This window comes from Tenrec ecaudatus, chromosome 2 (genome assembly GCF_050624435.1).
Source record: "Tenrec ecaudatus isolate mTenEca1 chromosome 2, mTenEca1.hap1, whole genome shotgun sequence".
Taxonomy (NCBI): Eukaryota; Metazoa; Chordata; class Mammalia; order Afrosoricida; family Tenrecidae; genus Tenrec; species Tenrec ecaudatus.
In genome coordinates this window covers 199,912,704-199,984,792 of record NC_134531.1, presented here as the reverse complement: position 1 = coordinate 199,984,792, position 72,089 = coordinate 199,912,704, and the positions used below count along the sequence as shown (strand labels likewise).

General features: G+C 37.7%; 3 protein-coding genes, 1 non-coding gene and 1 pseudogene across 4 annotated transcripts; 2 read left to right on the top strand and 3 right to left on the bottom strand.

Moving 5' to 3' along the window:
* Nucleotides 1-1,923: 1,923 nt before the first annotated feature.
* LOC142440398 (olfactory receptor 2L5) lies at nucleotides 1,924-2,862 on the top strand. Its single transcript, XM_075542849.1, has one exon. The coding sequence runs from the start codon at nucleotides 1,924-1,926 to the stop codon at nucleotides 2,860-2,862; it is 939 nt and encodes a 312-aa protein (XP_075398964.1).
* Nucleotides 2,863-15,998: 13,136 nt separating this feature from the next.
* LOC142441218 (olfactory receptor 2L13) lies at nucleotides 15,999-16,931 on the bottom strand. Its single transcript, XM_075543269.1, has one exon. It carries the CDS (start codon nucleotides 16,929-16,931, stop codon nucleotides 15,999-16,001), a length of 933 nt encoding a protein of 310 aa, XP_075399384.1.
* A 9,363-nt stretch (nucleotides 16,932-26,294) lies between these two features.
* LOC142441710 (U1 spliceosomal RNA) lies at nucleotides 26,295-26,458 on the top strand. Its single transcript, XR_012783062.1, has one exon. It is a non-coding gene; the product is annotated as a U1 spliceosomal RNA (small nuclear RNA).
* A 4,905-nt stretch (nucleotides 26,459-31,363) lies between these two features.
* Nucleotides 31,364-32,067, bottom strand: LOC142440397 (transcription factor A, mitochondrial pseudogene; annotated as a pseudogene).
* A 30,747-nt stretch (nucleotides 32,068-62,814) lies between these two features.
* LOC142441216 (protein FAM124A-like) lies at nucleotides 62,815-63,739 on the bottom strand. The gene is given in 2 exon segments (XM_075543268.1): nucleotides 62,815-63,406; nucleotides 63,409-63,739. Coding segments are annotated over 2 exon segments (918 nt in total). The 3' UTR covers nucleotides 62,815-62,819.
* Nucleotides 63,740-72,089: the final 8,350 nt, after the last annotated feature.

Genomic DNA, 72,089 nt, shown 5'->3' with positions numbered 1-72,089 from the left:
ACTCATACAACTCTTATCACAGTCCATACATACATCAATTGTGTAAAGCACATTTGTACATTCATTGCCCTCATCATTCTCAAAACATGTGCGCTCCACTTAAGTCCCTGGCATCAGGTCCTCATTTTGTCCCCTCCCTCCCCACTTCCCCTTCCTCATGAACCCTTGATAATTTATAAATTATTCTTTTGTCATATCTTGCCCTCTCTGACGTCTCCCATCATCCACTTTTCTGTTGTCTGTTCCCCAGGGAGGAGGTCACATATAGATCCTTAAAATCGGTTCCCCCTTTCCAGCCCACCCTCCCTATGTTCTCCCAGTATCACCACTCTCACCACTGGTCCTGAGGGGATCATCCGTCCTGGATTCCCTGTGTTTCCAGTTCCTATCTGTACCAGTGTACATCCTCTGGTCTAACCAGACTTGTAAGGTAGGATTTAGGTCATGATAGTAGGGTGTTGGGGAGGGAGGAATCATTTAGGAACTAGAGGAAAGTTGAACTTTTTATCATTGCTACAGCGCACCCTGACTTGTCATCTCCTCCCCAAGACCCTTCTGTAAGGGATAATGGGATGTCTAGTGGCCTACAAATGGGCTTTGGGTCTCCACTCCGCACCCCCTCCCCCATTCACTATGGAAAGATTTGTTGCTCCTTGTTTTAAGACAAGCCTTTAAGACCCAAAACAAAATTATTCTCAAAGACGTCCACCATCTCATTCCTTCACCACACTTTCCTATAGCATCTATCATTTTAGTGATCTCTTCATGAGGGCAAGTATCAAGCAGGACCATGTCATAATAACTAATTGTTCTCTGTGGCTAGAATTAAACAAAAGTCCCCAATCCATTAATATATCTATGCTTTATGTATGTCTCTGGTTCACTTCAGAGAGATTATCATTATTGTTTTATGGTGGAGAACATTATAAATCATTCCCCTGGGGCAAGAGATGATTCTATTGATGCTGTCATAAATTTGACCTATGGTATAGAATTTAAAACACTGTTGAGAAAAGGAAATTATACATACCGCATGTATGCTGGCTTTTCAGATGCCAATGCATGAATTGTTGACTTGTACAGATTCAATGTTTAAGTGATTGATTACTATATATGTTTCTTACAAACTACCACTACTACTATTATTAATAGGGCTCACACTTAATTATCATAGCCTCAGAACAAAAAATCTAAATAATGATGTATGATATTGACTTATAGAAAATTTGATTTCACTTTCCTATGTAAAAGTCATCCAAGAAAGGATTGCAGCCTGTCAAAATGTACAATACGATAATGCAATAAATCTTAAGTTGTATATTTTGAAGAAAATTTTTATTCCCTGAGGTTATAAAATGTATTTATGACCTCATAATTATAGACTTTCCATGTTAAATCCTCAATGCATATAAATTGATTATAAGATATCATATTGTGTATCCCTAATTTAATGTGTAATCATAAAACAAACATACACAACCAAATAATTGCTGAAATATGTTTTCCATTATTTTCTTGGTTACTTATGGAATATTTAGCTCTATAAATATTTGTCTCCTTAAATTTGATTTGGAAGGCAAAAATTAGGTTGCTTTTGAAAGTAGTCAGAGTCTTTATTTAAAATATGTAGAATTCAGGAATGATTAATATTTTCATTAACAGAGGAAATATAGAAAACAGCTTCAGTGGGGAAGGAAGGTTAGGGGAAAAAAGGAAAATAAGCTGATTCCAGGAACCACAGTAGAAGGCGAATTTTGAGAATGATGAGGGCAATGAATGTATAAAGTTGCTGTACTCAATTGATGTATGTATGGATTGTGAAAAGAGTTGTATGAGCCCCAATAAAGTGATTTATTAAAAAAGGAAGAAACATTTCATTTACATGATTTAATTTTCTGATTTTAGAAAACAAACAAATATCTGATGGAAAATTACAACGAAACATCAACGGATTTCGTCTTAGTAGGACTGCTCCTACCATCAAAAATGGGCTTGTTTCTCTTCATTCTCATCCTTCTCGTTTTCCTATTGGCTCTGATAGGCAACCTGTCCATGATCCTGCTCATCCTCCTGGACAACCATCTCCACACACCCATGTATTTCCTCCTTAGTCAGCTCTCCCTCGTAGATCTGAACTACATATCCACCATTGTCCCCAAGATGGTTTCCACCTTCCTCTTGGGAAGCAAGTCAATCTCCTTCATTGGATGTGGAGTCCAGAGTTTCTTCTTCTTGACGCTGGGAGGGGCCGAGGCACTTCTCTTGACATCGATGGCCTATGATCGCTATGTGGCCATCTGCTTTCCTCTCCACTATCCGATTCGCATGAGTAAAAAGGTTTGTGTGCTAATGATTGCAGCATCTTGGATAATGGGATCTATCAACTCCTGTGCTCACACTGCTTATGCGTTCCAGATCCCCTATTGTCGATCCAGGGTCATAAATCATTTCTTCTGCGATATCCCAGCCATGCTGACTCTGGCTTGCATGGACACCTGGGTCTATGAATACACAGTGTTTGTGAGCACGACTTTGTTCCTCGTGTTTCCTTTCATCGGCATTACTTGTTCCTATGGCCGTGTTCTCCTCGCTGTGTACCGCATGCCTTCCTCAGAAGGGAGGAAGAAGGCTTATTCAACCTGCAGCACCCACCTCACTGTGGTAACTTTCTACTATGCACCCTTTGCTTACACCTATCTACGGCCAAGATCCTTCAGATCTCCAACAGAAGACAAGATTCTTGCTGTTTTCTATACCATCATCACCCCTATGCTCAACCCTGTCATCTACAGCCTAAGGAACAAGGAGGTGATGGGGAGCTTCAGGAGGATAATTCAAAGGATTTTCCTTGTTAAAGCATAGACATGAAGTCCACATATGAAGAAAATAACTAAGTTTAGAGGATTGAAAAACTGATACTTGGTATACACACACACAAATTATATACCCATGTCACAGTTTTTATGATATTTCTAGTGATGAGTTTTCAACCATGTAAACATATATAAATATATTTCCAATAACCCCTTGAAATTAATATTTTAGTAAAATATATGAAATATAAATGGGAACTTCCTTATTTGCTGTAAATGTACATATCTACATGCAGTAAATATAGTAAATAATGCATATGTTATTCTATATATAGTTGCTTTTTTAATATGAGTAAGCTATGACAACAGAAAATAAATATTTTTAAATGGTAGGCACTTAATTGAAAGCAAATGAATCTTAGATTTATTTAATTTTTACTCTGATCATTATAAAATTATTCTTATTTTCTCAGTATTTAGAACTTACAGATATATTGATTGGGTAGAATGGTTCTCAAATATTTAGAAGTTCCTATAATTCTGGACTAATGGCAAATTTTTGACTTCAGTGATATTTATCTAGGTTAATACAATAAAATGTATGGATTAACATGTACACGTCAGTGTAGATAATTAGATTTTAGAAGTTACCAAGTAGATTTTATAATAATGAGAGCCTACTTTATAAGAAGACTAATATAATTTATACACCATCGATGTGTTCTGCCTCCACTTACATACTTTTTAGCATTCTATTTTTCCTCTAGGTTTAATAATTCATTGAAAAGTTCACTCAGAACTCACAGACAATGCTCATGATTATGGAGTTTATTATGGAAGCCAACAAGTTACAATTCGGGGGTGGGGGAAGAGTTATTCTGTTGGGGCATTTTACAATGTTCTTTCAGGGTTGCTAACAAATGTTTACAGGGCATGCCATTCTGCTGTGAGCCTTAACCAAGAAGCAGTCAGCTCCTGTTTTGTGGGTCAAGGTAGCTAACTCCTTCCAGATGCACCCCTACAAAAAAGCCTCTACTACAAACCTCTACCAGATAGCTGGCTCGAACTCAGTGGACCAACAAAATCAGTTCCCTTAGTTAAATGATTATAGTCTATCCTCCTGCCTAATACATAGGTTATCCTCCGGCCCCCAAACTCTCAGTGTTACTTGCTCTGTGGATTGGGAAGTTCACCATTCTATCTCACTTTGGTTCCTGATTCTGCTGCTACTCCTCTTCTGTCACTGCTCTGGTATCAAAGCTGTCTTCCTGGATCAAGGAGAATCAATGTAAAGGGTTCCTGGGGTCCAGAGCAGGTGCTCCACTCCTGGCTTTTACTGGCAGTAAGATCTCCCCTCCTGCTTCTGAGATAGCTTATGCTAATACCCAGCAGGATGGAAATCACAGGGAAGTTTGTTAACAAGAACTCAAAACTGAATTCCATCAGTATCTTTCCCCATGCTCTCTTCAGCAGACTCAGCAGAAAAATGTACTTTGGTGGGAGTTACATAAAGCATGATAGGAGAGCACATTTAATAATTACTTCCTTGCACCAAGCCATTTTTGCAAAAAAGCTGGCAGTACATAATCAATGACGTTTTGTCTTTTAAAAAACCTTAAAAGTTAAAATATTTTCAAAATACTCCTAAATTATAAACACTTTATATGGAACCAATATTACTATTTCATTAAACCTATTATTATTAATTCAATTAGTAGAGACCGTGAACAATCTAAGAATATTGAAAATACTAAATAACATTTAAATTGCAGTATTTCATATTTTTAAAATATTCCCCCAATGACTAATATCATCCATTTTATAGCCCATATCAATAATATAAGATTATTTGATACCAGAACAGACTTTTCTAATAAAATAAATACAATTTGAAAGTACAAAATACCTAAAATAAATAATTAAAGACTTTTAAATGCAATATTTGAACACTTAATTGTTTGTATATTTTATTATATTTATCACATTCTACTTTTAATTATTAATTTTGCTGGATAATATAATGAAATTGATGAACAAATTGATATATACATGATTCATTATTACACAATTATTGAAAACGCTAACATAAAATAAATAACTCCTCAAATTATTAGTGAAATTACAAGATTAGGAGGATTAATGTAAATGTTTCATTCCTCACTGAGTTGACTATTAGTACATCTGTTAAAACTTGACGGAAATGTACCCCAACTACTCCCCAAAGCTTTGCCTGGGATTATCCTGTGTCACTATTTAATTGTTCCACATTGTCCATGTCTCACTGGAAATTCTGAAATTAATCAAACATACCAAAATGTCAAATAAACCAATTATTAGATTCAATCAGTAGGTCAAGAAAGCCTGTAAACATATTTAATGTTAAGTGCACAGAAGTAGGATAAACATGATTTTACCCACCAAATATATTCATAAAACCTTACTCAGAAGATAAATTAATACATTGATATGGTGATTTGTAAGATTACAATCATCTGACCAAACCAGGTTTTCATGAATGTAGAAAGATTAAAACACAAACCAGAACAGGTAGTTATTCTAGTTATACTCAAACAAGGAAATCGACTCTTCTGCAAGGAATGAAGACAACTTCAAGATATTTATGTACAATTATTTATAAAGTATTTAAATAAGAAAATGAATAAATAATATGCTTTATTAATCAAACAACTCCTAACGAATATTTTATTTTACTCAACTGGGTTTTACACATGCAGGCTCAGGTAATTATATTCATTCACTTTTTACTAACTTAAATTAAGTTGTGTCCCATTCCCTTTGTAATTCATTTATAAAATGAATTTGTATAACCCACCATAATCCAAAACAAAATACAAATTCTATACTCTATTAATCAGCTAATGTTTCACTATGTGTTATCATATCTTCTTACTTACATTTTGATTGTCTATGATTGATGTTGATGACTAGACAGTGTAGAATTACATGGAGGGATATGAATTAGAAACACACATAAGCACACATACAAATATTCACTGTTCATTTTCTTTATACTGTTTACCCTCTATGTATTCTTTAATACCAAGCAATTTTAGACTTCTCAATTTCTAGAACCTTATGAATAATTTGTCTAAAACTAAGTAAAATTAATTCCTAAATCCTGAAATAATAAAAACTATTGTGTTAAGGGAGTCCTACATAGGTAGTGGTTATGTATTGGGCTGATAATCACAAAGTCAGTAGTTCAAAATCATCAACTGCTCTGTGGGACAAAGAAGAGAATTTCTATTCCCATAAAAAGTACAGTCTTGGAAACACACACAGGTGGTTCTCCTCTATCCTATCTTTAGGAGCCAGAATCCACTGGATATCAGAGATTATTACGTGTTGTTTCTCATTAGTTGTGATGGTAATAGATAACATTGAGGTACTGTGTAGTCACATGTAGAAATATATGTAAGAAATCTACAGGCTAATTGTAAGAGGGCACTTGCATGTGTATTTGATTCTGATTCTGTAGAACATGCTTTGAAACATTGTTAATTCCAGGTAATATTTGGCAATGTAAAATAATCTCATCTATAGACTTGCAGGTTCCTGTCTGTCAGACACCCTGAAGAACTGAGGCCAGTTTATGGACACACTGATTGCAAAGCCTTCCGTATCAAAGGACTTGTTTTCCAAATGAGTAAATAAAGTCACATAGTATAAGGTCCACAACTATAAGCATCTTGAGAGGAGAGAAAAAGTGACCAAATTAAGATAAATCTAATTGAAGGTTTCTTAGATTTTTGATGCTTCCAATAATTGAGACTCCTTAGCAGGCAAGAAATCAAGTGATGGTAATCAAATCAAGAAATCAAATGCAATCGGCAAATCTCCTCCAAGAGACACATCTAAAGTGCTAAAGAGCACACATGTCACTTTGAGGCCATGACTCAAGACATGGTACTTAAAAAAATCATTTTATTGGGGGCTCATAACACTCTTATCACAATCCATACATATACCCTTTTTGTCAAGCACCTCTGTATATATGTTGCCATCATCATTCTCAAAACATTTGCTTTTTACTTAAGCCCTTGGTATCATCTCCTCATTTTCCCCTGTCTCCCCACTTCCCACCCCATGAACCATTGATAATTTATAAATTATTATTTTGTCATATCTTACACTGTCCGACGTCTCCCTTCACCCACTTCTCTACTGTCTGTCCCCAGGGAGGATGTTATATGTAGATTCTTGTAATCTGTTCCCCCTTTCTCCCTCACCTTCCCTCCACCCTCCCAGTATTGCCACTCTCACCACTGCTCCTGAAGGATTCATCTGTCCTGGATTCCCTGTGTTTCCAGTTTCTATCTGTATCAGTATACAACCTACGGTCCAGCTTGATTTGTAAGGTAGAATTGGTATCATGACAGTGAGGGGGAGGAAGCATTCAAGAACTAGAGGAAAATTGTATGTTTCATCATTGCTACACTGCACCCTGACTGACTCGTCTCTTCCCTGCAGCCCTTCTGCAAGGGGATTTTCAATTTTCCACAGATGGGCCCTGGGTCCCTACTCTCACTCCCCTTCATTCACAATGCTATGATTTTTTTTGTGTGTTCTTTTATGCCTGATATCTGATCCCTTCAACACCTTGTGATTTCACAGGCTGGTGTGCTTCTTCCAGGTGGGTTTGTTATTTCTCATTTTGATGGCCCCTTATTTATCTTCCGGCCTATAGGATCCCAGATTCTATACCTCTTGACAACCTGGCACCATCAGCTTTCTTCACCACATTTGCTTATGCACCCACTTTGTCTTCAGCTATTCATGTCGGGGTTGGCTGGTGTGCTTCTTCCATGTGGGCTTTGTTGTTTCTTAGCTGGATGGCTGCCTGTACAAGAGGGCTTCATCTTCATAGAAAAATATTTACTTAGAGCAGTAAAATTAAGAAATACCCAAATTATGTCCTTAATACATAAAGTTAAAGATTCCTTTAAAAAATATTGGAAGTGGGTGTTAACCAACCCAGGGACAAGGGAACAACAACTGATAAGTTTTTGTGGTAAAATTTGGTGCCTGGGCTGATGTTCAGGTTGGTTTATACTTGAGTATATACAGTATTTAATTCTTTATTAGTTATCCAAAGTCAATTGACTATGTATATTATAGCAAATTTTGGATTACATCATGAAGAATACAGATTCCAAAATACCTAACTGTATGTATATGGTGACTATATATATAACAGAACAAGGAGATAGGTGGTTTAAAATCAGGGATAGTGTAAGTTAGAATTATATTTTTTCACCATGCTTATTCAATCTGTATGCTAATCAAAAATCCAAGAGATGGGACCAAATTAAAAGTAATGCATCATTCAGATCAGAAGAAAAAATAAACAATAACCCGTGATATGGAGATAGCCCAAGCTTGCTTGCTAAGGGCAAAATAAACCTGAAGGTACTCATATAAAGATCAATGACTATGGACTTCAGTGTAGATTAAACCTCAACACAAAGAACACAAAAAATCATAGCACGTGGACCTATGAGTCACATGATGAACAGAAGATATTGAAATTACAAACAAATTCACTTTACTTGGACCCATAATCAACTCTCAATAAAGCGGAGATCAAGATATCAGATGGTGTATTGCGTTAGGCAAATTTCATGCAAATAACCTCTTTAAAATTTTTCAAAAGAGAAAGTATCATTTTGAAAACTAAAGCGTGCTTGGCCCAAGCTGTTATCTGTTTAATCAGCCCATGTAAATGAGAAATCTCAACCTTGACTAAGGAAGACCAAAAATAATATATGTAGTGGTACTCCCCCTTCATAAATGGAAAACTGCTCTACAGGGCAGGGCTGTCATGGTGTGCATTCTTCCCAAAAGGTGAGCAGGCAGAAATTCGCTCTGGGCTGCTGCACCCATTGGTATCACCTGGAAAGTTTCTCTCTGGTCACAGTGGATATTTCTTCAAAAGCAGTTTCCCTCAAATCTCATTTTTGTGATAGCTGATTTAAGAGAACAGCATAAGGCGGTGAAATTTTGTTTCCTGCTCAGGTAAAATACTCCAGAAACTGTTGTGATGTTGAACACAGCTTACAAGGACAACCCCATGGGAAAAGCTCAAGAGTAGAAGTGGTTTTCTCTTTTCAACAAAGGTGAAATATTTGTTGATGACAAACCTCATCCTGGATGTCTGCCAACTTCCCAAACAAATGAAAATGTAGACAAAATTTGTGCACTTGTGCTTGAAGACTGACTATAGACCATTGAAGAGATGGGATGTTATCTGGAGTACTGTGGAGCTCAGTTCATCAAATTTTAATGCAATATTTGGGAACGAGGAGGGTCACTAGGAAATGTGTGTTTCGGATTCTGACTGATCAGTAAAATAAGCATTGAGTGGAAGCATGCCATCCTTTGAAAAAACAGCTCTGAAGTGACCCAGACTTTCCCCCCCCCCAAGGTTATTACTAGAGATGAGACATGGTGGTACTCTTAGGACCCCGAAATAAACATCAAGCAAGCCAATGTAAGACACCATCATTATCACACCCCCCCAAAATCATGCCAAGTAAATCAAAGATTGAGATTATGTTTTTTTTTTAATATGAGGGGAATTGTGCAGTTGGCGTTCATTCCACCAGATCAGACTGTTAATCAAGCTTTCTGTTTAGAGATTTTGAAAAGATTGTATAACAGTGTGTGGCAAAAAGGCCTGATTTGTGGTAGAAGGGAACTGGTTTTGCTACCCCAACAATGAGCCTGGTCATGTAGCCATCTCAGTCAGCCAGTTTGGGGCAAAAACATCATCCCACTCTTGCCCCACACACCTCACTCACCTCGTCTTGCTCCGTGTGACTTCTTTTTGTTTCCTTGAATGAAGAGGAACATGAAAGGACAGCAATTTGAAGACATAGAAGAGGTGAAAAAATTTGAGGGAAGTGTTATCAGTCATCCAGACAGAAGAATTTGAAAAATTGTTTCCAAGTATGGAAAAAGATAGTTATTTTTGGATACCCCCTTGTGTTGATATATCTATATCAGCAAATGCCTCACACCACTGAAATGGGCAAGCACAGTCTGGTTCAAGTTCATGGATCAGATGTAAACTGAAAGATTCTCTTCAATCCTGTCGCTCCATGGGGCTTATGACCAGAAAACAGAAAATGAAGCCCGAGGACCACAGGATCGTGGATTTCAAACTGAATGAATCTCAGAGTGGCTGAAAGAATCCAGGTTCAGCAATTCACTAAAGGCTCCTGGGATGAGCAGGCATTGTAACAGATCAGTGAATCAGATGCAGGATACAAATCCAGCAGTCAGAGTCAGTATCAATTTATACCAAAAATAAAATCTCCCTCAATCATATCAATTAATCTGAACCAGAATTCTGAACCAGAATAATAAATTTGATTCCCCTCAATACTGTTTGGCTGCTTCCCAAAAGATCCTATCATAGTGTTGAGCACCCTATGATAGGTTATATCATGAGAGAATCCTGGCCCACCCAATTTGACATAAAGTGTCATTATCATACTTATTAAACATTAGTTGATATTATCATTCAAACAATTAATTTCAACATGAATTTTTATTTGAAAAAAGAAACAGACATGACATGAATAACCATCAATTAAACTAGGACATTTCAAGATCCATCTTGAAGTACCATGCTGGCTGTGATGAGATAGTATCTATCCACATACAAAAAATCCAGTCAGTACAACTATTGTTCAAATTTATACACCAACCACTAAAGATAATAATGCAGAAAGTGAAGAATTCTAACATCTGTAGTCTGAGATGATCAGACATGCAATCGAGATGCATGATTAGCAATCGGAATGCAGAATTTGCAAAAACAAACAAACAAACAAAAGAACAATAGTTGGGAAATAGGGTATTGGTGTTAGAAATTAAGATGGAGGTTTTGTGATATAATTTTGCAAGAACTCCTTCATCACAAATAACTTTTCAACAACACAAGCTTTAACAACATGCTTCAACTTCTCCAGGTAAAATACACACACACACAAATTGACTACCTCTGTGAGGAGAGAGAGTACAGGAGCTCAATACCAGCAACCAAAACAAAGCCCAGGGTAGACGGAGAGAGAGAACATCAATTGTTGATTTAAATTCCAGCTAGAGTTGAAGAAAACAAAAATGAGTCTAGATGAACCAAAATAGGACCTTCAGTTTATCTCACCTTATTTTTGACATGATCTCGAGAACAGATTTGACACACTGAACATCAATGACAGAGACCTGATGGACTGTGAAATAACATCAAGAACCACTTACAGGTAGAAGGCAAAAGTTTGATTAAAAGATAGGAGAGACAGAAGAGATCAAAGTGGATATCAGAAGAAAATTTGAAACTTGCTTTTATTTGTAGAATATATAAGGAGCCCTAGTGGTGTATGGGTTACAAATTGGACAGCTAAACGTAAGGTGAGATAGTTAAAGTTTATTGTACCAACCTAGCCGGTAAATACATGTGGGGTTGCTTGAAGGGTAGAGAGAGAAATAGCTTGGTGAGCCTCACCGTTCTAGTTCTCAGGTCTTTTGTTTTCTCATGGTCGGACCAAGGTGGAGCTGCCTTAGCCAGTTTCCTGCTTCAGCTTGCAAGGCTCACTTCCTGCAAGACATCCCCAAGGAGAAGCCACATGGACCTACCCCGATACAGCCCTGGGTGCTGGAGCAGCTGTGCGGAGACCCCTGCTATTGCTGAGATGTTTACACATTCACTGATTTGGCTTTCTTCCTGCAGTCTGCATCATACTGTGTGTTTTGTGAGATTTTGTAGATTGTGGGAGGACTTTGTAGATTGGTGTTGGACATATGGATTAATGTTGGACTTATGGGAGTGGGAAGCACTGGGTTTGGATGCTTTCTTCATTTACACTTACTCTTTATATAAAACTCTCCCTTGGATGAGTTTCTGTGGATTTGCTTTTCTAGTGTACCCAGACTAACACATACCAGTAGTTCAAAACCACCAGTGGATCTACCAGCAAAGATAATGCTTTCTATTCCCATAAAGAGTTACAGTCTCAAAAACCAACAGAAGTTCTATCCTGTCATACAGGCTCACTGTGAGTCAGAATTGACTTCATGGTAGTGAGATTTTTTTTTTAGGTAAGGCAAATGGAAGAATAACGATGTTAAAAACCTGATTATGAAATCCCAAAGGGCATCATGAGGAGACAAAGTAAATTACTATAAGGATATATAAGAAGACATAGAATTAGAACATTAAAACTGAAGGAACTAAAGAAAAATCTCAAACCTTGGGTGGAATACTAAGATTTTATATGAGAAATGTATTTAATGATGCAGGAGATATTTGTAAATAAAGGAAAACAATACACATGAGTCATTGTATCAAAAAAGCTAGTAAGAACTCAACATGATTAAGAAGCAGTAGTAGTGAAGTTAAAACTGCACTGAAAGCATTACCCAAAAATAAGATTCCAGGAATTGATGGAACACTAATTGAAATGTTTAACAAGTTGATGAAGTATTGAAATCACTCACTATTTCTATACTAGGAAACTTAGAAAGCAGTTACTTTCCCCACAAACTGGAATAGATCCATACGTGTACTCATTGCAAACAAAGTTGACCCAACAGACTGGCTAAATTATAAGATAATATCATTAATGCCACATGTAAGTAATATTGTGCTGAAAATAATCCAACAAATGTTACAAAGTACAGAATGCAGGACAGAGTTACATTGACAAAGAACAGTCAGATGTTCAGGCTGGATTCAGAAGAGGATGTGGAATAAGGAATTTCATTGCTCATGTCAAATGAATCTTGATTGAAAGCAGAGAATAGTAGAAAGATGTTTAATTGTCTTTTATTGATTGTACAAGACATTAAATTATGTGAGTCAAAGCAAACTATGGATGATCTTGAGAAGTTGGGAATTCCAGAACAATTTATTGTGCTTTTCTAGATCTTGTACAAAGATCAAGTTGAAGTTGTGGGAACAGGACAAGGAAATACTCCATTGTTTAAAATAAATAAACTGTTTTAGGGTCGTATCCACTCACCTACTTATTCAATCTATAGGTTGAATAAATAATCAGAAAAGTTTAATTGTGATATATTACAAAGAATTCAGCATCAGAATTAGCAGAAGGTTTATTAAAAACTTGCTACACTGAGATGACACAAACTTGCTTCTGAACGTGAGGAGAACATGCTTATGAAGATCAAGGGTTGAAGCCTGAAGAATGGATTTCAAATCCATGTAGAGAAAGCAGAAAGCTTCCAAACTGGACTAACGTGATAAAGAGAGCAAAGATTGCAGTTGTCAAGGATTTCAGCTTGCTTGGATCCACAATCAAAGCCCATCAAAGGAGCAGTCAAGATATCAAAGTACACATCACATTGGGTACCTCTGTTGCACAAGATCTCTGTAAAGCACTGAAAATCGAGGATTTACTTTGAGGACTGAGATGGGCCTGACACGAACCATGGTGTTTTGAATTGCCTCACATGCATGTGAAACTCGAACATTGAATAAGAAAGATCAAAGAAGAATCTACACATTTGAATTATGGTGCTAGTGAAGAATAATGAAAGGTCTATGAACTGCCAAAAGAACAAACTAATCTGTCTTGGAAAAAGTACAGCAGGAGGTTCCTTAGAGGCAAGGATGACAAGACTTCATCTCACATATTTAGGACATGTTATTGGGAGAGACCAGTCCCTGGAGAAGGACATCACGCCTAGTAAAGTAGAAGGTCAATGCAAAAGAGGAATGCTGTGGACAAAGGAGACTGGCACAGTGACTATAGCAATGGGCTCAAATATAACAATTGTGAAGGTGGCATAGGATCAGCCAGTGTCTTATTCCGTTGTACACAGGGTTGCTATAAATTGGAACCAACTTGGTGCCACCTAACAACAACACACGATGGTGTTGAAAAGATGTAAAGTGATTTATAGTGACATTTGAAAACGGCTTCACTGAGTTTATAGAAATAAGAATATGTAGAGTAAAAAATGTTTTCTTCATGGGAAATACCTTCAACAAAGTTTTAAATCTGGGGATACTGTAGCTATACCAAGAGGTAGGTGATCATGTGGTAGGTAGAAAGGTAAAGGTATTTGTAGACTTTAGAACTTTCTGTAAATCCAATAACTTAAGATCATTGTCTATAAAAGGTATAAAAAATACTACCATTATATTTTATTAAAAATATAGTGGGAGGTAAAAATGTTTTAAGTTAAATTTTAGTTTATTTTTACTCATTGTGACACCATGTGCATTTGAATAGAAATGTGATTCATAGAGCTTTAGCTACTGGTTTTTCAGAGATAGAATCCCAGGCCATTTCCCTGTAGTATTACTGAGGGGATTTGAACCACTAAGCTTGGGGATTAGCCAGGTACTTTAAGCGTTTGCACTAACAGGACACTCAAAATAAAATAATATACTCAAAATAGTTTTTAAAATAAGATAAAGTTAGGATAGACACCATATGCCAATTATAATCAAGGATTACATGCTAAAAAGGAGATAAATAAGCACACTCATCAACATTACATTAGCATAATTATTTTTGGTTAATTTCAATCCCATCACTCATATTTAATATAACAGATATATAATTTTATAAGGCACTGTGAAAACAGTATGGGGCCCCATCTGACCACTGTGACTCCTAAGAGCCATTGCCACAGGCAAGGGTCAGACATGCCTTCTGCCTCCATCCTTCTTGACTCTGTTCTTTAACCAATAATTCCTTCCATGCACTCTACTTTCCCTACATACTACTTTTCTGCTAGGTTATAAAATTCATTGAAATAATGCACAAAACTCACAGATAATTCTCACAATTATGGAGTTTATTAGGGAATTTAGCAGATTACAATTCAAGTTAAAAATGCACAGGATATAGTTGTTCTATGAAAACAGTTTCTTCTCTGCTTAACCAGCAGGTAGGCCTCTCTATCCCTCAGCCTGTTGGCCTGGCTTCTCCCCTGCTAGGGCAGTGTTCCTTGCAAAGTTGCTGATAACTACCCAAAGGGATGCCATTCTCCTGTAAGCTTCAACCCGAAGACATTCAGCTTCGGCTCGGGGTGTCAGCAAACCCAGGCGCGCCCCCATTTTCTTGTCACTTTCCACTTCTACTCGCTCTATGAGCTGAGAAGTCCACTGCTCTGTCTCCTGCTTTGGCTCCTTTCCCTGCTGTTGCTGCTTTTCTGTCATCATCGTTGTCTTCTAGATCAAGGAGGTCCCCTGTATCTCAGGGTCTAAAGGCTGTACTCCCCCTCCAAGCTCTCCTCTGTTGCATGCAGTGAAATTTCCCCATCCTGCTAGGATGGCTCATTTCATAACCAGGAATAAAATAAAATTGGAATTGCAATCACAACTACCTGTTAGCAAGGACTCACAGCTGAGTCATATAATCCAATCAGTGTCTCCCCCCAAAGCCATATGGCGAGAGAAACAAGGCTATGTCTGTAAGAGTTAGACAAAATAATTGATTGCCGTGCAGCCGCTCATAGCTCTTGCTAACAGTCCCCTTGGTATATCAGCATCATTGTCACTGGCCTTCAATGATTACTGGGCGCTTAAATTGTGTATAGTCCACATTGCAATGTCCTTTGAGTATATAAGACATGTAGGATTTTGAAAACTTACAATAAAAACAAAGTAAAAATAATATATCAATACTTTTACAACTATGTCAGGTTCAAACGATAATATATCAATACAATTATATAACAATTATATGAATAGCAGTATATGCAGGAAGCACACTACTGCAGTTTAGTACTAGTGCAGTTTGTGCCATATATACATTTAACATATTATTTTAATATAATATATAATTCTCAATGTAGATTAAACTAATATTATTTTAATGTTACTGAGGCTTTGTTAGATACATAGTATGTAAATTAATTTCACATTTATTTAACTTTGTATTTAACTTACTACCATGGAGTCAATGCTGACTCATAGTAACACCTAGTGGGGTCCTGAGACTGTCACTGTTTACAAGAATACAAAGCCCAGTCTTTCTCCTGAGCTTTTTAATAGATTTACTAATTCAAAAATTTAAATTACATCTACAGCTCCTTTTTATATTCTATTCGGACAGCACTTCCCTAGGGTGCTTTCTTAACTTGGAAAAGAAAATAAAGGACATGGAATAGGAAGAGCGATGACTATTCTTACTTCGAAGGGAATATCCCAAATACCCTTGTCATGGCTCCCAGGACTTCTTTATTCCTTAGACTGTAGATAATGGGATTGAGCATGGGAGTCAGGATGGTGTAGAAAATGGCCAGAATCTTATCTTCTGTTGGTGAGCGGAGATTCCGAGGCCGAAGGTAGGTATAAATAAATGGTGCATAATAAAAGGTCACAACTGTTAAATGTGTTGAACATGTGGTGAAGGCTTTTTTTCTACCCTCTTTGGAGCGCATATGATAGACAGCCCAAAGAACTCTGCCATAGGAAGCCGTGATACCAAGAAAAGGAAGGAGGAGAAAGAGGCTAGTGCTTACAAAAACCATATATTCATAGACCCAGGTGTCCATACATGCAAGAGGCAACATGGCTGGGACATCACAAAAGAAGTGATCAATATCTCTGGACCGGCAATAAGGAATATGAAGTGCATACACTGTATGTGCCAAGGAGTTGATGGATCCCAAGATCCAAGACCCTACAATCATCTGGACACACATTCTTCTGCTCATGCGGTTGGGATAGTGGAGGGGGTGACAGATGGCCACATAACGGTCATAGGCCATGGAAGCCAAGAGTAAGCCCTCAGAACAAGCCATTGTCAAGAAGAAGAAGCTTTGGACCCCACAACCTAGGAAAGAGATGCCTTTTTGACCAGTGAGGAAGTTCACCACCATCTTGGGGACTGTTGTAGAGATGTACATGAGGTCCATGAGGGAGAGCTGGCTGAGTAGAAAGTACATGGGTGTGTGCAGGCGAGTCTCCACACGGATGAGGTGAATCATGGCTGAGTTGCCCACAGAGGCCAGAAAAAATACAAGAATGATAAAGAGTAAGAGCAGCCAGCCAGTTTGATTTGGAGGAAAGAATCCCAACAAAATGAAATCATTTGAAGTTTGATTCCATTTCTCCATGAAAACATATTGTTTTAACTTCCTTGTAAGAGAAATAAAAAAAATAAAAAGGAAATTTGTATGGGTTAATGTTTATTTGCACTCAATTGTATTTTTCCCAACACTTCAGCTTATTTTAATTCAGTACTTGTACTGAATGTTCTAACTCCTTCCCCATGCATTCTCTCAAAAGAATGTCAGCAAGTCATAGATTCAGTTGTGATTTTTTAACTTTGATAGTCTAGTATCATACACCATAAAGACAAACAGTAATCTAAAGGACTCTTTTCTCTAGTAAGACTTCTATCCAAACCTATCACTCTTGATTTTCCCAGGAGTCTCAGTCATTTAAGAAAAAGAAAAGTATATGAAGTCAGTTCTGTCTCAGTGTCAAGGTGACCTGCACTGTGACAGTGTGGATGTGTGTTCCACAGGATTTTAGGAGCTGCTTTCTCTAAATTAGATGACCGGGGCTTTATCTTGGGTGCCTCTCAGTGGACTCCAATCACCAAACATAGTGTTAATAGGCAGGAATTTAACTGTTTGCACAACCTAGAACATTGTGTTTCTCCAGTATCTATATTAAACATAGCATATTCACAATAATTAATGACATATATGACCCAGAAATTTTATGTACCTTGACTTCTTTGTCCTCTGTTACCTAGTCTTCTGCAATATTATTTTTTGGCACTGCTCCAGCTAATTTTCTCTCACTGCCATCAAGTCAATGCTGACCCTACAGGGCAGGATAGAATGGCTTCTGTGAATTACTGAAACTAACTAGTTATGGGAGCAGAAAGCCCGCCCTCCTCCCACAAAGCTGCTTGTGGAGTGGCTTGTCCAACTTGTAACCACGGTACCACCAAGGCTCCTTTACCCTGATTCCTCCCTCCCTGCCCTCACGCTTAATTTTATGTTTTCCTTCAAATGTGGCTCACCATTTGAAACCACTCTCCTTGAATTGTAAAAGTGCTATGTGTACTAATGCTGCTGTCATTAAGTCAATTGGGGATTTATAGCCACTTCACAAGGCAGGGAGGAACTGTAATCTTACATGGAGCACTTGGCCAGGTCTTTTCCCATCGACCCCGTAGGTAGTGATACACCTCAAACCTGTTCTTTAAATGGTCAAGCACTTCACAATTGCATCACCAAGGGCTCCTTCAAGCCTGACTAAATCCACTTTACTATTTGTTTATTATGTCACCTGTTATAATGTTTGTATTTGTAAAACTTGAAATAAAATGCACATACTGTCTATAGAGTCTACATTGCTTTATATTGATAGAGTGCATGTGATAAATTCACAAACCTATGGTAGACATCTTTTCATTTTGTTTACTTCTGTCTCTATAATAATTAGTACGAAATGGAAGCACATTAGCAGGAGGGGTGCTCAGGTAAAAAAAAACCATGCCCTCAAGTTGATGATGACTGATCGCAAAAACCCTATAAGGCAGAGGAGAAGTGCTGCAGGGAGTTCCCACGGCTGTAATGCTCATGGCAGCAGACTCCCGTAACTCTCTCCCAGTGTGACGGCTAGGCACTTCCAAGCAATGTGAACAGCCCACAACCAAATCCTTTAACTACGGTGTCACTAGGGCTCCTTCTAGAATGAGTAAAACCAGGGTAAATGGGAAAGTTTCAGATATATGATTTATAAGGTATCCTCATTTCTTACAGTCTACTCTAATATTGTGTAAATTTAGGATTAAAGACACATTTTAAATATAAAAAGTAGTATTTTAGGTGTAAATCAAATCATTCTGATATACAGTTAGTAATGAGATCCAAATGTGCAATTCTTTTTCAAATTTCTGTCATTTTAGTATTCCAAGTTTACTTATTTTTTGATAACCATGCATCTTGCCTAATACATATCAATTTAAACTGCCCAATAAGCCACATAGTTCAATAGAGCAGAGTTTGCACAGTATCTTTGATAAGGTCAAAGTATATTGAGATTAAACATTTTTAATTGTTGTAGATTGTGTTCTAATTCATCATAAGGATGACAAATGTACCAGAGATGTGTGCTTCAGAGGATTTTCTTTTTATTTTTAAAATTATTTTATTATTTTTTAAATCATTCTTAATCATTTTATCATTTTATTTTTTAAATCATTTCTTTTTATTTTTTAAATCATGCAACTCTTTTCACAATCCGTACATACATCATTTGTGTCCAGCACATTCGTACATATGTGGCTTTTCAATCACTGATTTATTTCACCCGTTCTTTCTTCCATGCACCTGTAGATTGAATTGAACATATAACCCTGGATTTACTGCTCAGCTCCTTAACTGTTTCAATATCCAAATAGAAATTTAAAATACACACCTTCCAAATCCATTGTCATCAAGTTGGTTTCCAACCTGCTAGTCACTTGGTGGTTCCTGCAGTAGATGGCAGCAGAGCTGACCTGTAGCAAAGCTTTTCCACTAAAGCAAGGCTGATCTGACACTAGCTTTGGATTCTACTTTGCCTTATGGATAGCTTAAATGTATTTTAAATGATTATAGTAGTGATTCATTAAGTAACGGGATGAAATAGAATCAAATATTGATTATTTAGAAATTGAAGAACTTTTCTTTCCTGGAAATGCTTTTCTAACATTTTATGTTCAAACCTTAGGTTGGTAGCATTAAAACTCAACCTTTTAAGTTTATGTCACCTCAGTTCTAGTGGTTTGTTTTTGTCCCCAGCTCCGTCTCCTAAACAAACAGCTGTGGTTCCACTTCTCACAATTTTACTGTACAGTTGTTTTCATCTGCTACCTGGCAGAGGGGTGAGTCGTCTGGCATGAAGTTAGGTGCTTGTACTGAAGGACGAGCCTTCTTCTGCATTCCCTCAAGATATTGACGTGAGTAGTAGTAAACTTAAGTTCAATTTTTGAACAAGAAAAATCAGTAATTTATGGTTGGTTACAATTCTTCGAATTTGGTAACCTAAAATCAACTGCTACTCCATATAGCTTTGATAAATGCAAACCAAAGCCAGTGCTCGGAGTTGACTGTAACCCAGAAGTTCCCTCTAGAATGAAGTAGGACTGCCTCCTAAGGTTTGCGAGGCTATATATCTTTATGGCAGCAAATTGCCTCGCCATTCTCCTGCAGAGAAATGGATAGATCCAACCTCCACCTTTTCAGTTAGCAGCCACGCATTGTCACCCCTAAACAACCAAGACCCCTGTGTGATAAGCAGAAGTAAAATTGTCTGAGAACTTGTGAATGGTCATTGAAAACATATTTATAGTTATTTCTTTAAGAAATCCTAACAATGGGCAAAAAGAAAGCCACCTTGGGAATCATGATAGACCCTGGTATCATTGAATAAGACTGTTAGTTGGGATGGAAGCTGCAGGATGAATCATGGGCAGTTTCTTGTAACTTTGTAGAAATAAAAAAAATGACCTCACAGATAAAGATTGTCATCACCAGCACCATCCTCATGGTGATACACCACTCACTTAAAAAACCACAATTTCTATATTTCACTGGAGTGCTGTGGGAGTGAGATGCACTCATGGTTAAAACATACTAGGCATTCTAATTATGTGGACATAAAAAGAAATGAAGAAGATATGTATGGATTTCTGTGGAAAATATCAGGATATAATGAATATTTCGTTTGGGTTCTGAGTAGGGCGGGAAGAAATTCGAGTCGTGAATGATTTTGTGTGTGCTTTAGAGAAAAAATATGGGTGCTCTGAGGGTAATGGAGTTTTAAGCAAATCTGCGTATGTGAGATTCATTTTGAAGAAGAAGCCCAATCACAGATGGCTTCTAGGGCTTTTCCAGGTGCTGGTACCAAAGTTATCCATGGGGTCAGATTCTACAGATCTTTGATGTTAACTCTTCTTTTGGTGAGAATGAAGGCAAAACCCTTCTGCTAGGCCTCTGCTTTCTCCTCCAGGAGCCTCACAATCATCATCATAACTGCACTATAACTTTAAAACCAGCGTGCCCCGAGACATCTCTGACTGAAGAGTCTAGGTGGGTCAGAGTAGCAGGGTGTTCCAGAGGGTTGCTACTGGCCGAGTTTTATTTATGTGTTTTATTTAGATCATCAGACATTTCTTCTGAAGCACAATTTTGGAGCACACTTTTACTCTTATACAAATAGAATCACTATGATCCAAAGTCAGCTCAAAGGCAACTGTTCAACCTTGGACAAGGATATTTATATAAGAATATCAGTGAAATGAATAGCTAGTTCATTGAATTTGCATACTTGACTTATTCATATTGAAGATAGGATCACTTGGTTCTCCCAGTTTCTCAGGAAGCATCTGGTTTTCAAAGTAAAGACCCACAATTCATTAACCCCACAGTCAGTCCTAAGAAAATCAGGAAAATTGTCCAACCTATCTAAAAGTAAATTTGTATTTAACATGTCATGCTACTTTCTATCTACCTCACATATCTCTCCCTCATCTACCTTGAATATCTCTTCTGATGACTCAAACATCTTCTTGGCCTGTTCAAATGAACCTACTGTTTGAGTGACAGCTAAATTAATAGCTAAATAATGATGGTATTCACATTGATAAAAGATTGCTAGTTTAACTAATAGTTTTTAGCATGCCTTCACAAGAAATTAGATAAAAATTTCTCAGGATACATTCCTATTGTTTAACCTAGGCTTAAGTGTACATCCATAATATTAAGTCAGTTCTACTTATGATGAATTTTTAATAGGAAATATTGGACTTTTGTTATCTGTTATGGCTTAATTGTTTTAAGGCTACACACACTTCTATTTTGATCCTCTGCTGCATAGATTAGAGCTCAGAGCATATAAGGATTATTTTATGATATTTACAAAAATTTACATTATTTTCTATTTTAACATATGTACATTACTAGATCATGTATAATAATATTCCTATTAGGATCCTGCAAATCTGATACCAAAATATGAATGGCATTAGCATGAGAATTTCTGTAACGTTTGGGGTCTATTTCCATTGATGCACTGTTGGTTACATTAAAACTTTTACAATATTGTCCTTGTAATTACACGGTGCAACTAAAATTACCATCTCCCCATCAGTATGATAGGTATATTGTGGAAATTTATACTTTAAATTATCTATTGCATATACCACATTCATGATTATCAATTGCAGCATCCTAGATTTATTTTGAAGACATGTAGATATTGTACACTTTTAAAAAGTCATAGAGACAATCAGACCAAGAATAATGAACAGATTGGCTGTTTTGATTCAGCTAAACCAACCTTCTAGGAATTTGGGATCGATGAAGATGGAGTTATGTAATTTCTGTGTGTATGTGGAGAAGTGTGAAGCAAACAATATGTCTTCAGTTGCCATCAATTTTCTTTTTCCATTTGGTCCATTTAACATTCAAGGGACTTCAGAGTCTAAAATGTTACCATCTAAATTAAGGTCCTACCCTCTAAAGCAGCATAGAATTTTTATAGGTTCAGATTAACCTCTTTGTACACTTGCAAGTTATTCTCGGCTTTTCCAATTTGACACAAAGCTGCTCTGTTACCAGTGCAGGATAAAAGTTTCTGGAAGATTGGAAAACTGAGGTTGAACCTAACTAAAATCAAGTGTTCAAATGCAGTGTTATCACTCACCTTGTCTGAAGTGCTCGAGGTTGTATTTTGGGAGGAAGTCGTTTTCTATGGTGCAATGTACTGTTGGAGTCCATTGGCTTTTTTGTTTTGTCTTGTTTAAGTTTAGGCATGACACTTACCTCGCATATTCTCTTAAAACACACTAGGAAGTCAAGTCACTAATCAAGTTGCTCTGCTTTAAAGGAAGGCTTCTTTCAGAAATGAGGATTTCTTCTTTATCAGTTAAAATTTACAAGAAACAAATTCCACATTGTAGCTTTTTTTTTCATGTCTCCTATCATTGACCTTCTCTGTGATGTATGTAAAACCTATGACCACTCTTGACTGCTGTCTTTTTTAGAACTTTTTGGAATCAGATAATAACTTCATCTCGTTTTTACAAGATTCTTCCATTAAAATAAATATTAATTAGTTCCAAGATCTTGCTTTCTAATTATTTTTCCAGCAAAAATAAGCTATTTCACAGCAAATCTAACTATATATTTCTATTGGTTTTACTATTTAAGGCTGAGCTACTGGGTTTGTTTTTTTTTAGAGAGAGAATCTTTCACAGTCAAGCCTTAGCTATTTCTATTTTCTATTGTAATTGATCCCCAATGTCCAAGTCCACGGGGGCCAAAACTCTGGTCATTTCACTTGATTTGGTTTATGAAAGTCAAATAAGATATGCATTCAACAAGGCAACCAACCTGGAGAACTGTATTTCACTTACCTAGTACCCACAGTTATCTTAAAGTATAAGGGATTAATTATTCCAAACATTATTTAAGAGTTATATGGAATATGAGATAAGACTGTTAAAATAATTTAATTTTATATGCAAAAGAACTAAGGGCTAAAGAGGAAAATTGACTATTCAAGGTTATATAATGAATTAGGAGGGGCAGTTTCTTGACTAGATACTGGTCAAGAATGATTTCAGAGGAAATGATTGATGATTGAAACTAAGTTTTACTATTACTAAAATATTGTCCTTTATTTGTAGAGGTGTGGGAAATTCATTAAAACATTAATTGAACTGCTCCTCTGCTGAACTGTCAAGTTAAATCATGGAGATGGTTTAATGTAATATGCAGAAGACTCAAAGAGAAGAGAACAATATGCCAAAGAAAATACTAATTGGAAAAATAATTTGGTGAATTACTTAAATCTGTACTCTATCTCTACATCCTCAAAGTTGATTTAACATACACTTAAAAATTAATGAAATGATGTACATTAAATCTTTAGAGAGAGTTTGAGATATTGAAGGGGCTCAGGGGATTTTACAGAATCCTCATCCTGCTGAAACTATGGATTTGCAAAACAGAGAAGTGCATATTTTAACTACGTTTGACTCTCAATTTTATGCTCTTGAACTTCCATTAATTTAAAATATGCTCTCTTATTTCAAAGAATACTATTGAATGTTATTTAACAAGATAATATGCAATAAATATTAGTGCCTTCTGTGTGTGTGTGTGTGTGTGTGTGTATGCCTGTGAAAGTTTATGTGGGAAACATCGTTTCATCAATGTACATCATGGACACCCTCTACACATCTGTCGATGGAGGCATGTGTGGTATTATGATGCTGAGTAAGATTCCATAGGGCCCTCCAGACTAAGATGGGTTAGGGAAAAAAAACCGTGGCAAATTGCTTTTGCCAATAAGCTAAGATGAACCTTGTGGGTCCCAACAGTCCACCACCAAGTGAACAAAGAGGAAATTAGACAGAATATATTGTCAGTAGACTGCACTGAGATGTTGGCTTATTGGTTGCCAAACTAAGAATAAAACAACATATATGCATATATAGTGGACTTAAAAATTATTAGAATATTGAATTAAAATATAGTAGAATGTTTCAATGAACTTTTGAAGCCCTCTCATGTGAGTGTGCATTATAAAAGAATGAAATGCAATCTAATAAGTTCAATTGTATTACATTTGGGGAAGAAATGAGTTATAAACACTTATAAATTTTCTTTGTGCATATTATTATTCATTATTAATAACAACCACATTTCTCTTTTGGGAATGTGATGCTTCTTGAAGTGGCCAGACAAACGCCTTCCCTACCAGTTTGTTAAACATCATTTTGGGTCCATTACCACAACTGCAAGCTCCACAAAGAGCAATGCACCAGGTTGATAAAACGCCCAAATCATGCAGACTTAACTCAACCTCAATTTGAAAGCATAAATCTCTAGTTGGTCACTCTGCATTAGCAGGGAATGCTTTAGTCTCTGAAGATGTTCTCTTTTAACGGGTAGTGCACATCTTCCTCTTCCCAAAACTTCAACACGTTTCTCTACTTAATATACTCAGCTTAAAAACACAGCTGATATACTGTTTTAAAATCAAACCAAACTAAAAGTAATGATCAATCACACCTTGATTGTAAAAATTATATATGTACATAAATGTAAGTGAAAAGTGTTCCAGTTCATATTCCAAATACAACATGTGTAAGTATGTTTTTCTACTACCTATCTGTCAATTTGTCATACTGTAGTGGCTTGTGTGTTGCTGTAAGCTATGTCACCTGTGTTTCACATACCAACAACGTCACCCAGAGGGAACAGAAGTCAGCAGAGCTTCCAGACCAGTACAATTAGCCACAGAAAACTCCATGAACAGTGTCATATAAGTAATTTAAAACCTTATAATTAGAAGCAGAACTTTGTCCTAGATGTTGCCAGAAGATGAGCCCCTCAGACCGGAAGACACTCAAAATATGACTGAGGAAGGGATGCCTTCTTAAAGCAGAGTCAACAATGATAACATAGAAGTAAAACTTCATTTGCGGATGGGGTATGACACAAATGAGAAGAAACAGCTTCAACCACTAATTAATAATTTGATTTAGAATGTATGGAGTATGGATGTAGGAAAATAGGTAGTTATCAAAACTGATAAGGAACAAATAAAGGTTGATATTCTAAAGTGTCAGTGAGCTTAAATGGAGTACTATTGGCCATTTTGAAACAGAAAACCATATGGCCTCCTATGCTGGGAATGATGAATTCACCAGGAATGGTGTTGCATTCATCATCAAAAAGGACATTTCAAGAGCTAGGTTGAAGTGGATTGCTGTTTGTGATAAGATAGTTATCTATCTACATATAAGGAAGTCTATTCAACCAAACTATGTTTATTGACTCATGAAGATACATTCCTCTTCCTTGCCAAAGGTGATATGCCATTTAAAATGCCATGGCTTAGGGAAGGTATTTTTCAGGAGTAAGAAAATGTCCTAAGTTGTGTAGGATTTTTTACTCAATATGACATGAGGCCAAGGGTAGAAAGCAGTATCCTCATCACTGATGTAAGCAAAACATGTAATCATCCCATCAAGAGGATTCAATAACACATATCTGCCATCTGGACTGTGATTCCCTTCTACAGAGTTGAATTTAATTGGGATGAGATCTATTTCCATTATTTTAGGATACACTGACAAGTTTATTCATTTCTATTATGGTTTTGGCATTTTGCATGGGAATTTTGAATATTTTAGAGTAAATGTTGGAAAATTCATCTAAATGAATCTCCTTAATGTGCATCCACATGGATTCCAAAGATGTAAGACATAGGAAATATCTAGGGAGGCCAAGAAGTTTTCTTAAATAAAGACTCAACTCAACCAAACGATTGAGTTCATAGTAGTTAAATTTTTCTATTGAACAATTTTTTTTCAAGAAAATTGCCAAGTTATTCCAATGGTTTGTGGACAGCGAGACACTTTGTTTGTAGAGGGAAGGATGACAGAAAGAAGGGGAAAGTGAACACTTACCTGGCAGGAGAGATACCATGATCACGAAGGTAGTTTTCCCAGGGTGAGGCTTATCCATTGCACTCCGGATGTGCTGACCCCTGCGACTTCCCCAAATGTGGGGAACTCGACTGTATAATTTGTGGTAGTGGGGGACTGCATTCACGCTCTTCCCTGAAAAAAAAAAAAAAAGAACGGGAGAGTGTAGGATGAAGTTCAAGTCCAGGGCTATGCCTGTCTACTTGTGCTTAAAACTCAGTGTAAATATGGAAGAGGGGACAATGATCTGCTTCCCCATTGTCAACTCAAAATGCATAGTTTACAGATTATTAGGCACAAAAATTATTGCATATACATATACAAAATAAAAGTCTAGTGAAATATAAAATAATGGGCAAATTATGCTATTGTTTTAAAGATAATAGCGAACAACTTTCTCTTTTTCTGAAGAATATATGCAAGTATACGTACACAGAAGATTTCACTCAGAAAACTTTCACTTATTCCTAAAAGGGGTGAGATGTCTCTCAATTTTAAAAGCATACTCACTTATCAATAGTATTCTTTTTTTAAATAACTCTATTCCAACTATCTTATTTTACAGCGTAATGTCATTCTGCCCACAAGTTTACATAATGAATAAATATATACTCATAAGCATCTATTTACATTTTCTTAGAGTTCACCTTTATATTATATGATGCTTTTAAAATAAGTACTGAATTTGTCACTTAGAAAATAAGTAAAACATACATCCACAATGCAAATATTAAAAATAAACCCTTGACACAATCAAGATGTATCAGCTCAGGAAATATGAAAAAATTAAGTAATACAATTAGATGAATGCTTCATGAAATCATTTACTGTTAAAAAGTAGAGGGACAGTAGAAAAGAGGACTGACATAGTGGCTACACCAAAGGGCTCAAATAAAAGAACATTTGTGAGGTGGCGGAGCAAGGAGCAAGGTTTAATTCTGTTGTACATTGAGTTGCTATGAATCAGAACTGCCTTGGTGGCACATAACAACAACAACAATATCTGCCTATCCCTAAAGAATATTTCTTTCTCAACATAATGACCATTTAGATCCTATTAGTCAGGCACCATAATATTACAAAGATGGAATTGCATGCTAAGTAAAAGGAGTAGCAAAATTTTGATCAAGTAATAAGGACACCATTCACTTTCTTGCTTCCTAATGCTTTAATAGCCACAAAGATACTGATATTATTGTCTATTGTTGTGAGAGTTCTAATTTTAAAATAAATGACCAAGTCTATTTAGAAATCTTAGCGTGTTATCCTCATGTTAGCTTTAAGTCAAATCAGCACATCGGCATTTCTTGCTACACTCCCAAGATGAATGGCCTGTGGGAGAAATTGACAACATATGATAGAGGATGAAAAATTTAAAACAATAATTGTAAACTGTGAAAGAGTTTTCAAAACTCTCTCATACACAAGTTACTTTTAAAATTTTTGAGCCATCTCTTTAGGAGCTTTATTTGAATCAGCTTAACAATAACAAAAGCAAAGGAAAAACATGCCCCAAGTTCTTGGTTCCATAGAGATAGAATGACAACAATGATTCTTAAAACAGGACTACTGATCCAAACCTCATTAGTCTTTTATACATATATTTCCTCATCAATAGGATAAATATCTTTGAAGACATAAAAGAAACTGAAAATCCTGCAGCTAGGAATCTAGACATTAATAGTAGAATGAGGCTTTAAAAGAAGCTAAATATACTAGATAGCAGATGATGCTAATTTATATAGATAATTAAAAACTTGACTATGTGAAGTATATTAATTATTTCCCACATTGGTAGAAAAGTCCATGTCAGGGTGTCTGGTTTTCTTATGTCGTGCCAGTTCAAACGTTAATGTTTTGTTGGAGGCAACCTGTTTGGGACATGGCAATAGATGAGAAAGTCTCCATTTACCACCTTATTTTTTGTAGACGTACATGTACAAGAGTAGATCCTACAGATTAAACATGCTGTCATCATTTCTGTGTCTACAGTCATAAAGACTACAGCTCAGAGATCAAGATATCTATGAAGCTTTGCTTAAAATCACTTTGGACTGTCCATCCCAGAGATAAAGATGCCTAATCTCTACTATACTGCTATGGATAGGATTGGTAAACTATCCGAATGACCAGGGATTCTAGCTAGCTCAGGAGCCACCCACAGTAGAAAGATGAGGTTGTACTCCCCCATAAAGTTTTACCGTCTCAGATGCTCTGTATAGGAAAGTTATGGTTTGGAATCTACTTGATGGCAGAGAGTTTTTTTGTTTTTGGCTCTTTTTAAATGACACTGTTCTACATGCACAAAGGTTGTGTATTTTTTATTAATTAAAGAGGTGTTCAGCTTTTTCTGCTCTCTCCCTCTTTCTGAGTTTATGTTTTTTATTTCTCTTAGTAAGGAGTTAAATAATTGTATAGCTGGAAAATATTTCTTATATTCAATGTATAACAGCTCCTAACTGCCACTTTATGAGATTTAATATTTCTGTAGATTCCGCCATATCAATAGAAAATGATATCATATGTATATATATATAGTTATTATTGCTATAAATTTGGTTCTGACGCATAGTGATATATCTACCAAAGCATGAAATATTACCCAGTTCTGTACCACTCATAGTTATTTCTCTATTTGACCATTGTCAAAGCCACCATATTAATCCCTATTCTTGAGCTTTGTCCTCATTTTTGCTGATCCCACTAAAGGTGTTCTGTAGTGTAGTGGGTTCCTAGCTGGCTGCTACCTGTGAACTCATCAGTTCTAAAGTACCAGCTGTTCTATGGGAGAACTACTCCGGTAAAGATTTCCAGTCTCAGAAATCAAAAGGGGCAGTTCTACACTCTGTAATAAGGTTCACATAAGTCAGATTTGGCTGAATGGCAATGAGTATTTTTCATATTTGCTTAATATTTTACCAAGTATAATGGTCTTCTTCACTTAATGACCCCGTCTGATGTAAGCTCAAAGAACATGAGATAGAGTCTTGTCATCTGCACTTCTAAGGAGCTAGATGTATTTCTAACACATATTTGTTTATTTTCATGGCAAACCATAGTATATTTAATATTCTTTGCCAACACCATAATGAAAAAGCATTAATTATTTTCAAATCTTCCATATTTACTATGTATTTATCACATGTGTATGACACAAGTAAAAAATACCACGTCTTGGGTCAGGTATGCCTTTGTCTTCAAAATATCATTTGTTCCTTTTAAAACTTTGAAAAGTTTTCTTTCCCCACAACATATTTGATTTCTTGATTACAGTACCCCTAGACCTTGATTATTAATCCAAATATAATGAAATCTTTATTTATTATTTTAATGGTTATTGTTCCAGTTGTGAGGAATTTTGACTTATTAATACTGAGGTATAGTTCATAATGAAAGGTGTAGGTTTGGTAGAGGTTATTCTATGCGTAATTTTTATTTTTATATATATGAGAATATACATATATTTGATACATATTTTTAAGATTTTGCCTCTAGCTAAAGAAAAACAATGAGGAAAGTTTAAAACTACTCTGTCCCTTTTTTTTAAAATTTTAACAATTTATTAAGGGCTCATACAATTCTTATCACAGTTCATACATATACATACATCAATTGTATAAAGCACATCTGTACAGTCCCTGCCCTAATCATTTTTTCTCCTCTTTTCTTTTTTTACATTTTATTAGGGACCCATACAACTCTTATCACCATCCATACATATACATACATCAATTGTATAAAGCACATCCATACATTCCCTGCCCCAATCATTCTCAAAGCATTTGCTCTCCACTTAAGCCCCTTGCATCAGGTCCTCCTTTTTTTTCCCCCTCCCTTCCCCCTCCCCCCTCCCTCATGTGCCCCTGGTAATCTATACCTCGTTATTTTGTCATATCGTGCCCTATCTGGAGTCTCCCTTTCCCCCTTCTCTGCTGTCCCTCTCCCAGGGAAGAGGTCACATGTGGATCCTTGTAATCAGTTCCCCCCTTCCAACCCACTCACCCTCCACTCTCCCAGCATCGCCCCTCACACCTTTGGTCCTGAAGGTATCATCCACCCTGGATTCCCTGTACCTCCAGCCCCCATATGCACCAGTGTACAGCCTCTGCCCTATCCAGTCCTGCAAGGTAGAATTTGGACCATGGTAGTTGGGGGGAGGAAGCATCCAGGATCTGGGGGAAAGCTGTGTTCTTCATCGGTACTACATCGCACCCTAATTAACCCATCTCCTCTCCTAAACCCCTCTATGAGGGGATCTCCATTGGCCAACACTTGGGCCTCGGGTCTCCACTCTGCACTTCCCCCTTCATTTAATATGGTATATATATATATACACACACACATATATATATATATATATATATACACATATATACACATATGTCCCTTTTATAAAAGATATGCTTTATGCAATTGATGTGTGTATGGATTGTGATAAGAGTTGTATGAGTCCCTAATAAAATGTTTTAAAATGTACATATGTTCTTGACACAATGGATGTATATACAGATTTTGATAAGAATTGTATGAGACCCCAACAAAATGACTAAAAAATATGCATCTGAAACAAGAAATCACTTGTATATATAGCCATCAATTCCCAATACAACATGAATCACACCTAGGAATTAAAATTTCCCTAGGTAATTGCTATTTTTAATCTATATATACAATTACATCATAAAACACGATGGCTCCTATAATTTGAGATGATTTTCAAAAGCAAATTTCTACTTCCATTATATAAGGAAGCAAGAAAACTATTTCCACTGTTGCATTTGTATGGATTCATTTTGATTCTCAGTAATTCACAAACAGAAAATGAATTTAGCATATGAACTTACTTATGTTTGAGTTTTCAAGAAAGTGTATATTAAAACTGTATGTATTACATTGGCAAGAGTTCAGGAGTAAAAAGGAATTGAATATAAAATGTTTGTCAACTTTATGCTTTCAATTTTACCAGCATCTTCGATTGTTGAGAGCTAATGGTTTCCTGGGTTTATCTGTGATTTGATAAACATAACTCCATCTTGTATTTTATCATTCTTCTGTGTCATCTTTTGTTCGGTGCTTTGTGTTGTGACATATAAGATCATTTCTTCCAACCTCAATTATTTGTGCATCCTGTGATTTCATTTCATTTCATAATTGTTATCATCTTGAGCAAGTTGACTATATACTTGCACACTAGGCAGAATTTTTACATTTTTATTCACAATTTTTGGCTTTGCCTGTGACGAAGCATCCTTATCTTCTTGACAATGTTCAGCTATAAAAATGCTGTAAGCTGAGAAAGGTATTTTTCACTTTCCTAGCATTGCTAATTAGCTCTTTGTATTATTAATATTTTCTGTTTAGAATATCTTTGCATAATGTCTCTTTCCATACTTATTACCTGACTTGGAGTTAACTATTCTTGACTTCTTTTGATCACTTCTTTCTTTGTATGCCTACCAGTAAGCCCTGTAAGAATCTTCATATATCTTATTTCTTGGAATCAGAAAGTCCTCTTCTTTCCTGGACAATTTCTGTAATTAGTTCTGAATTTTTTGCATCAGGGTTCTTAGCTTTCAATAGAGGTAGTTGGTCTGCAGGAAATTGCAGGTATGACTCCAAGGCTTCTTTGGACAACTACCCATGGTGGATGAAAACCGTCTAGGCACACACAAAAATGGGAAGAAAGCACAGTCAACTTCCATAGCTTGGACACGGCTCCTGTCTGACTGGTCCAGGGCCCTCAGCATATGTGCCCCAAATGCCCTGGCCCTGGGAGAAGCGCCATCACATCTGCCAACAAATCAGAGACCAGGCTGAGATCTCATAGTTTCTGAGCATGATAAAACCTCAGCAAGGACAACTGGAACCCCAAGATGTAGGTTTTTATTTTCATCAGTATGTGCTTCAACTCCTTTTTGTTTTAAACAAGTGAGGTTATGTCACCTGTCTTGTTTCAGGTTGTCAATGAGTGTTCTTCGAATCTTGATGCATCATTCTTTTAAAAAAATAAATCATTTTATCGGGGGCTCTTACAGCTCTGATAACAATGCATACATCAATTGTATCAAGCACATTTGTACACCTGTTGTCATCATCATTTTCAAAATATTTTCTTTCTGTTTGAGTCTTTGTTATTGGCTCCTATTTTTTCCCTCCCACCCACCCTTCCACCCTCCTGGACCCCTGATAAATTATTAGTTTCATACATTATACCACCCACTTGTCATCTTTGCCCACATTACAATTGTTTGTCCCTAATATAAGCCACATCTCAGAATATTTGCTAAACTCACAGATTCAATAAATATGGTGAAAAGATCCAACACTGATTCAGCTCCTTACTGGTTATAATCTATGCAGTATCCCTATGGTCTGTTTGAATGACTGCCTCTTGGTCTAGGTACAGTATTTTTATCAATAAAATTAAATATTGCAGAATTCTTATTCTTCCTAATAGTATCTATAATTTCATATAATCCACACAAATGCCTTCACATAGTCAATAAAATCCAGATAAATATCTCTATGGTATTCTTTGCTTTCAACCTAGATCTACATGATATCAGCAATGATATCCCTTGTCCCATGTCCTCTTCTGAATCCAGCCTGAACTTCTGAAAGCTTCCTGCCAATATACTGCTATGATTATTGTTGGATGATCTTCAGAAATATTGTACTTCTATGTGACACAAGTGATACTGTTCCATATTTTAAGCATTCTGTTGGGTCACCTTTTTTTGAAATGGTCACAAATATGGATATCTTCCAGTCAGTTGGCCAAGTAACTGTCTTTAAAATTTCCTGGCATAGGTAGGTGAGTGCTTCCAGTGCTTCCTCAGCTTGATGAATCATTTTGAGTGATATGTCGGCAATTCCTGGAGCCTTGTTTTGCCTAATGCTTTCAGTGCTAGTTGAACATCTTCTTTCAGTACCATTGGTTCTTGTTCATATGGTACCTCTTGAAATGGTGGTATGTTGACTATTTCTTTGGGGAACAGTGACACAGGGTATTTTTCATCTTCTTTTTATGCTTCCTGCATACGTCAATATTTTACCAATAGAATCTTTTAGTATTGCAACATGAGACTTGAACTTTTTCTTTACTTCTTTCAGTTTAAGATATGCTGAGAGTGTTATTCCCTTTGATTTTCCATTTCTAGATACTTGCATGTTTCATTATAATATTTGGCTTTCTGTTGAAGAAAAATATATTTGTAGTTAATACATCATTGAAATGCAATATTCTATTGTGAACTCTAGCATAGTTTGTAACAACAATTTCCTACTTTGCAGTTGCTGGTCTTTCTTTTATATTTCCAACTTTCTATTAAACCTAGGTCACCTAGGTTGTGTGCTATATTCTCCTACAACTTTAGACTGTCTTTTCCAGTCACACACCGTCCTTCATAGGCCACACCAGAAGGATTAGATGTGGAAACCCCACTGAGGGAACTGGCTTTTACTTCAAGCTCACCTGTAGCATATTAAGGAACTGATCTATTCACTTGGACTTAAGACTAAAATGCCTTAGTGCAAGAAGAAACAGAAGAATGCTATCCCACATTTATGGAACTAGTACCTTTTGACATTGGTTCAGTTTGTCTGCTCTGAGGGTGCCCAGTGAATGGTAGCCTGGACAACCACATCTTTACTAGTTTAATGATGCCCTGACTATTTTATGACATTTATTAATCTGGTAGGCTTGATTCTATCTTTTGAATGAATGTTATTGAAAGTTTCCCTATCATCAATCCCCATTATATATATGAATGGGTACACAAAAAGGACAAAAACTCCTCTGGGAGCTATCGTAATATGCATTTTCATGCTAGGTGAACAAGAATAACTTGCTCAAAGTTAGTGTCCTCAGTGGTGTTGCTGGGAAAAGTGAATGTTTCATGAAAACAGTTTCCCTCAAACCTCAGTTTTTTGTTTGGTTGGTTTTTGTGATGGTCAATTTAAGAGAACAGTGTGTAGCTGTGAAATTTTGTTTCCTGCTCAGGAAAAATGCCGCAGAAACTATCATGATGTTGAGCACATTTGACAAGGAGAGCACTATGGGAAAATCTCAAGTGTACTAGTGGTTTCCTCCTCTTAAAAATGGGTGAAATGTTGATTGATGTCAATCCTCGTTCTGGATGTCAGTGAACTTCCTGAATGGATGAAAATGTCGACTTGCTCATTTGGAGGTCATTTCACCAGGTCAGAATGTTAATCAAGTTTTCTACTTAGAAGTCCTGAAAAAACAGCGTAACAGTGTACGACAAACAAAGGCCTGAATTGTGGCAAATAGAGGACTGATTTTGCCAAAACAACAATGTACCTGCTCATGAATCCACCTCAGTGCACCAGCTTTTCATAAAAAAACAGCATGGATCTCTGGTCCCAGGCATCTTACTCACCTGACCTCACTCCATGTTTCCACAAATGAGAGGGACATGAAAGGACAATGATTTAACAACATAGAAGAGGTGAAGAACAAAATGGGTAGGTGCTGTCATCCATCCAAACAAATGAATTTGAAAAATGTTTCCAAGAATGGAATTGCCTATTTCACAATTGTATTAAGAGAAAGAGAAGGCACATTTCTGTAATAGAAATATTAAAATAAAATAAAAAAGAAAATCAATGACCAACAAAAAAAAGAAAAGGCTGTAAATAGTTCAAGGTCTGTTTGTTGATCTTTAGGAGTGTTTTCTGGTCAAGGGTGATGGGGTGTCACGCCCTGGCCCCAAAGTCTATTTTTGGTATTCCCTGGGGATTTCCTTGCTCTGCTCCCCTTGCTGTTCTATTGCAAACCCTTAGTGTTTTGCCTCAGTGTGGTGGAGTCAGATCCAGCACAATTTCCGCACTGTGCCTCCTGTGTTGTCCCCTGTAGGGCTATGGGTCAGTGAGGGATGACATGTCTTATAGTGGGGATGGCCATATGGTCCTTTCTGTGAATTGGCTGTTCTGAGCAGGAATACAGTCTTCAAGGTTTGGTGGGCCAGGATGTGCTCCACTCTCTTTCTCCCCCTTCATTTGCTCCCATGTACTCTAATCAGAGTACTGAGCAGCAGCATCAGTGCTGTCCTCTGAAGTAAATTCTTCTTGGGGGAGGGGGTTTTTCCACAGTTGGGATTGAAGCCTACACCTCAGACATCTGTATTGGTTCTCTGATTCATGACAGTATGTTGCATTCACATCTTAGAGCCCCGGGTTGAAGTTTGGTCCCTGTTTCCCTGCTGTTGTTTTCTTTTATTTTGTTGCTTTTTTTGCTCTGTCTTCTTTCTTGTGCATATTATTATCTCTACAGCTCTATCTAGATAAGATAGGTGGGGTAAATAATCTGGAGGAGACAACATGGGAGATGGGAGGCAGGGGAAAGGAAGTGGGTGTTAACAAACCCAGGGACAAGGGAACAACAAATGATCCAGAATCTATTGCAAGAAAGGTGTAGGAGGCCTGGTAGGGCTTGATCAAGGGCAATGTAAGTGACAGGAATTATAGAAACCCGAATGAAGGTCGAACATGTTAGTGGGAAAAGAGTAAAGCAAAGGGAAATAGAGAAAACAACTAGGAGTCAAAGGGCATTTATAGAGGTCTAAATACAGGCTGTACATATGTAAATATATTTATATATGATGAAGGGGAAATAGATCTATGTACATATATGCATAGGTTTTTGTATTAAGGTAGTAGATGGACATTGGGTCTCTACTCAAGTACTCCCTCAATGTAAGAACACTTTGTTCAATTAAACTGGAATTCCATGATGCTCACTTTCTTGACAGGATCGCTGAATACAAAGTGGGTGTATTCAGAGAGAACAACATGGCTGGCCCCACTATGAGACATGATGCCCCTCAGTAACTAAGGGCGATACAGGGGACAGCACCGGAGACACAGTGTGGGAATTGCACCTGACCTGATCCCACCACACCGAAGCAAATCACTGGGGGAGTGCAGCAGAACAGCAAGGGAATGGAGTGGCAAGGTCCCCAGGGAATGCTGAAAGTGGACTTCGGGGCCAGGGCGTGGTGCCCCAACAGACTGGACTGGAAAACGCTTCTAAGGGCCAGCAAACGATCCCTGAACTAACTACAAGCTTTTCTCTTGTGAACTGTTTTATTCTGTTCTTTGTCAGTGGTTTGTTTTTGTTGTTTTGTTGTCTGGTTGTATACTGTTGCTTTGTTTTCCTCTGTCTAGTTTTCGTGCATGTTAGTGACTCCACAGGTCTGTCTGAATAGGACAGGCTGGATGAACTATCTGGAGGAAAAACAACGGGACCGACAGTTTTGGCGGGACTTGGGGTGGGGGGTAGGGTGGGTAAGGAAGTGGTGTTAACAAACCCAGGGACAAGGGAAAAACATGGGACCCCAAATGGTAGAGACGTGGGAGTGGCAGGCCTGGTGGGAAATGATCAAGGGTAAGGTTGCTTAGAGAAGAGGTATACTCTAGCCCAGGTGGCGATGAAGCATGGTAGTAGGGCAGGAGGAAAGTCAAGGGAGATGGAGGAAAGAGCTAGGAGTCAAAGGGCATTCATGGAGGTCTAGACAAAGACATGTACATGCAAATATATATAGGAGGATGGAGAAATAGATCTATGTGTCTATATTTATAGGTCAAGTATTAAGGTGGCGGAAGGACCTTGGGCCTCTACTCAAACACTCCCTCTATGCATGAATACCTTCTTTTATTAAATTGGAACTCTATGATGCTCACTCTCCCGACACAACGGCTGGAGCCAAAGTGTGTGAACAAGTAAATGTGGTGAAGAAAGCTGATGGTGCCTGGCTATCAAAAGAGATAGTGACTGGGGTCTTAAAGGCTTGAAGATAAACAAGCGGCCATCTAGCTCAGAAGCAACAAAGTCCACATGGAAGAACACACCAGCCTGAGTGAGCGAGTGGTCCCAAAGGGATCAGTTACCAGGCATCAAAGAACAAAAAATCATATCATTGACTGCACACCTCCATGATAGGATCGCTGAAGACAAATGGGTGCATAAGCAAATGTGTTGAAGAAAGCTGATGGTGCCCGGCTATCAAAAGAGATAGTGTCTGGGGTCTTAAAGGCTTGAAGGTGAACAAGCGGCCATCTAGCTCAGAAGCAAATAAGCCCACATGGAAGAAGCACACCGGCCAGTGCGATCACGAGGTGCCCAAGGGACCAGGTATAAGGCATCATGCAAAAAAAAAAAGATATAAGTGTGTGTATGTATATGTATATATGTGTATATGTATATATGTATGTATATATATGTATATATATATCATATTAAATGAAGGGGGAAGTGCAGAGTGGAGACCCAAGGCCCAAGTGTCGACCAATGGAGATCCCCTCATAGAGGGGTTTAGGAGAGGAGATGGGTTAATTAGGGTGTGAGGTAGTATCGATGAAGAACACAGCTTTCCCCCGGATCCTGGATGCTTCCTCCCCCCAACTACCATGATCCGAATTCTACCTTGCAGGGCTGGATAGGACAGAGGCTGTACACTGGTGCATATGAGGGTTGGAGGTACAGGGAATCCAGGGTGGATGATACCTTCAGGACCAAGGGTGTGAGGGACGATGCTGGGAGAGTAGAGGGTGAGTGGGTTGGAAAGGGGGAACTGATTACAAGGATCCACATGTGACCTCTTCCCTGGGAGAGGGACAGCAGAGAAGGGGGGAAGGGAGACTCCTGATAGGGCAAGATATGACAAAACAACGATGTATAAATTACCAAGGGCATATGAGGGAGGGGGGAATGGGGAGGGAGGAGGGGAAAAAAAAGAGGACCTGATGCAAGGGGCTTAAGTGGAGAGCAAATGCCTTGAGAATGATTGGGGCAGGGAATGTATGGATGTGCTTTATACAATTGATGTATGTATATGTATGGATTGTGGTAAGAGTTGTATGAGTCCCTAATAAAATGTAAAAGAAGAAAAGAGAAAAAAAAATTATTGGATAAAAAAAAAAGTGGGTGTATTAGAAAATGTGGTGAAGAAAGTTGATGGTGCCTGGCTGTCAAAAGTTATAGAGTGAGAGGTCTTAAAGGCTCGAAGATAAACAAGCATTCATCTGGCTCAGAAGCAACAAAGCACATATGGAAGAAGCACACCAGACTATGTGATCATGTGGTGTCAATAAGATCAGGTATCAGGCATCAAAGAACAAAAAATCATATTATTGTGAAAGAGGGGGAGTGCAGAGTGGAAACCCAAATCTCATCTGTAGGCAACTGGACATCCCCTTACAGAAGGGTCACAGGAAGGATATGAGCCAGTCATGGTTCAGTATAGCAATGATGAAACATACAACTTTCCTCTAGTTCTTTAGTGCTTCCAAACCACCACTATCATGATCCCAATTCTACCTACAAATCCAGCTAGACCAGAGGATGTGCACTGGTACAGATAAGAATGGAAAACACAGGAATCCAGGACAGATAAACCTCTCAGGATCAATAATGAGAGTATTGATACCAGGAGGGTAAGAGGAAGTGAGGGTAGAAAGGGGGAACATATCACAAAGATCTACATATAACTACCTCCCTGGGGGATGGATAACAGAAGCGTGGGTGAGCGGACACAGTGGTTGGTGTAAGACATGACAAAATAATAATAACTTATAAATTATCAAGGGTTTATGAGGGAGGGGTGGGGAGAGAGGGGAAAAATTGAGGAGCTGATACCAAGGGCTCAAGTAGAAAGAAAACATTTTGAGAATGATGATGACAACAAATGTACAAATGTGCTTGAAACAGTGGATGTATGTACGTATTGTGATAAGAGTTGTTTAAGCCCCCAATAGAGTGATTTTTAAAGAGAGAGAGAGAGAGAGAGAGAGAGAGAGAGAGAGAGAGAGAGAGAGAGAGAGAGAGAGAGAGAGAGAGAGAGAGAGAGAGAGAAGAGAGAAAGAAAGAAAGAAAGAAAGAAAGAAAGAAAGAAAGAAAGAAAGAAAGAAAGAAAGAAAGAAAGAAAGAAAGAAAATCACACATCTTTCTTGGACTTTTCCTCACCAAGGTAACTTTTAATTTTCTAAAAGTTCTTTAAAATAATCCATTGTGGCTTTCTTGTGTTCTCTGAGAATGGCCTTGAAGTTGTGAGCAAAGTTGCCATGTTCTTTTGAATTGGCTTCTCTGATTTGAATTTCCCTGGCCCAACAAATCTTAGAGGATCACTTTTTTAAAAGGGAGCTGACAAGACAAAGAGAAGAATATTGAGAGAGAGCATGCCTTCAACCCTTCACAGTTCACAGAGACAAGTATATAAACATGTTTTGTTTGGAATGAACCTGTGTGCACATGCACTGGAGCCCTTGTAGCAGTACTTTGTGACATGGCATACCCTCATATGGAGGCTAAAATATTATTATTAGTTACCAGAAGCAGAAGGTGAAGGTAAGTACAGAGGATAGCCATTGGGTCAGGTACACTAAATAGCTGTTAAGACTGAAATGGGAGAGCGTGGAAGGATATGAATATTGGTGATGATTGTACACCCAAACCAACAAGAGAAAATGTCACTGAATTGTATCTGTGTCATGGACACCACCCAGGCACCACCCAACAGACAGTCCAGAGTCACCAAAGTGCTGGGTGTGGAGTTTGGTGACTAGGCTGTCACCCCAAAGAGAATTAAGCAACCTCCAAACCCATGTGGCTTGTTAGCATCCAGGGATAATCCATGTTCACACACATGTGCACAGCCACAGTTTTATTAAAGTGTGGAGTCATTTCAAAGGAATGAAGAGGTCCTCCCCAAGAGTTGGGAAGGACCACCTTAAGCATAAATAAGATGCACTGGAGGTCAGCAGGGGAATTGTCTAGGAGCATGCTCCGAGTTTTTATATGGTGCTTTCACATGGAAGTGGGCTCTGCAGATAGTCAAGAAGCTTTTAAATTAGTTGTTCAGACTATTCTTGAGTCTCATAAAGTGCTTCTTTCCATTTTATCGAGGCTTCCGCTCTGGGTCAGCATGTCTCAGTAATACCTTTGAGTACAGTCTGGTGCCAGAATTTTACTGGGGCCTAGCTTCAAGGTTACGGTGTTTACCAAGTCATTTCTCACAATCTTTTATTACTTGTTTCATGAGATCCTTGGTTCATTCCCTTAGCAGACAGGGCAGAAGACTCTGTTTCATCCCTGTCACTGGGTATGCATGTGGGCATGCATCCCATTTATGGGTGACACATCACCACAATGGCAAAGACTACAGACACAAAGGCAACTTTTTCACACAGTTATGGACTAAGGCTGATGCTGGCTCTTTGCAGTCTGATCAACCGCTTGATCAATGGGGATAAGATGTATTCAATAAAGCATTTATAGCGTATGTGAAAAATAAAACTTAAGAAAAGTACAAATGAGAAATTGATGTGACTTATGTACAATCACTCAAAAATATATATAAAATTTCTGGTTAAGGAAATAACTAATTAATCCATTCTAGGACTTATTTATTAAAATTTAATCATCTTAATTTATAAAATATATTTAAACTTATTAGAGTTTTTAACAATTATATTTTCATAATAATTAGCTGTCCTAGTAAATAGGCAGAGGACATTATATATACAAATCTTCAAAATAGGAAGTTGTAATAAAATAAGAAAACACACTGCCAGCAAGGCAATTCTGACTCATAGTAAAACTAAGGCACAGGGTCAAACTGCCCTGTGGGTTTCCAAAGGATAACTCTTTCTGAGAGTAGGAAGTTCCATTTTCCTCCCCAAAATTGTAAAGAACTAACTTTATAGAACTGAAAACTACCATGCTTAGAGCTTTGACTATTTGCTATGCACATTAGCAAATAATATATCTAAATAATTTATGTACCCTTGCAAAAGTCCTATGCTTTCAGTTCAATTGATATCAATTAAAATTTGCATAAGTAAATAGTATTCAAATATCATGCTATCAGTAAATATTAAAAGGGATATGATGAGGTTTTACTTAAACCTTGTATATTCTATATATGTGCAATCATTGAAGTTGAATAGTATTTTTCCTATTGACAATATGTAAATGTCCGAGGATTAAACACAAAGACTCTCACCAAGGAAAAGTGGTTCATGACAAAATGGAATATGTACTTTTACAATAAAAATTTTATATTTAGTCATTTAGCTATTTTTCTCAAGTTTCTTCCACTGTCAGTTTTCGTCTGGGCTCTGAGTGCCCAAAATTAGTTTATGCATTTTTTACATTTAAACAATACATGTACATTAATCAATTTGTAGTTTATTTAAAATTACAACTAAAGTCCCTTTCTATCTTGAAACTGTGGGTGCAGCATGTTTAAACTTAGGAAACCCACTTTTGGCAGGCTGTGTTACATTGTTGCTAGGTGTCACAGAGTTAGGTCAGACCCACGTCGACTTCATGAGCACAAAACAAAACACAGTCCAGTGTGGCACCATCTTCAGAATTGTCTCTGTACCTGAGGCCATTGTCGCAGCCCCTGTGTCAATCCATCTCCTTGAGGGCATTCCTCTCCTTGTCTGTCACTCTACTTCACCAAACCGAGCCTAAAGTCTCTTCTGGCAACATGTCCAAAATTTGTGAGACAAAGTCTCATGATCCTGTCCTCTAAGGAGCACTCTGGATATATTTCTTCCAAGACAAAATTAATTGTCCTTTCAGCAGTTCATGATACTTTCAACACTTTTTTCCAACATCATCTTTTAAAAGCATCCATTCTTCTTTATTCAACGTCCAACTTTCATGTGCATATGAGGTAATGAAATATACCATGGCTCAGGTTAAGCATTTTGAGTATTCAAACTAAATCCTTGCTTTTCAATACTCTCAAAAGTGCTAGTTGTGTAGCAGATTTTTCCGATGCAAAACATCTTTTGATCTCTTAACTACTCCTTCTATGAGCATAGATTGTGGATTAAAGCAAAACAAAATCATTGATCATTTCAATCTTTTCTCCATTTTTCATGATATGCCATGCTGCGACAGAGGCACCAGAGACTCAGTGAAATTATCAGGATTTTTACCTTCTTTACATTGAGTTCTAATCTGTACTGAAAACTGCACTCCTTGATCTTCGTCAGACAGTCCCTCAAACCTCTTCACTTTCCATACAGAAGGCTGTGTCACCTGCATATCACAGGTTGTTAATGAGACTTCCTCTATTTTAATATTGTGTTCTAGTTGATATAATCCAACTTCTCTGATTATGTGTTCAGCATACAGATGGAAGAATCATTGTAAGAAGATACAACCCTGACCCCAAATCTTTCCTCTTTCAAACCACACAGTATGCCCTTGTGCTGTTTGCACAACTGTCTCCTGATCCATGTACAATTTCCACATGAAAACAATGAAGTATTCTGAAATTGCCATTTTTCTCAGGGTTATCCATAGTTAGGTATGATCCACACAAATTACTTGGCATAGTCAATAAGACACAAGTAAATATTGTTCTATTATTCTTTGCTTTCATCCGAGACTTATCTGATATCAGCAATGATATCCCTGATTCCATGTCCTCTTTTGACTCCAGTATGAACCTCTGGCAGCTCCCTGCCAATACACTGCTAGAACTATGTTTCATGTTCTTAAGAAAAAAAAATCGCTTGCATGTGGTATCAATGATGTTGTGCTCTAATTTGTGCTTTCTATTGGATCACCTTTCTTTGAAATTGGCACAAATATGGACCTCTTCTAGTCAGTTGGTCAAGTAGCTGTCTTCCAAATGTCCTGCCATAGACAAGTGAGTGCTTCCAGTGCCTCATCAGATTTTCAAAATATTTTATTTGTTATCCTTCAATTCCTGGAGTCTTGCTTGTGGCTTATGCTTTTAGTACAGCTTGAACTTCTCCCTTCAGTACCATTGGTTCTTGTTCATATGCTACATCTTGAAATGGTTGACTAGTTCTTTTGGGTGCCATGGCCCTGTGTATTCTGTTTACCTTCTCTTTATGCTTCCTGCTTCATTCAATGTTTTGTCCATAGATTTATTTTGAGATTACAACTTGAGGCTTTAATATTTTCTTGAGTTCTTTATTATATGCTTAGTGTGTCCTCTAAATCTATAGTTCTTTATTATATATTCCTATACTCAGGATTAAGGTGTAATTAAATACAGACCTTAGTAAAGGGTGTTAAAAAAGATCACAGCCTTTGTTTCCTTGGGTACAGAAGAACTCATCCTAGATGCCCAACTGAATCATCCCTGCTCAAAATTGTCTGTACCTTTGGACCAAGGACTAGGGCACTATGATGGGAGAGGATGCAGAGAGTGGCAGTCCCTACACTCTGGAAATGTCCGTCTTTGGACCATGGGGGAACCCCTGGCTTGGTGGGTGTCTAATGGAAGGGCCCAGAATCACTATAAATTTAGTACCTCAATGCTCCGTTTGCATTGATATGGAAGGTTTGATCTGTTGGGCAGGGATATGCATTCGTAAATATTGATCTGGGAAGTTTTCCCCTGGCACCAATCCCTAAGCTTCGCATAAAGAGAGTTCAATTGACTAAGAGATGAACCGTGCAGGACAACAGCTCATGGTTTCAGCTAGCGGTAGCACAGTACTCACAGATACACCTGGTACCAACACTGTCTGGAGGGCTGTGTCACTGGGAAAAAGTTGACATTATCAGTGCAATCGCCTTTACCCCAGGAGATGATTAACAAGGTTCTTTTTTTGTTGTTGCTGTTTCTAAGGGTCTTCGTTTTCCTACCTTTGGTTTATTTATTTTGCTTGTTTGCTGGTTGGTTTGCTGTTGCTGTAGTTGGTCTAAACTAGAATCATGCAGACCTCATGGACAGGCAGAAGGATTCTAGGCTCCCACTTAACACTATCCGCAATCCAGGAATAGTTCTGATAACATGGCCCTGCTGGATACTCACCTTCATGGAAGGACTACTGAAGATAGAGTTCTATAGCAATATGAGGTAAAGAAAGAAGATTGTTCCCGGCTGTCAGGTGGAATAGTGTCTGGATTCTTAAGGGCTTGTATTCAAACAGCCATCTAAGTGAGGAGCCAACTAAATCCACATGGAAGAAGCACACCAGCTTGTGTGATCCAAAGATGACAATAACAAAATCCAAATATGATGAAGGGAACAGTATCAGAGCTTAAATTGTGAGCACGCAATTTGTGGAAGGTCATGGAGGACTTTGGGACCACAAAACGCATCTGAAGACTATCTAGTCAGATTAAGCTACTGACAGATCCCCTCTAGCCGCAAACAAGGGACTCAAATAGCTTTACTCTCCAAAAGAGATCATTGTAATCTTGATTATGCTTGATCAAACTTGATACTTTGCCAGGTGACCTACCCCTTGACCCAACTGAATTTGTTGTAAATTCAAGTATATTTTAATTGCTCCATGAAAGAAATTTCTTCCCTAGCTTTTTAAATTTGAGAGTGTTCTTTTTTTTCTTACTCATTATTTGTATTTTTATCTTTACATTATTATTATTTTATCCTTACCACTTTATTATTTTATTGTTTCCATTGGGTTTCCAAGTTTGTAAAGCACAGATGGACCAGATGCATACAGATATAACTGATGCAATGGTTTATAGGAAATGTTGAGTAGGGAGTGGGAGATGGGGTGGGTGAGGTAAGGTGATTTTGGAAGTAAGCAGAAAATGCAGAAGGAAGGAGGTGGCACTAGAACAAGTGTGTTATACAACAAGTGTGTTATAAAAGTGATATGACTATGAAACTATATGATATGTGAATACTATCTCAAGAAAACCATGGAAAAATAAACCAAATTTGAAAATGGCTACCATAGGTGAAGGGGAAATAGTTGTGTAGGGAGCATTATTTATGTCAACTGTGGTAGCATAATTTGGAAAAGGATATCAATAATGGTTGTTCAACATAAATAATATATCAATGGCACCACCAAATTATACGAATGGCAATTGTGGAATTGGAAAATGTTTTATTACATATATTTTTCCACAATTAAAATAATTACACATATAACAATGACTACAAGGAAGAAGAAAATGTTCATAATTGAATATGATGACAATTGCACATTTCTTCTTGATATGACTGAATTATTTATTAAATGACATGTGGAAAAAGTGCTTATAAAGTTGTATTTAAAAGAGAATGCAGCATCAATATTGCAGGAAGGCTTTTCAACAACACGCTATATGCAGATGACACAATTATGCTTGCTGAAAGAGAGGAGCATTTGAAGCACTTGCTAATGAAGAAAAGGACTCCAGCCTTAAGTATAGATTACAACTCATTGTAAAGAAGATGGAAATGCTCATAACAGAACCAATATGTAACATCATAATCAATGGAGGAAAATTGAAGTTACCAAAGAGTTTGTCTTGTTTGATCCTCAATCCATGCTCATTGTATTAGTCCAGGTAGACTAGAGAAACAAATCCACAGAAACCCAAATGTATATAAGAAAGAGGTTTATGTAGCAGGACAATTGAGTACTGAGAAAATATCTTAGTCCAGTCTAGATCAAGTCCATAAGTCCAATATTAGCCTACATGTCTGATACCAATCTATAAAGTCCTCTTCAGACTCACAAATCACACACAAGGACACTGAATGCAGAATGATCACAGGCCAGTGGATAGAAAGTCTTTGGATCCAGTGGTGGTGCAAACATCTCAGTGCTGGCAGAGTTCTCTACGTGACTTCTCCCGCACTCAAGGCTGCTTCAGTGTAGGTCCATGTGGCTTCTCCAGATCAAGGCACTAGTGTAGATCCATTTGTCTTGTCAGCTGCAGTGTCTCCCAGGGAGTGAACAGAGAGAAACTGTGTCTTCTGCCTTCAAGAAGAAAATTCCAGTTTTCCCACAATTCTCAGGAGAAAACCAGGCCCACACAGAGGCCTCATTGGCCATCTCTAGAATATCAGGCAAAACTTCACCCCTACACTCTTAGTCCTCAAATTGACACCAGATTAGGTAACTACCACACTCATGGTAGCAGTTTAGGGAACAATAGGTGCATTGTATTTCATTGGGTAAACCTGCTGTACAATACTTCTTTATAGTACTGAAAAGTAAGAATGTCCCTTTGTGGACTAACATTGTTAGTCCCAAGCAATGGTGTTTTCCATTGCCTCATCTGCATGTAACTGGTGGACATTGAACAAGGAATTATAATTGTTGATTATTGGATAGAATTTTGCTGAAAGAAAATAATCCCTAAAATGTTGCTTATCTGAACTTTATTGACTACAAAGGCATATGACTCTGTAGACCTTACCAAATTATGGATGACATTTTGATTGAGGTTTCATCTGCTTTACTTTGTTATTCCTGTTAGTTTTGCTTGTTTGGTTTTCATTTTTTTCTGTATAGAAATCCAGGATCGACAAATCTATAAAAACAGTAACTGGATTAATAGTTCCTTGGGGATATTGCAGGGGAAGCCGAAGGGAAATGGGGAACGAATGAAAATGAGTACAAGACTGAAGAAATTGTTCTAAAACTGATTGTAGAGATTATTGTAGTGCTCGCTTCGGTATTACATTTAGTGAAATTGAAATGATATTATTGTACAATTTTTGTGATTGAACTATTGAATTATATAATATGTGAGTCATATGCCAATAAAATAACTTAAAAACAAATAAATAAAGCATGCTTAAAAAGGAAGCAATATATTTAACACTGTATGAAGTGTGGAACTTAAAGAACATCAATCTTGTTATAGGTAAACTGCAGTGTGTAGTCTAAGAAAATATATATGTTAGAGTCGTATCCTTTCATCATACTTATTTAGTTTGTGTGCTGAGCAAATAAACCAAGAAGTTGAACTATGTAAAGAACAAAACTATGTAAGAGTTGAAAGAGATTGTGCTGACTACTTGAAATATGCAGATGACATAAACTTGCCTGCTGAGAGTGAAGAAGACTTACTGATGAAGATCAAAGGATACAGCCATCAAAATTGATTATACTTCAACATAAAGGAAGCAAAAATTCTCACAACTGGATCAATAAGCAGCATTTAGACATAGAAGGAGAAGACTGTTTAGGATATCATTTTATTTGCATTCACAATCAATGCCCAGGGAAGCAGCAGTCGGAGATCAAACAATATATTGCCTTAGGTTTACATCTGTTACAAACGATCTCCTTAAAGTGTTAAAATCAAAGATGTAACTTTGGAAAGTACTCCAAGGTGTTTTCAACTGCCTCAAATGCATGTGAAAGTTGGACAAGGAATAAGAAACGCTGAAGAAAAATCAATACATTTTCATTATGCTGTTGAAGAAAAATATTGCTTGTACCACGGACAGCCAGCAGAACAAGGGAACGTGCGTGGAAAGAAGAATAGCCAGAGTGATCCTCAGAAGCACGGTAAGATTTTGTTTCTCACACTTGGATCATATTATCAGGAAGAGCCTGTCCTTGAAGAAGGACTGCATGCTTGGTAAATAGGAGGATCAGCAGAAAAAGACACACTCAGGAGATAATTTTCCAGTGACTGCAAAAAATTAGTTCAAAGACAGGAACAATATTAGGATGACACAGAAAAAGGCCTCGTTTTGTTGTCTTGTACAGTGTCACCATGAATCAGAACTGATTAACAGCACCAACAACAGCATGGTAGGGCTGTGTTTAAGTATTTCAAGGAGCACCAGTGTTTTCCACAATAGTTGTGCTATCCCCATCGACAGTGGATACATTTCTAATAGAAGAAACGGTCATTCCAACATTTTTCTTGAGTCATCTATAATGAGAAGGTAACTTCAGAATAACATCTACTGGTATTCTAGTTCACATCTGCAGTAGTGCATCGTTTTAAAAGTCTTTAAATACATCTCTGATCAGTGGGCGACTATTGAAAAGTTGTATAGCTGGTTGCATATTAAATAGTGGGCTTCTAACTGCAAGGTCAGTAGCTCAAAATTACTAAGCCATTCACTGAGAGTAAGAGGAGGGCTTCTGCTCCCATAAAGAGTTGAAGTATCAGAAACCCACTGAGGCAGTTCTGCTCTGTTCTAGAGTCTCTAGGAGTTGACGTCAAAAAAGGTACAATCAAAAACAGTGGTTTCCAAGAGGTTCTACGGGGCCATGAGAGGTGTGCCAGAGGGGATTCTGTGGAACAATGTGACTTTCATACCCCACAAAATGTCAATGACTACCACATATGAAAAGAGAGATGAGACACTAATTTCCGCCCTATATTGTGTGAGGTAGACTAAAAGTAGTAAAGAGATTTTCAGGAAGTAGCATGACAATGTAGAATGAACGTTAATATCCAGAGCAAAAGTTTTTCAAAATTGGAGATACCAAAAGATTTCAGGTATTCTTGAATAAAGTAAATCAAAGAGAAATGTTGACCAATGCAAACATACCTTTATAGACATATGACTAAACAAATATGAATGGAATATATAGGAATCAAATAGTTATGCTGTTCTATGAACATTGGAATCCTATAGGCAGGATCAAACCCACCAGTCACTTCATGAGAGAGAGGCTACATGCTTCTAGGAAACCTTTTCAGTATTAGAATCCCTATGCCACATGGACATGATGGAGAATTTCAGAATCATCAACCAAAGAAGGCTGTGTAACAGACCATTAACTGCTTATCTTTAAATTCGGGTGAAAATTTTAAAAAATTCTTAAAGTATATAAGAGCCTAAATATGCAAAATCCACCTAAATTTGGAAAACATAGAGGGTTACTAAGAGTTTGAATTGACTTGAGAGCAGTGAGTTTGTTATTGTTGTTATAACCAGAATAGATATAATGCACTGAATATTAATGAAAGAAGTCAGAGCTACTCGTGTGCTAACATCAAGATCTTCATGCATGAAAAAAGCAAAAAGATCTTTAAGAGACAAAAAAGAAAGAAAAGACAAAGGTAGAAGTCAGAGACTCTGAAATTTGCTCTTGAACATACAGTAAATAAACAAATCGAAGTCATGCTGAAATAAGAGAATTAAACAGAAAATTTCAACGGGCAACGAGAAGATACAGAAGTGTATTATAATAAAATGTGCAAGATTTAGACTTATGAAGTCAAAAATTAAGAACATATCAAGCATAGCTAAAGCATAAAGAAAATGAAGCAAAAGAGTTACTAACTTCCAGGTCAGTAGTTCAAATCCGCTAGCCACTCTGAAGAAATGAAGAAAAAGTTTAAGCCTTGAGTTGTAGTAATGAAGGCTATGTTGGCAAAATATTGAATGATGCAAATAGTATCACAAGAAAATGAACTGATTATACATATTTTCTGTACTAAAAATAATCAGTTAGCCTTCAACCATTTTGAGAGGCAGCATATGATCAGGAAGAGATGATATTTAAGGAAGAAGCCCGAGTTGCACTGAAGGTATTAGCAAAAAAATCTCTTTTAAAAAAATCCCTATCATTAAGGAGCTTTCTCTTTTTTCACTGCCCCTCCACTTTACCAAGCAGGCTATCCTTCCTTAGGTACCAGTCTTTCCCGAGAAAGGACATGCCAAAAAGACACACGACAACATCTCACCACTATTGCTTCTGAGGAACCTTCTGGCCGTCCTTCTTCCAAGACAGATCTGTCTGTTGCTTTTGCAGGCCACCGTACTTTCAATATTCTTTGCCAGCATCATCATTCAAATACGTGATTCTTCTGCCTTCCTTATTCAATGTCTAATTTTCACATGCATACAAAGTGATTGAAAATACCATAGTATGGGTCAGGCACCTGTTAGTACTCAAATTGATATCCTTGTTTTCAACACTTTAAAGGGACCTTGTGAAGCAGGTTTATCCAGATTTATCCATGCTGTATTATTTCTTCACTGCTGCTTCCATGAATATTGATTGTGGAGCCAAGCAAGATGAAATTTTGGAAAATTTCAATCTTTTCTCCATTAATCACGGTGTTACCCATTGGTCAAGTTGTTAGGATTTATCTTCTCTTTACATTGAGTGTAATCCATAATGAAGGCTGCAATCCATTTATCATGATGTCGATCTTTATGGGGTCCATCTCACTTGTGATGACTTCTAATGTTCTTGGATTTATACTTCTTACAGCCTAACTCCCAATGAAAGTAGATGTTTATAGCTATTTTTTCTCCTTTTGAATCATCACCCATCATCAAATGAAGGCTCCGAAAGTCTTACTCCATCATATTATTATAGTTGACTCTATTTATGTAGCTCCTCATCAGTCATATTTTGAATGCCTTCTGACCTTAGTAGCTCATTTTATGGCACTACATCTGACAATGTTCTGATACTATTGATGAAACGTCAATATCTGACAATGTTCTGATACTATGCATGAAGGGTCAATATCTGACAATGTTCTGATACTATGCATGAAACGTCAGTATCTGACAATGTTCTGATACTATGCATGGAACGTCAATATCTGACAATGTTCTGCTATTTTCCATTAGAATTTCAGTAGCCAATTCTTTTGAAGCCAGCAGCCTATTCTTTCTTTGTAGACTGGTCTTGATCTGGAAGTTCTCCTGACACATGCTCATCAGGATGATCCTGAAATACCTGCGGCCTAGCCTTCAGCTTCATAGAAACATTCAAGATAGCAAAGAGGGACAAACTGACAGGCACAGCATTCTATGGAACCAGTGAGCAAGAAATTGGTGTGTTGCATTGGAAAAATCTACTGCAAAAGAGCTCTTTAAAGTGTTAAATAACAAATTTTCACTTTGAGGACTAAGATGTACCGTACAAAAGTGATACTATTTTAATTAGCCTCACATATATGTGAAAGTTGGATACTGCATAAGAAAGATTGTAGAAGAACTGAAGGATTTGAAATATAGTTTTGATGAAGATGTTGAAAGTATCATGCACTACCAGAAGAACAACCAACCCGTCTTAGAAGAAATACACCCAGATTTCTCTTAAGAAGAATATATGATACTAATTTGTCTCATGAACGTTAGACATATTATAGAGAAATAAGTCCCTAGACTTATAACACATTACTTGCTAAAGAAAAGGGTTATAGAAATGAGAAAGACTCCCAAAGATTTGGTTTGACATATTGGCTGCAACAATGGGTTCAAACATAGCAACAGATGCCATAACCTGGTTGCTAAAAGTGAGGAGGATTTGAAATGCTTGTTGATGAAAATGTGAGGCTGGAACAGGATTGAGCAGTGTTTCATTCTGCTGTGCATAGGATTGCTCTAATTCAGAAACAACTCAAGAGCAATTATTAAGAACAAACACATTATTAATTGGAACAAACATGTAAAATACTTATAAATTATGTATGAGAATATCATGCATTCTCTCTAAATATTAAATTATAAAATTTGCTAGCAGTTTGTCATCTGAAAGCTCCATGACCATATGTTTAAGATATTGGAAGGATAAAAACAATGTATTTCAAGCAATATTTGATAGTATATCTAAATTTATCTCTCTCTTTTTAAAAATCATTTTATTGGGGGCTCATACAACTCTTATCACAATCCATATGTACTTCCATTGTATCAAGCACATTTGTACATTCATTATTCACATCATTCTCAAAATATTGCTCTCAAAATATTTGCCCTTGGTATCAGCTCCTCATTTTTCCCTCTCCCCTCCCTCACGAACCCTTGATAATTTATAAATTATTATTATTTTGTCATATCTTATACTGTCCGATGTCTCCCTTCACCCACTTCCCTGTCCATCCCCTAGGGAGGAGGTTATATGTAGATCCTTATAATTGGTTCCCCCTTTCCACCCCACCTTCCCTCTACCCTCTGGTTTCATCACTCTCACCTGTGGTCCTGAACGGATCATCTGTCCTGGATTCCCTGTGATTCCAGTTCCTATATGTACCAGTGTGCATCCTCTGGTCTAGCTGGATTTGTAAGGTAGAATAGGGATCATGATAGTGGCGGAGGAGGAAGCATTTAAGAATTAGAGGGAAGTTGTGTGCTTCATTGTTGCTACTTTATCCAAAATTAGACCCTTTGTTTTTTTCCTCAATCATATTTTAGTGTAAGAAATATAAAAACTTTAAAAATATGATTATTTGGTGCTAAGTATCTCATTATTCCCTTCTCTCATGCATAGTCTAGCATAATTTATAGTTGATTGTCATACTTGATTATCTTGAGGGTCTTCATTACAAGAAAGAGGAGTATAGAAGTCAGGGAGCTTTTTCTGAAAAATAAAAAGAAATATTTTTCTTCTCACATCCATTATTTTGATGAATAGCAACAAATATTAACTGCAGACATGAGTAGCTTCTACTCCAAATCCTTATTTCACTTACTAGAGCACACATTTAATTGATTGCACTGATCCATTAACATAAGCAGCGGATCAAGGAATTAAAGGCACTTCTTTGAATCTTCATGCCTAGAAAAGTAATGGAATGGATTGAGAAAGTCCATAGTATTCATCACACATGAGGACTTATTAATACTGAATTTATATTGATTACTGTTGGAAGGAGGAGGAAAGGAAAATGAGATTAGGGAAGAGATGGGCAGGACCAGGAGTTCATTGGAGTCTCTTTTATATTTCATATAAAAAAGGAAACAAATATTGTATAATTTTAAGTTAATTTAGATGTTCACGATATTATCCATATATACTTATATTTCAAGTATTCCTAGATAAATTAATAATTTAATATTTATAATAAAGCATCCTGAACTTGAAAATTATATCAAAGGTTTAATTGAAGAGTGCTATGTCACTATAAAATTAAGTTAAAGATAATCAGTTAATCAGGTCCTTGACGGGCTTTAAATACAAAAGAAATTTCATTGCATAATGATAAATTGAGAAGATGAAACAAATGGCTCAGCTAATTTCTTGGAGGCTTTATAAATATATATTCATCATAATTAGTGATTTCATTACATTTAAGGAGAAAAGTTGTGTACTATTTACATATTGATAATTTTTATGATATTTGTCTCCTTAAATTTGAATTGACCCATTTTGACTTCATCTGCTTGTGTTAGGTCAGCAGGAGACAATATATTGCTATTAAACATTTGCCCTGTCTTTGTATGCCAAGCACAAAGGGGCTACAGTTAATTGGTTTAGTGTACAATTCAGAGAAGATTGAAAGCAAATCATTTCTCTGCCAGGCATCACCACGGCAACCACATAATTTTGTCTCCATTGAGTTTTTTTAATGGAAGATCTGTACAGATCCTTGATAATTTCCCTGAGTACCTCTAATATTTGAAGGCACCAATTAACCACAGGTTTCAAGGGGACCACGAAAGTTTTGACTCTTGCTAATTGGTAAGACTATTTAATAAGACTCTTTGGGTGCTCAACTTTTCCAAAGCTCATTAAAAGTTTTCTATCACAATCACAGATGCCTCCTTAATTACTGTCTCATTATTTACAATAATATCTCCTGAACATTGCTTTTCCAATTAAAGTGACTCTCCACATTGCTTGGGTCAAAGATACATAGATGTCAGTGATTAGGGCTTCCAGTCCCTGTTGGTGAACAGCCTATCCCCTTAGTGTGAAGGAAAACGTGAACCAAAGACTATTAAGAATTCTGCTTCAAGGTGCTAGAAAAGTGAAATGACCTTTAACATTTATTTACCAATTTCATTAAAGATAGGTTGATTGACTAGTACTAGATTCAAAATAGTTCATCAAAATGTTTTAGAAGTTAAATAAACTAAAATACACATGTGAGTATGCAAAGAAAACCATAGCCAATCCAATAAGCCCATCGGTTTTGCAGAGGCTGTCAAAAAAATATGGGGAAGGTACTGCTCCTCTTACTCTCTCTCACCTTCTTAAATTTTAATATGTAAACATTTAAAGAAACTAAACTTTGGATTATTAGTCAATGTTTTAGGCTGGATTGTCTAGAGAAACAAAACCAGTGACATTCATATACGTATAAAGAAGCAAGAACTTTATATCAATAAGTAGTGTTAACACCAAGATGAAGGCAGGCCACTGTTTCCAGGGCCCACAAGGCAATGAGAAAGCCTAAGGAGTGTCTATGAATACATATTACCACCCCTCTAAATGTGCACATTAAAAACCACTTAGAGGCTTCCTCATCCCAGATGGGGTCAGTTTTTCAAGACGTGTAGAAAGGGAGAAGGATATTGAGTTGCTACAAAATCTAAGGGAGGGAATAGTAATAGAGCTTAAATTGTGAACACTTGGTTTTCAGAAGGTTGTGAATGAACTAAAATCCCAAAATTCATTTGCAGGGTGCACATGGTGAATCATCTGGTGAGTCATCTCCAATCATAGTTGAGAGACATGAGTGGCCCTATTATCAGGTAGAGTATTGCAAAGTCAATTATGGCAACACAGTTTAAATGTAATCATTTATCATTTGATCTTCCTTTTAACCCATTTCATAGCTATTCCAATTTTTTTAAGTGACGGGAGGATAAATTTGGATAAAGCTCCTGATATATCTAATCATGAGTCAGGGTTGTGGATAGCCTTGCTAACATACTTAATGCATCTCAAAATGAAATGTTGAAGACGTAGTTAAGTTAAAATTTTTAATTTCCCTTATGATGCATTTAAATTTGTCCTAGCTTTTAATATTTACTGCTTGCTTTTTAATTAAGGTTACTATCTGTTTTACATTGTTATTTTATTAGATTTAAAAAAGGTTTTCTGTATATGAAATCAAGGATAGGTAAATCTACAGAGACAGTAACTTGATTAAGGGCTTCTTGGGGTGATGGCAGGGGAGGTTGGGTTCGGGGAAGGCACGAGAATGGAGAATCAAGAAAATGTTCTAAAGCTATTGTGGTGATGATTGTACAACTCATTTTGATGTGCGTGAACTATTGAATTGCATGATTTGTGGATTGTATGCAAATAACACTGTTATATGAATAAAAGGGTGTTGGTTTTTTTAAAAAAAGAAATATTATATCAAAAAGCCACCCCAACTCAATCCAACTCAAGTCAATGGGTCTGATGCTAGGCAGATCCCTCGTCAAATCCATTGCTTGTTGGCCAATGAAGTATAAAGATAAAATGGCAGGCCAGTGAGTGCAGATCACAGGATCCAAGGCTGGAGGAAAGATGGAAAGGGGCTGACAGGTCAGAGAGTCTCGGTGAAGTCCTACTGAGGAGAAAGTGAAGCACGAGAGAGAGAGAGAAAGAGAGAGAGAGAGAGATGTTCCCAGTGTCTCTCTTATGAAAAAGGCCACATCTTCAAAGAGGTATTAGCAGGCTGTGACCTTATTGATAGACTAGACTCCACCTCTACGCTGCTACACAAGTGAAAATTGCCATAAAACTGTTGCGGTCAATTTTCAGATAACTATTTTATTATTACTAATTAGAATAAAGGGGTGAAGGAGAGGGCTATTAAACATTTTATTTCTGAAACTTGTTTCTCATTTTTCAATTTCCATAGTACAAGTTATTGATGTTACCTTATGTGATAATTTGATAATAGTCATATGGACTAGTGTAAATCATGACTATATTTATCTAAGGATTCTGTAGATAAATTGTCCTGCTTTCATACTCCATATTCCCTCCTCGGACAGCCTTCCTGGAAGAAAGTTATTGGCAACTGACTGCTAAACACAACCTCTAGACTACTGTACTTTTTATCTTGTTTTTCTCCAATTCCCAAGTCTGTTGCTTAGAGAGGTGGACTAGACGACAGAGCTGTTGCAATTACCAGGCTTTCTCTTTTTATCGTTTCTGCCTAAATTCACAGGCAAACTCAATTATTTAGAGCTGTGCCTCTTGACACAAAGAAAATGTCGTCCTAAGAAGCTGCTAGTAAGAGAGGATAAAATATAGGGCCTCTCTATTAAAAAAAAACAAAACTAAATTCAAACCTGATTTCAAATGTTAATTGCATCTTCATTCATTTAGCCATAACACTAATTGTTCCTGAAAGTATGAGAGAAGAGTGGGAATGTGGAACCTTGGAGAAAGCTTTGTGTGCCACGGATCTGTGCAACCCTGTTTGGGAACCATTGTCAAGTAAAGTTTGAGGGAGTGGCATCTGAACTTTACATGAAGTAATCACTGACATTGAGTCAGCATGAGGTAGGGAATACATTTACATTCCTTTCTGTATGTTTCAGTCAAAAATGTCTGCCTACTATATTAGAAATTAATTTCTGAGCACCTGTTTTCAGAAAGGCTATGGATGACAGGGAAAGCCCATTTGCAGAGCCCCCACAAAGATTAAACTTCCATGGAATTCTTTCTGATCACTAAAAATGAATGGAGTTAGTCTTTGCGTAGTGCATTGGAAAGTGGGTTACTTTCACTCCTCTGGAGCCAGACAGTCCCTCGTAGAGATTTAGAGGGTGTGTCCATGATGGAGATCACACTATGGGGAACAGTACAGGAAGTCAAGTAGTCATGAGCAATGCCTTTTCAATTATACACTGATTGCTTCTTTGAATGCCCTGGAGCAATCTTGTAAGTTCTCCTATCTAACTTAATATACATGTGTGTTAGTTTGGGTCGACTAGAGAAACAAATTCATAGACATACTCGTGTGTATAATAAATAGCTTTATATACAAGAGCAATTGAATATTGAGAAAACATTCCAGCCCAGTTCAGATCAAGTCCATAAGTCAAATATTAGCCTCTATGTCTGATATCAATCTATAAAATCCTCTTCAGACTCATGAAACATATTCAATAATGCAGGAATATCACAGGCGGGAAGGTGGGAAGTCTTGTGGCTCCAGTAGTGGTATAAGCATCTCAGTGCTGGCAGGGGTCTCCATACAGCTTCTCCAGTTCAGGGCACTAGGGTAATTCCATGTGTCTTGTCAGCTGCAATGTCTCCCAGGAAGTGATCCTAGAGAGAAAGTATTTCCAGCTTCCAAGGGGGAAATACAGGAGTTCCCAGAATCCTTAGGAGAAGGCAATGGCCATACAGAGGCCTCATTGACTATATCCCAATTAAAATACTAGACTCCACTCCTACACAATTAATCCTCAAATTGACACCAGATTATGTAACTACCCAAACGTCTTAATCATGGTCTTATTCTGACTTCTGAAGTCCCACCTGTAATTGTGATGTATTTATCTGCCATCAATTATGAATTTGTAAGTTTGCTTTTTTCCATGCCTTATTTAACATGCATCTTCTTTGTGATTCCCTGGGAACCACTATGACCTTATGATAATGGGTATGGCTTAGTCATTCTTAAGACAATAAATTAAGTCCTCTTTTGTACTCTAAAAAACTACTTCTGACAGTCATAGGCAGCATACAGCTAAGAGAAAATGTCCTGCTCTGCCTCCTATAAATATTATTCTCATTATATAAAAATATAATTAAAATATCTAGGTGTATTCCTAAGAATTTAACATATGAATATATTCCAAATATATTTTAAAAAAACTGATGTTTTTAACATGAGTTATCTTCTGTGTCTCCTTTTATTAAAGTGGGAAAGTCAGAAGATAAAATTCTGAACTTGAGACCTGGTCAGTGTTCTCAAGTTTTGTTGTATTTCTTGTTACCTTTTGGCTTTGTATCTAGAGCTATGAATAATAAATTTGGAACCACTGTAAAGAGTATCAGAGGAGCATAGGCAACATTTTGGGCATTCCTTTATGGTTCGACATAGCTAAGCTCCTTTGCATAGAACCAGCATAGTGCAGAGCTATGTGGACTATAGTATCTGAATCAGACTAAAGTTGGTCAGAAGCATAAAGCAAGGAAGAATCTCTTATCTATTACCATGTAGAAGAGAGTGTTTTTATATAACAAAAGTGCAATTTTAGAGTCGTATTTTTATGTATTCATCTTTCTGTGATTTTGTTCATTCTTATCTCAGCCATGGTACTGTGAAACTGTTTTTTTTAAATATAAAGTCTGATTTGTGTAGTGGTATCTCAGGATTTTAATTATTATTTTCTAGATCTTTAACTTTTTATATACTAGCTTAATCTTTACTTTTCCTTATTTGGAAATACTTGTGTTTAACTGTTTAATCTATTTTTACATGGACTAATTTGTCCTTATTTTATTAAATCATGGGAATATTATTGATATATTCAGAAGATTAAATCCTCACCTCATGTCTGCACTCTACTTTTCTTGTCTTTCTCCCCAGGCTTCCCTCTTTGTATTGAAGAAACAAATCAACACATTATGTGATGACCGTCATTGTCCATTTATATACAAGTCAGACATACATAATTAGAATATTTGCTCCTATGTGGTTGCTGGTAGGTGCCTCGTTGGTTCTGACCCATTGCTACCTATGCACAACAGAACCATGCGCTGTCCAGTCCTGTGCCATCCAGACAATTATCGGTATGCTTGAGCTCATTGCTCAGTCTCTATGTAAATTCCTCTCATTGAAAGCCTTCCTCTTTTTCAATGGCCCTGTACTTTACCTAACCTCATGTCCTTCTCCAGGAAAGAACTGGTCTCTTCTAAAATCACATCCAAAGTATGAAGGCAACATCTTTCCAATATTGCCTCTTCTTAAACTTCTCCCAAGACTTTTATTTGTCCTTTTCACAGTCCATGGTACTTTTAATATTCGTTGCCAGCCCCACAATTCAAACTCACTGATTCTTCCGCAGTCTTCTTTATTCAAGGTCCAATTTTCATATGCACATTAAGCAATTGAAAATGTCATGCCTCGGATCAGGCACACCTTAATCCTCGAAGTAGTATCCTTTCTTTTCAATACTCCAAAGCAGTGGACAGCAAATATTTGACTGAAGAGCCAATTCTGTTCCTCATAACAATTGCTTAAGAGATATAAATATTTTTAGAAGTGAAATTGCCATTATAGAAAGCTCTTTAATTCTATTCAATTTCATTTCACATAGAAAAGAGCTACATAAGGCTTTCTAGGTTCAGTTTGCAAACCCTGATCTAAAGAGACACTGTACCATAGAAGATTTACTCAACACAATGTGCCTTTTAATCTCTTGACCTCTGCTTTCTGGAGTATAGACTTTGGATCCAAGGAAGACAAAATCGGTGACAACTTCAACCGCTTCCCCACTAATAATCATGATGTTTCCGATTGAACTAGTTGTCATGAATTTGATCTTCTTTACATTGAATGTGGGAGTTGCATAATCTGTTTTCAATTTGAGACTATTATGAGTGAAGGCATGGAGTTCAGCCTGTCAATCAGGTCTCAGCTTGATCACCTCACTTGGAGGCTCTAAGAAGATAATAGTTCCCTGGAGGCAGGACACATACACACTCCCTGTGAGACCTTCCTGTTGAGAAGACAAGTGAAGCTACTCTGCCCTGGAGCTGAAGGAGCCACATGAAGACCCCTGCCAGCGCTGAGATGCTTACACATTTACTGATTCAGTTTTGCTCCTGCAGTCGGCATCAGTGCATGTGTTTTGTGAGATGTAGGAGGACTTTTTGGATTGGTGTTGGACATATGGGCAAATGTTCAACTTGTTGGCTTGGGCAGCACTGGGTTGGGATGTTTTCTTGATGTGCACTTAACCTTTATATAAAACTCTCTCTTATACATGAGTTTCTGTGGATTTATTTCTCTAATCTACCCAGACTAACAAAAAGCCCTTCCCAATTTTAGCAAGCAAGACATGTTACCTACATTACAAAGATTATTAATAATCCTTCCTCCAATCCTGATGTAGCATTCTTCTTAACATAATTCAGCTTCTCCAATGGTTTGTTCAGCATACATATTGAATAATTTAGTTAGAGGAAATAACTTTGTGCCACACCATTCCTGGTTTTAAACCATGCAGTATTCTCTTGTTCTGTTTGTACAACTGCCTCTTAATCCATGCACAAATTCCCCATGAGCACAATGCAATATTCTGTAGTTCTAAATCTTCTGAAGGATATCTATTGTTTGTTATGATCCACACATTCAAATGTCAGTCAAACACAAGTAAATGTCTTTCTCGTGTGATCTACGGTAAGCCAACATCCACCTGACACCAGTACTGATGTCCTTAGCTCCATGACCGCTTCTGAATACAGCCTGAACAACTAGCAGCTCTGTGTCGATGTGCTGCGTCTACCTTTGTTAGGTGATCTTCAGCAAAAATTTACTTGCATGTGATAATCCTCTCAAATTTGAATTTTCTGTTGGGTCACATTTTTTTGGTGTGTGTCTGGAGGGAGGTTGGGGCACAAATATGTATCTCTTTGAGTCAGTTCGTCAATGTTATGTCTTCCAAATTTCCTGGCATGAAAGAGTAAGTGTTAATTAGTTTGTTGAAACATTTCAATTGGTATTCCATCATTCCTGGATCCTATTTTTGACTAATGCATTCAGCGCAGCTTGACCTTCTTCCTTCAGCACCATTGGTTCTAACTAATTGCTACCTCCTGAAATAGTTGAATGTTGACTAGTGCTTTTATGTATGATGACTCTGTGTATTCTTTCCATCTTCTTTTGATTCTTCTTGCATCATCACTCAATTTTTACCCATAAAATCTTTCAATAGTACAACTCGAAGGTTGAATTTTTCTTGAGTTCTTTCAGATTTGGATATTCTGATCATATTCCTCCTTTTGTTTTTTTGAACTCTAAGTTTTACAGGAATGCCAGTTTGGATGACCCTACAGAAAGAGCAACAGGAGCAATGCTTCCCTGAGGGAAGACCTGGGGTAGGGGGTGGGGGTGTTCTTAGTAATGTTCACTGTATAACTCCACTCAAGGGGAGTGAATAATAGAATTGTAGGATATATATATATATATATATATAAATAATATAAACAATAAGTGTTCCTGGTGGGAAGGGGGGGGGGGAATGGGATAAAGGAAGGAGAGCCCATATCAAATACATTAAGGAGAAAGAAAGTGTTTTGAAAAGGATTGTAGTAGTTATTGCACTTATGCTTGAACTATTTGAATTATGGAATGCTATGACATTTGTAAGAGCTCCCAATAAACTGCTGAACTAAAAATAAAATAGGGTGGGACAATGCTGTATTTAGGGAAATATTTGATACTCTCCCATTTCCCACAAAGGAAAAAGTTACTCTGCTGAGGTGATGTGGGAACAGGTCCGACCTCAGGAGAGGGAGGGAGACAGAGTCACCAACCTGTCCTACGCGTGTGCACACAGACTTGGTAGACCAGGCTCTGATGGCTCAGATCTAGTTTATTGTTGTCTTGGGTGCATAAGCCTATCAAATGTTACCCCACCTACTTCCTTGTTCTAAACCTTAATCTCATAAGGTTATGAAATTGCGCTAATGAGGAAGAGGCAGTAGGCTCTGGGCAGGGCTAGTGCAAGCAGAGGAATGCGGAAGGTGATAGAGCGCCCTCCTTCTGGGAGCCACAGTGTCTCACCTGTGTGCCCAGAGCCCTTGCTCAGAGAAAGGGGTTGCGGCTTCTCAGGCCCGCTCCAGAGGCTGAGTAGCATTCTGCACTTTCTACACTGTTCCTCCTTTATGCATTCTAACTATACAGCCATTACCCACACAAAGTGGAACTTCTCCTGAATAAGCGATTTTTAAGAGAGAAAAATATAGGGATTAAAATGAATGATTAGCATTCATTCAGACACATTGTAACAGTGCTGGGAGATCTGGTTAGTGATCACTGATATGCCATGACATAAATGATCTGCTCTGATTTTCTTTTGCCTTGGAGGATGTTCTTTTAAATAGACCAAATTGTTCAGTAGAGCACAAGGGTGAGAGCGTAATAGTCAGGTGGTTTTCCTGAACCATCATCTAAATGAAATTGGCTTTTAGGCATCAGTTTTTGCTTGTTTGTTTAGTTGATTATTTGTTTTTACAAGTTCCTAAGTGTAAAAGGAACATTTAAGGGCAAATTATTTGCATAGGCTACTTCAGATTTCATGAAGCCCAGAGATACAATAGAAATTTTAACAACAATGTTGGGCAAAATGTTTGAAAATAACATGAGGACTAAGCACAATGAATATAATTAGGGTTTTTTCCACATCCAAACAACTCCAGGAGCATCTATATTCTACAAAAATCTCAGACTCTGTAAGAGCAAAGACATACAAATCAATACTCAAATTTCCATCTATAAAAACAAAAATTTCTCTTTGGGACTTAGCAGGAAATCTTATTGTTATTCTACTTTGTAACACACACTTTAAATCTCTTTAGCTTCTCTAATAGTAATTCATATGACCTAATTATATTTGTATGTAGAAGCTTTCGATCTGATACATGATATATAAACCTATGAATTAAAAAATTTGAGGAAAATGAGATAAGTTGTTTCTTATACACAGAGCGTAATATTAGAATGTTTATAGTACTCCAAATAAATAATGTATGAAGCATTTAATCTAATTTCGATTTTTTTCCATTGAATGTCAATATATTTTACAGCTTTCCAATAGATGGGCTTTCCTTGTGTTCCTTCGAGCGAGGTTAAAGAGACATTGATAAAAATGCGCTAAGTATGAGGGAGCAGCTTCAGAAGTCTTTAATAAACTAGTTCCCCAGACTGCAAGTCCATGTATATCCCCAGAAGCCATAGGCATTTCATGGATACACGTGGAGGAACTGAGTCAGACGGCCCTAACAACCCAATGAGAAGAAGCAAAGGGAGCCTTCCGGCCTCTCCTGTTTAGACAGAATGGGGACAACTGTCCTGGTCTGGGTCATTGATCTTCTCTCTCCCTTTTGTTCAAGCTTCTGGAAGAAGCAACTGACTTGTTCCTTCTGTTCTGCACAACAGACAGGGACACAGACAGACAGACCCACAAAGTACCTGCAGAAGGATCTTGTTCCCGTCATGGTCCTCTGTCTGCCACCGGCCCTCACCGATGGGGCTGCAAGGGTTAGGCAGGAGAGGTACCAGCTCGCCGATGTCCTTGACACGGAACTCTAACACAGAGGAATCAGTTGGGACTGGGGTCTGGCCGTGGGGCAGTCTCTTCAGGGAGAACTGAATGTCCACATCCAGATGGGAGAAGATGGGGAAGAGGCAGAAGTCCGCCTTCCTCTGACTGGGGCTGCGCTTGAGAATCAGCTCGTAGAACTTGAGGCTGTCCTCGTAGTTCTCGTGGCGACAGTAGATGGTGAAGCGCACGATTTCCTTGCCATAGTGCACGGGCCGGATTGCCCAGAGCGGTGCCCCGGGGGCCAGCGTGAAGAAGTCCTGGCTGCAGGGTAGGTAGGGCAGGAACCTGCCGTGCACCAGCTCAGCGTGGTGGAAGTGCCACGGCGGCCGCTGCAGGGTGCCGTGCAGCTGCAGGATGTGCTCCTCCCCTACTCTTCCTGGAGGAAGAGGACCACTGCCAGGGCCGGCTGCGCAGCCATGGGGGGCTTCTTCCGCCTGCGAGACGCCTTTCTCTCTGACACGCGGAACAGCCTGAGGTCTGGGTGTATCCAAGCTCAGACCTGGTCGATGGCCTCCTGCAGGTTCTGGGATTCCCCCGGGTTTGCAATTATGTGGATGCTAACCTGGAAAGGGTCCTGCGCCTCTTCCACAGACAGATCACTGCTGGCAGAGGACATGTGGCTGTAGTCAGACCCTCCGGTCTCGGCGCCCGAGTCCACGCACTCATCTTCCTCACCGCCGCCGCCGCCCACCTTGGGGTCCATGGCTACCTGAGGGCCGCATTCCGCCCGGGGGCACTGGGGTGCTGAGCGGCACCCTCACCGCCGCCGCCCCGCGCGGCAAGTCCCTGGGAGTGCGCACGGCCCGCCTCCAGGCACCGGCTGGCTGTGCCCCCCCCCCCCGCGCCACTCTCCGCGCCCTCTAATTTCAATTTTTAATGACAATTTTTTCATATATTAGGATTTATGAGCTCTTGTCATCTTCTAAAATTCTAGAAATCTTAATTTAGACTGAAGGACTCCAAACTCAGGATATGAGTCCTATTTTATAAATCAAAAATAGAAGGTTTGAGGGCTGTCTCTTTACAAGACATAAATATAAAACTTATCAATAGTTGACAAAACTTGATATGACCAGGGAGAGCTTAATTGGGAAATTTTGGAATCAATACAAAGTAAAGAAAGTTCACATACAGGAACTTGCTCGCATGTGCCTTTGATGGAATTAGGGTTCTAGGACTACCTGGTAATGAAGACCAAGGTTATGGTAGCACCCTGAATCAATCTAGTGAACATCTATAACCTGAAATATTGTACGTATCCCAATCATGTCTCCTTCACACATTCTGCAGTCCTACCTGAGACTGTGATGACTTGAGATGCCACCAATCATGAATGAAGAAAAAAATCACTTACCATACCATTTTTAACAATAAGATATCTATAAATACATTTTACCAGAAGGTGAAAGCCTTGTAAACTAAAGATTAAAAGGGGAAAAAAACAAAGAAATTTAAGAAGACTTAAAAGAATTAAAAGACATCAATATTCATGGATAGAAGACAAGATTGTTAAGATGTCAGTACTATCAAAGAACCCTTAAGTCAATAATCAAATTTGTAAAACTTTTTCTTTTTTTAGAATATGGAAAACTTAGTTCTCAAATCTGTCTGGAATTGTTAGAGGAACCATAGCCATATATATAGTTCACACTCACCATGGTCAAAGTATACTCTAATGATGCACTATTCAAAACAGTTAGTATGGGAATACAATCAAAAACTTGCTGTCTGGGAGTTGTTTCTGACTCACAGGGACCCTGTGGGACAGCCAGCAATATCCTCTGCTGCTTGCGGAGAGTGTTCTCTTTATAGAAGTAGAAAGCATCACCTTTCTCCAGCTGAGTGCGTGGTGGTCTCTTACAGCTTTCCTTTAGGCTAGCAGCCCAAGCCTAACCCACGGCACCACCAGAACTCTTTCATATTAGTGTCAGACTAGACACAGAGATGACTGGTGGCTTGGTGCCTTACAAGCTGGATTGCTGATCACATGGTTAGCAATTCAAAACCATCAGCCACTTCTCAGAAAAAAGATGAAGCTGTCTGTGCCTGTAAAATGTTGTGCTCAGAAACCCACAGGAGCACGTCCATTATATCCTACATGGTAGAGATAATAATAGTGAGTCTGAGATGTTATTGTTATTGGTAAGTGCCATTGAGCCCATTCAGAAATCTCTTGTACAACAGAACAAATACGGCCTGCCCTGGTTACATGCACACAGTGTTTTTAGACTTGAGCCCATTGTTGCAGCCACCAGTAATCCATGTTTTTGAGTCTTCCTGTTTTTCACTGCCCCTTACTATTCCGAGCACAGTAATTTCTCCTGATAAAATGAGACAAAGTTTTTCCAACCAGGCCTTTAAGGAGCATTCTGGCTATACTTCTTTCAAAACAAATTTTTTTGTTCTTTTTTAAGTCCATGATACTTTAAATACTCTTCTCCAGCACAATAAATGAAATGCATTGATTCCCCTTTGGTCTTCCATATTCAATTTCATCATTCACATGCACATGAGACAATTGAATATACTCTGGCTTGGGACAGGTGCACCTCTATCAGGCCCTTTAGTCCCCAAAATAATATTTTCTTGCTTTTCAACATTATAAAGAGGTCTTGTGAAGCAAATTTACTCAACTCAAAGTGTCACTTGATTTTTGGACTGCTGCTTCCACGAGCATTTATTGATGCTTTACAGATTTAAAGCCTCAAGAACCCAAAGCTAGAAAACCAAATAACCAACCTCATTATCATGGAGTTAATGCTGACTCCTAACAACACCATAAATAGGATAGTATTGCCTATGTGAATTTCAGACACTGTTATTATGTGCTTTTTAAAAATCATTTTATTGGGGCTCTTACAACTCTTATAACATTCCATACATAAATTATATCAATCATATTTGTACATGTGTGGCCATCATCATTTTCAAACCATTTTCTACTTGAGCCCTTAGTATAGCTACTCTCTGCCCTCCCCCCATGAATGCTTGATCAATGATATATTGTTTTATTATTTCATATCTTACAATGTGCATTGTCTCCCTTCACCCACAATTTCTGTTATTCATCTCCTTTGTGTGGGAGGGGCTATATATACAACCTTGTGATGGATTCCCCCTTTTTCCCCTTACCCTCTCCAACCATTCCCTTACTCTCATCATATCGCTACTCCCTCTTCTGTTCCTGAGGGGTTTATCTATCCTGAAGTCCATGTGTTGAGAACTCTTGGGCCTCTTTCTACTCAATGCATCCCTTAACACAAGAGCACTTTGTTTTGATAACCTGACTCTCTTTGACACTCACCTCCCTGACACAATCGCTGCAGACAAAATGGGTGCATAAGAAAATGTGGTGAAGAACAGATGGTGCCTGGCTATAAAACCTATAATATTTGGAGTCTTAAATGCTTTAAGATAAACAAGTGGCCATCTCAGCAAGGAAGCAAATAGGCCACATGGACGAAGCACACCAAGTTGCGTGATCATGAGGTGTCAACCAAATCAGGTATCAGCTATCAAAACATCCAAAGCAAACAACTATATTGATGTGAACAAAGGGAGCTTGAGTGGAGACCCAAAACCCATCTGTAGGCAATTGGATACCCATCCCCCACAGAAGGGTTATAATGAAGGGATGATTCAACCAAGGTATAATATACCACTGACAAATCACACATCATTCCTCTATTTTCTGAATGCTTCCTCCCTCCACCCCTCTACCATGACCCAGTTCTACCTTATAAATATGGCTAGACAAGAGAACACACATTGGTACAGATAACTCTCGAAACTGTAATTCTTTAAGGAAATAGAGAATTAGCCCAATATGTGTCCCTTAGAATGGCTTGTGGTTTCCAGTTGTTCACCTTGAAGATATAGTCTAATGCATAACCACTATACCACAAGGGCTCACCTTGTGTAGCTATAGGAGGTCAGATATGATCAGGCAATTTACTTGATTGGTTTTTGGAAAGGAAAGGCATTAGACTTTTGATTCGTAAAAGTTGTCTTTGGTTATTGTTACTTTTCTGAAGTGGATTGTTCTTTGGTAAAATTCAAGTTTCACGTGCTGAAAGAGTTCATGCTGAAGCACGTTTTGTATCCTAAGTGAGTTTTTATGAAGGAACAGTAAAGTTCCAGGTTTAACAGTCTCAAAACAGTACACGCTATTTCTGGAAAGTGCTAAGCCATGTGGAAGACATGCTGCGGTTCACAATGGGGCATGAAAAACCACATGGACAAGACACCCACACATGCAGGACTGAGAGCTCTGGAGACCGAGAAGTCAAGAAAGCAAGTGAGCAAGGGAGCAAAAGGATAAGAGTACAAGAGCCTATGAGGCCAAGAGCTTGTGGACCCCAAGCAGGCCCTGAGGGGACATGTCCAGGCGAGACCTGTGCGCTCCTACCCTCCCACCTGCCACAAAAACAGAGCAAAAAAGGAGAAATTGGCTTTTCTGCCTCTCCCTTTTAACACCTCTGACTGGGGAGGTTTGGTTGAAGGTATTGGTTGAACCCATTGGTTGAGTTAGGCCACTTGTGATGTACCTAAGGTGGGTGTGTCCCAGGTATTGGTTTTACCTGAACTTGGGGGTGGGTCCTAGTCTGATCACGCTCAGTTTGGAGACTTCCTCATAGGTATTAAATGTTGCCTGATTTCTTTCCAACCTCCTCTATTGGGTCCATTTTAGGCATGGGAGAGACAACTCTCCTGTCCCTAAATCTAGCTACCTAACAGTTATTACTAACTGAAATGGAGCCAAGGAACCTAATGAATGTTAGATTCCAGCTTAGGGGAGGAGAACTCACTTCTGATTTGTCTGAGTCAAAAGCTTTGCTCCTTATTCAAAATGGCTGGCAGAAGACCACATCTGCTTTATTTCCCCCCTTTGCCAGAAGTTCAAGGCCCAGTGCATATGCTTGGGATTGTCTAGAAAAAGAAAGGTTTGAATTTTAGTGTTTTAAAATGAATTGTGTTTCAGAACTGGTAGTAGTAGTATTATACTGATTTCTTCTGCATATTATTATTGACATCATGTGTGATAGAAATTGTTGTTTGGGGGATGGTTTTCCTCAGTTCTTGCTCCTCGATGCTGAAAGAATTCATGTGGCAGAAGCACTTTTGTAAATCCAAGTAACTTTTATGAGGGAAAGGGAAGTTTTAGGTAATATAGTCTCAGGTAACACATGCAATCTCTGGAAAACACGCAAGGCCTCATGGTGGGGGCTGTGTTAAAATTCATGACCAAAAATGCTCGCTTCAGGGAGTGCAAAATATGTGGGAAATGCCTGTTAAGAGGAGTCTACAGAGCCAACAGAGTGCTTAAACCAAAAATGGAAAAGGAGCACGGATAAGAGAAAGTGGGAGTCCTGAGATGACACGCAGACTGGAAAGACTCCAACCTGCGAGAGAAAGCCTCTCCTCATTCAGTCTCTTAAGAGACTGGAGAGAAAAACAGAACTTGGCTTAGGCTTTTTAAATATTAAGTAAGCAGTTTGCTCCTAAACAAGGAAAGTCTGGGACCATTGAGAAAATCTCCTTTCTATGAAAGCATATTAAAAGCAGCCTGAGAACAGTCGGAAATGCTTACTGGGTGACCACTTGGATGGATGTATTGAGTAGAAGTGAGAGAAATGCAGCAATAAATACAATATTTAAATGAGACTGGTCCATTTTCAGTTGTACATGTGTTAGTTTTATCATGAAAGGGATAAATATGATTTTACTATTAGCTTTGTTTTAAAATTATTTATGGCTATAAACTTGAGTAAAGGTATCAAGTTGACAAGGGGTCATCTTTGATAGTATGATGTCTGATGTCATGTTGAATTTGTATGAAAGTATAGGGCTGAATGCAGCTTGACAATAAGGTCACAACCTGATGGTACCTTCCATGCTGGTGTTGTATTTTTATACAGAAGAAACTGGCAGCCTCCCACTCTTTCTCTTTGACCCTACAATTTCCTGTTCACCGGGACCATGCTAACCTCAAGGGGTGGCCCCATGTGGGAAGTCTGACACTGAGAACTATTGGCACCCATCATGTTTCCACAGACCTTTATTCCAAGCAACTCTGCGCCCACTGGCTTGTGATCTTCCTGTTTCCTGAGTACTGTTTATGAGCCATCTGACTGCAGCTTTTTAGGCAGAAGAGGCTCTGGGTTGCAGCAGACTTGTGGACTAGAGATATACTGGTCTGAATTTGATTCTTGATATACAGCTCATATATATATATATACAGATCCAGCGAGATATATATATATATATATATATATATATATATAAATCGCTGGATCTGTTTCCCTAGACAAGCTGACTTAAATCAAGGCATTACTCAAAATGAGAAGAAACAGATACAAATACCAATTAAAATTGAAATTTAGGATTTACTTATATATTAATCTAGAAAAATATGAAGTAGCAAAATTAAATGGACATTTTAAAAGATTGATATTCTAGGTGTTAGTGAGCTGAAATGGACTGGTATTGGCGGCTTTAAATCAGAAAAGCATAATTTGCCATGCCAGGTATGAATGATACAAGAGGAATAACATTGCATTCATTGCCAAAAGGACACACCAAGAACTTTCTTGAAGTAAAATGTTATGCTCATGCAAGGAAATCCAATCAATAAACCACTAAAGTGAGTGGTGTAGAAATGGAAGGTTTTTACCAATGTCTTCAGTCTGAAATTTACCAAATATTCAATCAAAATGTATTAATTTTTACAGGAGACTGGAGGGTAAAAGTTGGAAGCAAAGAGATAGGAACATTAATTGGAATATATGGTCTTGGTGATAAAAATGAAGCTGGATTGACTTGGTAGAATTTTTAAGACCAATGACTTCTTCATTGCAAATACCTTTTCAACAACTAAAGGGTGACTACGCACATGGATTTCTCCAAACAGAATATAAAAAAAATTAATTGACCTTATCTGTTGAAACAGACAATGGAGAAGCTGAATAACTGTAGCTAAAATCTGCCCAGGGAGTGACTGTGGAATTACAATTACTCACATGTAAATTCAAAATATGACCTTCAGTGTATCACATGGGAATATTGATAATATTTCAATAACAGGTTTCATGCATTAAACACTGATGACAGAAGACCTGGTGAGCTAAGGGGAGACATCAAGAACAATATTCATGAAGAAAGAAAAGGTCCTTAAAAAGACAGGAAAGAAAAAAAATCCGTGTGGGTGTCAAAAGAGAATGTGAAACTTGCGCTCAGCCATAGAGTGCCCAAGACAAATGGAAAAATAAAGACAAAGAGCTGAACAGAAATTGTCAAAGGTCAGCTGGAAAAGTCAAAGTAAAATAGTATCATTAAATGTGCAATGGCCTAGAGTTAGAAAACCTAAAATGAAGGACACTGTCGGTATAGCTTAACCTGAAAGAACTCAAGAAAAAAATGGTAAGGCCTCTAGTTGCAATCCGATGGGCAAAATGTTGAATGACGCAGGAAGATCAAAAGAAGAGGAAAAGGATCAACAGATTTACTGAACAAAAAAAGAACTAGTTAATACTCAACTATTTCAGGAGCTAGCATATGAGCAAGAATCAAAGGTATTGAAGGAAGAAATCTAAGTTGCACTAAAAGAGTTAGGGGAAAAAAACAAGCCTCCAGCAACTGATGAAATACCAATTGAAATATCTCAACAAGCTGATAAAGCGCTGGAAACATTTGTTGACCTGTGCCAATAAATTTGGGAGAGAGCGATTTGGCCACTAAATGGATGAGACATACATTTGTACCCTATGTTAAGGAAGGTGATCCAACAGAATAATTATAAAACAATATCATTGATATCACATGCAAGTAAAATTTTTCTGAATGTCAACCAACAAGGGTTTTAGTAGTACAGAAATGCAGGCTGGATTCAGAAGAGAACTGGTAACTGGGATAATAATTTTTATGGCAAATAGATCTCGGCTTAAGGAAAGAAATAACGGGAAGATGTTTCCTGTGTTTCACTTACTATGCAAAGGCATTAGACAGTCCGATCATAATCAACTATGGATAGCCTTGAAAAGAATTGAAATTCCAGAACATGTCATTGTGCTCATGCAGAACTTGTACATTGATCAAGAGGCAGTTGTGTAAAAACAAACAGGGAACACTGAATGGTTTACAATCAGAACAATGTGTTTCAGACTTGTATCCTTTCATCATATATGTTCAATCTAAATGCTAAGCAATTAATCAGAGAATCTACAGAAGAATTTAGTATCAGAATTATAAATGGCTAATTAAGAATATGCTATATGCAGATGATATGACCTTTCTCTTGAAAATCAGGAGGGTTTGAAGCAATTGTTGATAAAGATCAAGGACTGAATCTTCAATATGGATTGCAAATGTAAAGAAAACTAAAATCCTGACAAGTGGACCATGCTGCTAAGTGGAGGAAAGATTGTAGTTGATGATGATTGGAGGAAAGATTACAGTTCATAAGTGAAGGAAAGAGTGTAGTTGATGATAAGTTTCAGAAGATTGTAGTTTTCAAGGGTGTCATTTTCCTTTGTTACACAATCAATGATCGTAGAAAAACAGTCAAAACTCCAGACACACATTGCACCGGATAATCTGATGCACAAGACTTTCTTAAAGTGTTTACAACAAATATATTACTTTCATGAAATATGTACACTTGACTCAAGCCATGGTATTTTCCATTGCCTCAGATGCATGTGAAAATTGGACATTGAGTAAGGAAGCCCAAAGAAGAACTGATGCATTTGAACGATTGTGTTGATGAAGATCTTTAAGGTACTGGGGACTTCCCAAAGAACAATCAGATCTGTCTTGGAGGAGATAGAGGCAGAATATTCCTTAGAGGCAAAGATGGGGAGACTTTGTCTCATGTACTTTGGAAATGTGGTAAAAAGAGACCAGAAACTGGAAAAGACCATCATGCTTGCTGATGTCAATGGACTATGAAAAAGTGGAAGACCCTTGATGAAATAGATGATACAGTGGCTGGAACAATGGGTTCAAACCTAAGAATGGTTGTGGGTATGTTACAGAATCAGTTGGTATTTCATTCT

Excerpts from the sequence above, each read along its gene's own strand:
- LOC142440398 (XM_075542849.1), top strand. The coding sequence starts at position 1,924 with ATGGAAAATTACAACGAAACATCAACGGATTTCGTCTTAGTAGGACTG.
- LOC142441218 (XM_075543269.1), bottom strand. The coding sequence starts at position 16,931 with ATGGAGAAATGGAATCAAACTTCAAATGATTTCATTTTGTTGGGATTC.